We start from the raw sequence: 72,089 nt of genomic DNA on the forward strand, positions 1-72,089 counted from the left end.
GAATTCATATAAAAAATAGAGAATATAGAAATAATCAGAAAGTTCAGGAAAATAACTTTTTAACTTATTTTCATTTAAAATCAATGTAAAAAAAAGTTTTTATAAAAATATTTGTTGAGTTGTTGAGCATTTCTGTTGTAGAAAGTGAAAATCTACTTCTCCAATTGTCTAAGTGCTACTGCAGGGTTTCTGACTGTGTCATTAGGGCTGCATGATATTAGAAAATATTGACATTGCGATATGTTGTTGTTCTACAATATATATTGTGGTATTAAAAAATACAGAAATGTCCAAAATTTGACCCGAAGTGAACGATCCAAATTATATTATATTAATATAGCTTAATATGTATTGAAGATTGGAGAAAATGAAATGATATTAGTCAATTATAATATTAATATTAAATAGATTTATATATTTAATATTACTTAATATTTAATAGTGATATTTCCTAAAATATTCATTTTCTTGGTGTATCAAAAAAGTTGTAGCATTATGTGCATGGTTTAATTTGCAAGACCTGTGATGTGAAAATTGTGCATGCGGACACTGTGATGGCGATGCTGAAACGATATACTGTGCGGCCGCAGTCCCTGTGTATATAAAGTAATCACGGCTCTAGAGACCACTAGTCAGCCACCCTGTGGATAAGCAGCATGTGTTTACACAGTGCTTCACTCTTAGTTTGAAAACAGATTTCAACAGGCCCTTCCTGGACTCTTCACCCAGAGCCTGATCTGCCTCTTGCAGGGCTGGTGTGGATCTCAGCTAAAAATAGTGTTGATCTGACATGCCTTCTGATCCAGTTACATTACAGAAAAACATTCAGCCAAACCAGGAGGCCGCAGTGCTGTGACAAATGTCTGTATCCACTTGTTATTAGTAGCTGAGGTCTTGTGTTTGTGTTAAGTGTCCGGACCATACACAGCATTAAATCGCTGCTGATCTGAATCAGCCTGAAGGGCTTAGCTAGGGCTGTGCGATACTGTAAAAAAAAAGAAAAAAGAAATTCTTAAAACGTATGAGTGATCATTGATTACAATGTTTGTAGTTCTTACATAACTATTGAACTACTGAAATACAAAATTTGTATTGTATGTGCCAAAATAGGAACAAAGCACCACTTAGTGCTACCAAACATGCAAACGTGTTTCTTTTACATTTATTTTTAGGGGAGTTAAAACTTACATACCAATACAGAGGTTTATTCAACTTTTTAAAGTCCCATTTTCTCCCCAATTTGGGTGGACAATTACCCAGCCTACATACTGGGACTTGACGTGTGTTCAGGTAAATTTCTGGTGTGTTTCTATCTTGGTGGTGGAAAATAGAGCTGCGCAACTGACCAGGATAAACCCCGACAGAAGTCAACAGTCAGCCACCCAGTCTGGATCACCGATATCCGTGCGCACTGCTCACCCCAAGCAAAATACCAGATACCATCACTTCTTTAACAAAAAATAATAATAATACAAAAATTTTTCAAAAAAAAAAAATAATAATAATACAAATAAAATAAAAACACCTCTCCCATAGCCTTTGGCAATTAACTATAAAATAAAATAATCCTACAAATGTTCACAGTAACTAAGTTATTATTAGTTATATTTATTTCTGGCATTTAGAAGGAATTATATTTATGTTCAGTACATAAATATATAATATTATGGTTGTAGCTTATAATAGCAGATATAGACATTCTGCTGTTTGGGAATTTGACAGATGCTCATTCTCAATTATTCTCTCACTTAAACCCTGCAGTTTAAGAAATAAAAAAATAAAAAGAGAAAAGCACTTTGACTGAACATACATTTGTATTATTTTACCTCACTATTATTTAACGTTTATTAATGTTTTTTGAATAATTTATTTATAGTTTTACCCCAAATATGGAAGGCCAAATACCCCACCCACTCATTAGGACTCCCAGAGTAATTCCCCCCTTTTCTGATTTGTTAAGTGAACAAATGTTTCTTTTCAAACTGTCGCTGATGTGGCATCACGGGGTAGCTAGCACACTCAAATTAAAGTGCAGCAACCGGCTCTACGTGTATCACTGGCTCTGTGTCGCTCTGCAGTTTAAACCACGAAGGCAGGAATGTGTGGGTGGGAAAACAAAGCCCAACTGACCAATCACAGCTGCATCTATCCACGGCATGCGACACGTAATTACGTGCGCATCGAGCTACGGCATAGGTTCGGCGCAGAATTAAAAATTGTCCACCTGTCAACCTTCTATATATTATATAGGCAGATTTTATATTAAACAAGGTTAAAGTTGCTTAAGGTGCTGCTATGAGTGGATCTAACACAGCAGTGCTGCTGGAGTTTTTAAACACTGTGTCCAATACTAAGATACATGAAAACTGTGAATAAAAATTAGGGTTATTCCACCAAATATTGATTTCTGAACTCAGCCATTTCTTATTTTCTGCAAATAAATGCTCTAAATGAGAATATTATTATTTGGAATTTGGAAGATATGTTGTTCGTAGTTTATAGAATAAAACAACAATGTTCATTTTACTCAAACACATACAAAATCAGAGAAACTTTCCAGAGCTGTATATGTAAAGACATACAATTTCAACTACCCCAATTTTAATCTCTTTCAAAAAATGACAAGTAATTTGATTAACCTCCCAACACTAGCCTCAGGTGTTTACAGAATGAATTCTGAGATTGCAATAAATATGAAAGACCAGTTGTGTGCATTTATCTTAGCTTATGTAAGCACAAAAGGCAGAAATGTGTTGATATTATGAAGCTGCTCTAGTTCATCCCTTTACCTCTGTCTCTCTCTCTCTCTCTCTCTCTCTCCGCTCTGATGTTATCCATGCAACCTACTTTTTATACTGTTGCCTTGGTGATGAAACAAGATCGCTCGAAAATTATCAGGAAAACAAACCCAATGTTCTGTTTCAGCCACAATGTTCTGTGGACGGTTCCTTCTATTCCTTACCCTTAATACAGCAGTACGTCACTACGTAGCGGCTAGGTCGAACCTGCGCTTTGATCCACGCGCTTCAGCTCTACTTTAATTTAGAACAATCTAATCCCGTAAAGACTGTGTAGTTTAAATCTCTGCTGCTAAACATCAACTGCCACTCAAATATATGGTATTGTTAGGCTCTCTGCCTGTGTTTCTAGTCAGTTACCAAGTTCCTGCTGAGCACCTATTCAAAACATTCTCAAATTAAAGAAACAACATGTCCCCAGCAGGCAGCTGGAAGGCTACCATTTCTCTTGCTTATATAACCTGCTGTTCAGTATCTCTTTTCATTTCAGGCAGCCCGGAAAAAAAAAGAAAACTGGTGAAAAGAAAGCTTTAGCTTGGCCTTGACTTACAGTGAACGAATGGCAGCTGTGGTCATTGAAAGAGGACAGGAGAAGCAGAAATAGATGGGTGGATGGTTTGATTATCGACTGACACATTGACATCACATCATATTAGTTGACACGAGCAGAAGGGAACTGTGTGAGAAAAGCGAAATATACATATATATTATAGATGTAAATTGTAATTAAATGTATGTTTTCCCCCCCCACCTCTGACATGTTAAGTCAACAAATGATTATTTTCAAACTGCTGCTGATGTGGCATTCCGGGGTAGCTAGCACAGCAACTAGTGATGAGACGCTACACTTTTTTGAGCTCTGATCCGATCCGATATAAAACTGATATAAAATTGCAGGTACCGATACAAATACTGATAATTTTAGATTATTAATAGTACTATAATAATACTCAGTCACTTCAGGGTAAACTGTTAAACTGAAATCCGGATCAGGTAAGTGTTTCGTGTTAACGTTACGGCGGGTTTATTGTCCAGCTCAAGCTGTGGACTGGAATATGAATCGGTAAGTGGATCGGCTGCGTCCGCCCGATATCCGATTCGTGGAATTACGTCAATATCGACCCCGATACCGATATTGTATCGAATCGGTCCCATCTCTAACAGCAACCCAGCTCTAATAGATCAACCAGCAGACATCTGTGCTGCTAACGTCACGTTGGAAGTAATGTGGGGACAGAACGCAGTCTACTCACCCAGAAAGTGCATTCACATCCAATTGTGCTCTCTCTGACTCCGGCTGCTGATTTGAGCCGTCAATCCTTGGATCACAGTGAACCATTCAGAGCCCTTTACTTTAGTGTATGTTGCATAATGTTACAGAATTCCATTCATCAAATTCACCCTAGAAACTACAATATTGAATCTGATGTGGAGTTATTTACAGTTGAGAACCTAAAACATACAGTAGTACAATATTTAAGTTAAGTTAAATATTAAATAGTTAAATAGTTAAATTAAAAGTTAAATAGTTAAGTTCGACACCTACTTAATTGTTTTTAAGATACAGTGACTCAAATGTGCTCTACCAAATGGTTGAGCAGATAAAGAAGTTAAAGGGTTAACGTCCAGATTACCGCTATGCTCAATGTTGCTCAGTGAAGTGAATGGGCTTGAGGCTCAAGCTGAGAGGGTCCTGTGTCTCTGATAGACATCTATAGTGACAGTGAGGGCTGAGGGGCTTAAAGAAGTACTGAACAGTCATGGTGTAGTGGGGTTATTTCCTTTCCTCCTTGAGAATACCCCATTTGCAGCATGTTACACACTCTTCAGAGTTCTGCTTACCACATAAGGTGATATTACACACACACAAACACACAGAAATAATAATGTTCTGCAGTCTGATTAATAACAGGCTGATTATAAGTCACAGCTATCAGTAAAGGCGTAAACAAGAAGATAAGATAGCTACACGTTATCTTCATGGACAAATATGGTATACTGAACTCTGCTGGATAGTTCTTCTCACAATGTCAGCTATATCTGCACTATCTGTGATGGATATTCTAGCTTTTCTCTGTGTTATTGACCTGTGTGTCCTGTCCTTCCAGATCTGATGTCTGAGAACACACTCTTTTTATCTGTTCCTGTTGTCTGAGAACGCACTCACTTTCTGTGTTCCTGACCTAGATTCTTCTCCTAAGCCACAAAATAGAACCCTCATGGGCTTTGGGCCAGAACCAAGAGACAAACCACTTCAAGCATTTTGTTGTTTCCCCTTTCTCTCTCTCTCTCTCTCTCTCTCTCTCTCTCTCCCTGTCTCTGTTTCTTTCTCTCTCTTCACACCTCTTTCTTTATCTATCTCCCTCTGATGTGTAATGGAATAATCCCCTCTCATTTACTACACACTCGGAAAATACAGCGAGATGACACACTGAACAGACGGTAACCCAGTTATTGTTCCTCCAAAATCCCATTTCCTCTAACCACTGATGAGGGCAGCTGGTGAGGGAGCACATGCTGGGAGTTGTCGATATGTATGTCACGAAACAAACTGATTTATACAGTAAATTTCCGCAAAAGTTACTCACTTGTGAATCTGCATGGACTAAATATGTATACTAAATTAAAACTGATCTCTCATACTAAATATAAGTCATGCTTTCCCCAATCTCTACCAAAACATTCCATCTTAGGTAGAATAAAGGAGGAAACATATTAAACCGGTCCAAGAATGTAAAATTGTATGTTCCATGGCAGAGTTGAATAATGAGTTGCATTCAGGACTTCGGGAGAATATGGATGTTGTTGATACTAGATAGCAGCACATCACCACCAGATTGATGGGAATATGGATTGCTATGTTATCAGTCCTTGTGATAGTGTTTTCTCATGTTCTAGAGTCTGAGGAAGATGAGTTCAAACTCTGCAACAAACCAAGCTCAACCAACCCTCAAAAATAACCCTATTACCTCAGCTGATTACCAAACCAAAGCTAACAAAAAAAATGCATTTTTTTACAGATAAGATTTGAGAAGGCCAAACCTGTGGAACAATCTAACCCAGCTACAATCTTTTCAGCTTGCAAAGGGCACATCACACAGAGAGGACAAAACCCATGCTTTACCCAAGGGCTACCAAAACATTTCCATCTTAGGCAGAAGCAAACAGTACAGAATTGGCTCAAGAATGCCAAACTGTATTTTCCTTGGCAGAACTGAATAAGGAGAGTTCATGACATACATACCACAAACCCTGAACTACAAACACTCATGTGTTCTCTTTTAGACGAAAATCTGACATTACCAAAAACAGAGCTATAAAACAGATCAATTCTAAAACTCAATACTATTTCTTAACAGTTTTGACTCATTATAAGTATGCCCCATTACAGTCTAATCTCAAGAGGAATTTGTACAAATGTGGATCGAACATTTCAGGATTCATACAATATATGTACTAAATAGTAATACTATATAACAACAACCAAAAAGCAAATTATTCAAATACAGAATATTAAAAAGCACCAAATGTAATTCAATTATCTGAACCTACACCTTGACATTAACCTAAACTTAACCTACAACTGAATTTGAGCCTAAACCTCAGCCATATCCTGAACTTTTCCATAATTTAACATAAACATACCCTTAGCCTTACCCTAAATTTAACCAAGCAAAGAAAAACAGGATGAATGTAGCTGTAACACTGAAACACTGTTTTCTTAATACTTTTTCAAGTACATAGCAGACAGGTTGTGAGTATTTGGCAAAACAGTGTCACCACTAGACAGGAGCTGCAAAACGTATAGTACAATATAAAAAAATATGCCATTACATTCAGTGTGAATTGTGAAATGAGTACAAAGTATCTTACAAATAATGTGCAAATGTAACAAATGTAGCAATGGAAAAAAAATAAAATAAAAAAAACATACACTTGGTTATAATGTGCATGGGCACATCATAACGCTGTAATGTTCTAGTTTCTTTACTGTAAATCAGATGAGCAGTTAGGCATGTGAAGCTATCACAGATGAAAGGAGAAGTAGACCTACATGAGGTAAAAAGTAGGTAAGTGGAAGAAAGTAGTGTTAATTACTTGTTAAGTAATGTTTTAATGATCATGTCAGGTTCAGCTCTACTTTTGCTTTTATGATTAGTTCTATTTATGGCTAACATTCGTGTTTGTGTTTGTTTTAAGGTGATTTAACTTCTATTATTCTATATATCCTATTGCATATAAGAAACTTGCAGTCCAGTGTAATGCATAATAATCAATCATCTGTCCCTGTTAGAACAGAAAAGGTCTTTTTAGGATTCTAAAGAAGAACTGGTTCTTGTGCTGACATATAATATCCATTCCTGTCATATTAGTCTTGGTTTTAGTCAGGTTTTATTTTTGCACTCGCATTTCTGCATCAAAGCACAAATGATTTTCTCAGTGTCCACCAAACTTTCATTAAAGTAGGTTAGCCAATTAAGGACTTACCTTCTCCCAACAGATGTTTTACACATGGAGGAAGTGTTTCAGAGAGAAGCGGAAAAGCATGACGACAAAACAACAGATAAGTAGGACAAGATGCAAGTGCCAGGATGTAAACATGCACTTAATATTCTGCACTTTAGTATTGTGGTAGATCTTTTGTTACATTATTACATTACATTTAAATTAATTTTATCTTACTTTTTTGTTTTATTATTATATTTTTATACAAAATTAGAGGCATGTTAAGTTATTTACAAAATAGACAAACGTTTACACATTTTTATTTATTTTACTTAATGTTTGGAATTGTTATATAAAATAAAGCTTCCTGATTACCCAATTATATAAATCATTATTTGCAAAAAATATATTAATTTATTAATCACAGACATTAGAATATAATGTAAAACAAACAACAAACACATCACAATTATGTCAGTGTCCTCAGACTTTCTCTCATCATCAGGTCAACAGTCTAGGGTTAGGGTTAGGTTAGGGTTAGGGTTAGGTTAGGGTTAGGGTTAGGTTAGGGTTAGGGTTAGGTTAGGGTTAGGGTTAGGGTTAGGGCTGGTCCCCTGCACAGGCAGTGGCCATGGCTAAGGTTGTGTGATAAATCATATTTTTTATTGTTATTGCAAAATACAAGAAACACATTAAAAGAGCTGCAACATCAGATGGTACTAATGTGACAGAACTAGGCTAGAGGCAGAGTAAGGTAGGAAGAGAGGTGGAGGTCCACAGTAAATTCATATATAAAAACAATTTCTTAGCCTGGAGAAAATGAGTGCATCCAAGTGACAAAAACCTTAGACTTAATTAAATTTATTTAGGATCTTAATTCATTGCATTTCACATTGACATTGGTATATCCATAACTTTTTTTGTCTATTTTTCTGTCACCCCTGGCCTGATCGTGGTATGACTACCACCATGGTATAACATTGGTATATATAATATAGATTCAACTTTTTATGATGGATGTCATTGATCTAATAAATTAAACAAATTTCAAATACATCAAAATATTGTCAGAAACTTAAATATTGCATAAGATATGCAAAATATGAAAAAAAGAAATATTGGTAAATAAGACCCATTGCAACACTATATAGACAAAAGTATTATTTATTTTCAAGTAATACAAAATAATGCTTTTGGTTACCTGTCCTTTGAGTACTGGTATGGACTTCTTAGGATGCCCAATGATCACCTTATCCCCAACTCCCAAATTTATCCCATTCCACTGCTTGCAGGGTTCTTTACACCCTTCTATCTCATGCCTGGCATTAGGGTTGGTGCCTACAGGTTCATGTCTTTCTGCTTTAGAGAGTTTTACCATTTTGGCAGTACTTCTTTATATGTGAATGTATTTACAAGGAGGGGTGTCCACAAAGCAGACCACACATCCAATCTCTGCCTAGACAATCACTCCATACAATACTGACTCAAATCCAACCTCTGTAACAATAAATAAACTACTGCATAAGTACGTCTGCCATAAATGATCAACAAATGCTTTTCCGTTTCAGATTTATTTGGCACCAGTAGGACATAAGTGAGACAAGTAACACAGCTTTGCACTCATAAAACATGTGGCCCTAAATGCTTCTAACCTGACACTGAATCTCTCTACTGGTACTATGGCACCACCATGTGCTCGTACAGTCAGAAATCATGGCTATAGTTTCCCCCAGATCCTCAGCATTGTATCATTACAACAGTACAAGCCTTCTATGTACTCACTTTAGACTTTAACAAATTGGAAAATTTCAGAAAAGAATTTATGATTGTCCACCAGGGGGAGCAGATCATCAAGTCTAAACCCATCTTTATTGTACTTACAGTGGGACACTCTATCAAAAGTCTCTATCAATGATCAACAGACAGCGGAAAAGAAATGTTACCTCTGCACTTTCTGGACCAAGAGAAGATGATGATGACGAGGAAGAGGAGGAGGAGGAGGAAGAGGAAGAGGAGGAGGAAGAGGAAGAAGATTAGATACCGCTCTAAATCGTAATTCAGACTTGTTGAGACACGATCCTCGATAAAGAGCACAGAGCTAATCTGTTAATGAGGGTGGAGCAGATGACGCAACGGGTTTGTATTTACATACAGAATTTAACTTAAATCAAGTTTTATATATATTTATGGTTTCCTTCTTCATTTTTTAAAACTATATCTCAAATAAAGTAAAATAAATACACTTTAAGATTCTCTATGACATCTATCCTTGAATACCATAAATTTAAATACTTTGATGTGAGCAATAATTTAGTGGTAATTGTGATGAAAGCCTGACTCATCTTTTCTTGAATTGGAATGTGCTCTTTACTCTTTTGATGGAATTAAGTTTTTATTGTTTCTCCTGTGTGAATTTAATTTATTTTTCTTAACCTCGAAGATATAATTTGCTACAAGAAACAAATTTCTTGAAACTGCTGATTTTTTTAATTCTTACTGCAAAGTATTAAATTTATTTTTAAAAAACCCAAACTTTTGAAGAAAACACCCATTTTTTAAAGCTGAAATAGAACATACTTTCAATATTGATATAATTTTAACAAACAAATATGATGCCCTGTGTCGGTAGATTTTTTTTCTTTGTTCATAATAACTAATGATGTGTGTCATACAGTAGAGCAAGTGTTACATTTTGTATTGTATTTATGTATTATATTAATTGTACATAAGAATATTACACGGTCCAGTAAAAAGTATAGCCTATATTGCCCATTTTTATTTGTTTACTTCTTTTGATTTGTTCTTATTTAAAAAAACGGAATACAAGAGAATCTCTCAAAAGGAGAATACTCACTTATTATTGTTGTCCGGGTTTATGTGACCACCAGAGGGCGCACCGAAGGGAGTCCAAATGAATGGGCTCAGCAAAATCAGAGTTTACAAATGTTTGATCATTTTTATACTGAAAAAAAAATATTAAAATAATTTCCTTAGCATACCATTGAATGTTTTAGTACCGAAAAATGACCAAACCTTTAAACTTTTAGAGTTATAAGTGCTCTGGCTATAATGTCCAGCATCAGCTCACCAACTACTCAGCACACAGTAACGTTAGCAGTAATGCTGCGTCTTTATTGCCTAGAACCCGTTTGCTTAAAACAAAATGAAATGTATAGATAACGTTTCTTTGTTTTTTTTTTTTTGTTTTTAAACAAAACCTCATTCTACTGTATGATGTTAAAGAAATATATGGGTCAGAAAGTTAGTTAATATATTTAAGTTTTTAGCTGTTTAGCTCCATTCACCCCATTCATTAATGACTCGCGGGCTCCCTCTTGTGGTCTGCCGTTATTATTTTCTGATATATTTAAAAAGGCAACAGGAGATAAGAAGTGGGTATTCTCTCCATAAACCAGCTCTGACACAAGTAAAGAGCACCAGAACCCTTATTCACAAAAACTGAACGGCGTCTGTATTTGATTGACGTTACTCTAATCCAATCACGGGCGGTGAAATGAATGACGTTGCATCGCGGCTCAGCCAATGACAGCTCGAGTCTGGAAAGTCAAGTCAGGAGCGCCAAGAGTTTGAGCAGGGAGGACGGTCAAAATGGCGATTTGAATTAGTAACCGAGTTTTCAAATCTCTTAACTGTTTTAATTATAGTTTTTATCTGTATTTACTGCACTTTTATGAGTAGTTTATTTGTTTTAGCCTACCAGTTAGCGTATGAAGTAGCGCTGTTGGAGAAAGCCGTGGTTTGTGTAAAGTTTTAGAGCAGTTAGGCTAGGCTAGGTTAGCAGGTGAACTAGCGCTAGCTCGTTGTTGTTGTTGTTGTTGTTGAGGGGTCGGTTAGTTAGTTAGTTAGCTAGCGTTAACTATGTCTTCACTTGGTATATTCTTTTAGTCGAGACAGACTAAGAGCTGGATTTAACGAGGAGGGAGTGAAACAGTAGCTAATAAAACACCACGAATGATTCTCTAGCTGGAAAGAGAGTAATGGCCTCTTATAATGTGGTTTTCGCCATCGACGTGGGCTGCCGTTCAGAGGAGCTGGACTTGTCTGGAGATGTGTACCGGGATTATCTGAAGCAGTGGATTTTGCGAGTTCTGCTCTCCCTGGGCAGTAAGTACGGGTTTGAGAAGGTGCGATGGGGCTACAGGTTCTTTCACACGCAGGCTGTAAAAAGCGCGAGTCTCTTGACCAGAGGCACCGATTTTAAAGAGCTCAAAGAGAAGGCCTTTAGCGACTTTGAAGAAGAACTGTCAAGATGTGCTCCCACTGACAACAACACATCTGATAACCGTCAGCACAGGCTTCAGCCCAGCCAGGCGAGCTGTATGCACAACACACTAAAGGAGATCCTGCTGGACTATCAGTGGGACAGGCCAGACATAACCTCCCCAACAAAACTGAGCCTGCGGCCAAGGAGAGCTGGCCGGAGCGCCAGCAGCATTTCTCTGGCAGATGACGAGCTTTCATGTCATGTTAAAAATGTTCTGTTTCTGGCCTCCACGTGCCCACACTCCAAACGAGAGCTGTGGGAATACCTGCACGTCAGTGACAGTAGAAGCCACAAGGATTTACCCGAGCTGATCCTGCCGAAACGTCTCATACACCTTCTAATTCAGAGGAAAGTTGGCCTTCATTGGGCCGATTTCAGTGTTTACAAGGTTAGTTTACGTCTATTTATTCCCCAGCAACGTTTTAGGTGATGGACACAACACAAAATACAGCTCTGGAAAAAAATAAGAGACCACTTCAGTGTCTGAATCAGTTTCTCAGATTTTCTGTTATTTAGAGGAGTATGTTTAAGTAAAACGAACATTGTTGTTTTGTTTCATAAACTATGGGCAGCATTTCCCCTAAATTCCAAAACAAATATTATTATTTAGAGCATTTATTTGTAGAATAAACAAAATAACAAAAAATGCACAGATTTCAAGCCTCAAATAATGCAAAGAAAACAAGTTCGTTGACTTAAATTTTTTAGAATTCAGAAATCAGTATTTAGTGGAATAATCCTGGTTTTTAGTCACAGTTTTCATGCATCTTGGCATATTCTCCTCCACCAGTCTTACACACTGTGTATTTTATGCCACTCCTGGTGCAACAATTCAAGCATTCCAGCTTGGTTTGATGGCTGTTATCATCCATCTTCCTCTTAATTTTATTGCAGAGGTTTGGTAAAATCAAAGAAACTCATCATCTCTTATTTTTTTCAGAGCCGTAGCACATAATTGTGACATGTAACGAAAATGATAGTACGTAGTTTAAAAAAATATATTCTCAAATAAAAATCTGTAAGAAAACCTGTAGGATGCTGCAAAAGAAGATTCACCTTCCAGCATGACAATGACCCTAAACAGTCTCTAGATGTGCAAAGTTGGTGCCGAAAGACTTTTCACAGCTGTAATTAATGTTGATGAAGGGTGCTGAATGCTTTTTTCACATCGCACTTTTCAGATTTTTTTTATTTACATAACATTTTTAAACCATGTTTCTTGGTCACATGTATGTGCTACCTTGTGTTGGACTGTTTTTACTTACACAAGTTTGTGGTGGTAAGGTGACACGTGGAAAATACAAGCCACTGTAAACGAATATAAATATAATCATTGATGTTTTTGTATTGTGCTTCTCTTTTACACAGCATACCAATGGGTCAGATGACTACATGGGCTTAAAGACCATAACAGAGGTATTGCAGCAGGTAGCTGGAAAAGTGGTTCCTGTGCTGACCCCTACTGTGGCGCCAAAGCGTGAACATGAACATCCTAACCTGGGCATTACAGACATCACAGCAAGATTACAAGCCTTGCCAACAAGCTCAACTGTCAACTACATTTTGTCTTCTGAAAAGACATACCAGTGGGCCTTTCCAGCCGTGGTGGGAAATCTTAGCTGGGGAGCAGGTAATAAATATTTTTCTAGGAATGTTGAACTTAACTTAGTTTTGATACTCAATGGAATCATTTTTGTAAAACTATCATTGCCTTGTTTCGAATTACAGATGAAGAAAAACAGATGTGCAGTGTTTCCCTTGAGCCGGTGTCCTGCACACAGAGACCTCTGTGCACTCCTGTCACAGTGACCCTCAGAACTGTATTAGAAGGTCTGGACACCAGCTCCCTCCGTCAGTCAGCCTCTGAGAGCTGGGTCCTGGTGTGCCCACAGAAGACAGAACCGAGTCATGCTGCATTTCACTACTTACTGAATGAACTTGCAGTCCAGTCCTCTGATATGGTAACCTATTTTTTGTAGTTATTTGGGTCTAGAATGACTAGTGCAATGGTATTGTTTTAATGTGAATGTTTCAATATTTTTATTAAGATTAATTCTATGTTTACATTATGCAATAATATGAGACATGGTCATGGTTCTGGATTTAAACTTTAACATGCTTTTGGTGTGTTTGTACAGCTAGCAGAGGTCGTCGAAGGTGGTCTGATCCGTTCTGCTGTTTTATCGCTGCTAAGCCCTCATACAGCACTTCTGACACTTCTCCAGCCACTGTCCACTCAATCTAAGGAAGTGCTGGACACAAACCTTATTTCTTCAGAAACTGCACACAACTCCACTGACCTTCCTGATATTGTCAGCAGTGTACTCAATGTCATAATGAAGGAAGATGATAGCACAGGTGTGTCTCAGATCATCTACAATATAACATGTTTATTATGCTGCCATTACTTTAATAGAGTGCACTCTGGTAGTTTTTACAATAAACAGTAAATAAATTGAATGAACTTGCATTGTAGGGATTATGGTTTGTTTTAGTGTATTATAATATTTTTGGCTATGTATCAGAATTTACAGATTTTTCATCTATTTAACAACAATTTTTAAATATATAAAACATATTTGCTATGATAGTACAAATACTTATCTATTTTCCTTTTCATTGTCTATTCCTTAGCAATGCATTGTCAGTTTACAAACATATGGAATTATGTCTTTTAATACAATAACAACTGTTAATTTTGTTGATACAGAACAAATTCATCAGCATCTCCTTCCTGAATGGGCAAATCAAGAGCTCCAGCAGTGGCGTAACCTGGCAACAGATCTTTCAGAACGCTGGTTTTGTCTATCTGACCAGTCTGGGATTAGCTGCAATTTAATGGAGTCAATGAGGTATTCTAAGTATTTTAAATTATATCTATGTTTTAAGGGATATTTTAAACTTCATATTAAGGCATATGCTCTTTGGAATCTTTGCATCCATAGACTTCTGCACGCTGCTCCTGAGGAGGACGAGGAAAAAGAGGAAGATGCACAGAGGGAGCTGACCCACAGTCTAGCTGAGCTTTATCAAAATAATCGAGCTGGACACACCACAGGTCCGAAAGGAAAAAAAAGTAAGTATTTTCCCATGAGAATTATTTTGTAACTGTATGGAAGCGAATCTATGTAAATCGTTGTCTTGGGAGTTTGGGCAGTAATATTTGAATTTGTGCATATTTGACATAGCAGAGTTGACATAATGCTGAGTGTGTTTGCCGCTGACTTTCTTTTTGTCTTTTGTTTTGTAGAAGGTACTCAGCGAACACCAGTTAGGCAGAAGATGAAGACGATGAGCCGTTCCCTACAGATGCTGAACGTTGCGCGCTTTAATGCTAAAGCACAGAAAAGCCAACCCGAGGCAGATCTTTCCAGCACCACCAGAGCAACTGAGAAGCAGGACAGGAGGTGCTCCAGTGAAAGGACTAAGAAAGGACCCACATGTAAGTTTTATAAGCATTTGATTCCAAGTTTCACTAGGATGGCTACCAGTATCACAGAAGGTAATGCATTTCTGAAATAATTTACAGCCTTTAAAAGTGAAGAGGAGATGCTTTCCCATTTGAAACTGAGATATCAGCAGGCTGTGGAGGACAAGAGTTTGCCTCTTCGCACTCAAGTCCAGGACGTTTTCTCAATGGTGAAAACCTATACCAAAAAACACACAGATGCAGAGGTGAGTGGGACATGTTAGAAATGCTAATAAAGAAATCATATTTAAGTCTCTTCAGCCTGGTAATGCGAAACTAACCTGATTTTTAAAGAGGCTCAATAAAATGATTATGCTACACAACACTTACAGCTCAACTGATCATTTTAACATATAACTGTAATTTTTGACTATTTAATCACTTCCTTCACAGGCTTTGTTCTTGGATTTAGTCAAGAAGAACATCTTAAAAAGTGCTCAATCTATTCGACAGCTTTATGGAAGTACTCCAGACACTGAGAGTAAAATCAGAGAGTATGTACTGTTCTGTTTGTCATCAGTATTGTAACAAAGTTTTTTTTTTTCTCAAATAAATATACTTAGAGTTAACTAGGAATTAGAGAAAGCCTTAAATATTGTACAAATCTAAATCCCTTTTTTTTTATTAAGTTGTCAGCTTCAAGTTGTTGTCAGACTTGAGATATGCAGACATCCATCCTCAGACCAGGACTCGGATGATGTAGAACAGATGGTGGAGGAGGTGAGGAGGGTTTATTTATTGTGGTTTTATTTTATAATTATTATTTTTAGTTCTTCCCTTATCCATTTATTTTCTACAGTTGAATTACTAATAATTTTGGTGCAAACAAAAGCCATTATAAGTAATGCTCTCCACTTATGTTTCATACAGGTGGCTGGTATGCTGAGGATAATATCTTTGACAAATGATCCTGTTTACCTGTCAAAGTTCATGCAAGAGGAGATTCTGCCATTGTATGTACTTATTGCTGTAATAATTAAAAAAAAATAGTTTCAGGTAAAGTTGACCCTTTTTGACAGAACGACCATATTGTTGTTTGTGGTGTCTCTAGGTACCTAAAAGAAATTCCTAAAATCCTGGCAGACATCTACAACAGTCTTGGTACCCAGGTGCCAGAGGTACTTGCTGCCGTCTTGCCCTCTGACTTTTTCAGTGATGACTCTATGGCAAAGGAAAGTGTTTCTGTGGGTTCAACACACTCAGCAACACAGAGTGTGGTCTCTAGTGTTGGAAATCGCCTTGAGGAGCTGCGGAACCGCTCAGCTAAAAAGAGGAGGTAAAAATTTGTACATGTGCATTAAAGAGTTACGTTTGTTTCATTTGTCTATCTTACGTTAAATATTTTATTTCAGAACCAGTGTGCTGTCACGCCATAAAAGCATGACAGAAGCTTCACAGGCCCTCCGGCAAATAGAGATGCCCAGAAAATCCACTAGACAGGTAAATGTGAAAAAATATGCGTGTAATTATCCTTTAGCTAATCCTGAATTTTCTTAAACAGATGATATATGTTGCTCACATTGCTTTTCTCATTCTTCACAGTCAAAGTCAAAAAATAGTCCAGCTTTAGAAAAGAAGGTTGTGGCGAGTGAGCCACCTCAAAAGCAAGTACAAGGTAAGTAATGCAAAATTTTGTTGTTGCATGGAACATGTAGTTTCAATTTTTTCCCCAATACATTGTCATACATTTTTATAGAGGTAACAAAGGTGAGGAGAAACCTCTTCAATCAGGAGACTGTGTCCCCCTCAAAGAAAGCGAAAATGCCTCGCAGTCAGTCCGTCTCAGCATTAGAAGGAATGAAGAAACGGAAACGATCACAGATAGATGAGGGTAAAAAAAAAGCTTTATTTCTTCAACAGATATTTAAGTGTAACATCATAGGGACAATGTATTTGATTTTGGCTTTTAATGTTTTTTTACTTTCAGATCAAAACCCACTGCTGACAAAAAAAGTATCTGAGACACCTCTGCACAAGCAAGTGTCAAATCGTTTACTGCACAGACAGAAGATTGGCAGGTCAGTGTTTTGGAACTTATTATGGCGATATTTAAACTTTGATTCCATCATAAGGTCACTGAGGATATGGCTCCCTAATAAATATTTCAACTTGTATAATTTTATTTACTTTCAGGACATCTGGCCAAACTGATATGTGCATTATTGAGGAGTCTCCTGTTAAACCTGCCACTGGTTAGTTGCACAAATACAAATAAAATCTATTTCAGATTTTTCACTTTGCCTTGTTTCTAAGAAATTATCAAATTCTTTTGGCAGATTTGAGAAGAAGTCCTAGAATAAAAGGCCTGGCCAGGAGACATTCTAGTGTCTTCTACTCAAGCTCACAACCACGGTCTCGAAATTTGGACAAAGCCTTGTCGTCCTCACAGCTTCCTATTTCTGAGGGTAAAGGTGAGCAGAAATCCTTTTGAAAGGGGATTATTTTATTCTTAATGGTATACTAATACACATTCAGGTTATTGATTTTTTTTTTTAATGCAGAGTTTTTGTCCGTTATAGATTAAACCACCAGTGTCATTTGTGTGTGTGTATTTCCATTGTAGGTGATATTAATGTTGGTGATGTTAAGTCGCCAATGAGACTTCTGTTTGGTGCTGCTCAGTCCCCTGCACGTCCTTCCACATCTTCCTGGGGAGCTAGGGAAAAAGGAAACCTTCGACTTGGGTCTACAGATTCTGTTTTTGAGGTAATATGTTTGTAATGTGGTGTTTATTTATAGAGATAATTGAATGTAAAGATTTAAGTCTAGTTTAGGTCTGTTTAAGTCTGTAGAGAAAAAAGACAAGGAGGGTGGGTAATATGCATTATAAACCGAATTTCTTAAAGCTATTTTAAATTTTGTTAATGTCTAACTCTTCTTTGCAAAACTATGGAACATTAGACAAAAACGTTCTCATGGCAAAAAGTAGGTATTTTTCAACTCTAAATAATATTTATAATTTGTAGAAAAAGTGTCAGTTTAAAATGTATCTGCTGAATTAAGGCTGGAAACACAGGGCCTGGCAGACCTATCACGGCTGCCTTCATTTGTGTTGTGTGGCACATACTTAGAATTTCAGGGAGGTGCACACTGACCTACGCATGGGTTCCATGTTTGAATGGCATAAATGTGAATACATGCGAACGAACAATAAAATAAACTGTTCAAAGACATTCTCTTAAAACGCTTGTACTTGAGTTTTATTAATGATATAGTTTAATGCCTTTGCATTAGAGAACAACAAAAATGATGGTTGAAGCTGATCTATCATATTGTTTAATATGTTTAGCAGACATCATGGGCTGAGAACGTGCACAAGAGAGTAGTAATCTGATTTAAAATTGTGCCTATAACTGGTCTAAAAAATGTGCGCGCATTTATTAATTTTAGTCACTGACTTGCTGATGTTTATTTTTCAGAATCTCAATACAACTCCAAGAAAATCCCCATACGAGTCTCCATATAAGCTCCGTTCTGCAGTAGGAAGCAAAACTCCCAGGACACCAACCTCTTCCTCCAAGGCTCAACGCATTACTTTTCCTAAAAGCCCAGTAAATACTGGTGGGGAGAATGGAATGACCCTGAGAGGGAGTCCTTTTAGATCTCCAGCTGCAAATAACCTAGTGTTGGAGACACCCAAGAAAAGTCCACTGAAGGGTATTCTCAGAACCCCAGTGAAGAGCTTTTTGGAACAAGGTACCCCATCTGCTTCCTGTTCCAAGAGCCCTAGCATGAGAACACCAAAGAAGAGTGTCACATGGTCCCCATCTCCCCGAAAGGTTCTGGCAGAAAAAACATTCAAGGTCCCAGAGTCTCCACAAGAATCAAAGAGATACTCGCCGAAACTGCTTACGCCAAGCAAGTTTTGCCAATTTCGGGGTGACATTTTTAAAACTCCTGAGAAATTACCCCAGAGAAAGTGCAAAGGATCCCCTGAAACAGTTTTGGAAATCACTGGAAATGTTGACCCTAAAGAAACTAAACAGGGGCAGAGGTGTGAGAAAATGAGGAGGACATTAAGTTTACCTGAGAAAGGTGATCTGGAGAGTCTGGAAGTACTTTCTATTAACCACCCTTCACCACCAACACCAGAATTAAAAATTGCCAGGAAAAGCCCTGCATCATCACACAGAATGTCTACTCGTTCTGGAAGGACTCCTCTTAAAGGTGATTCTGCTCTGTCTAATGATGAAGCTAAAGCCCATAGCCCTTCTCTAAGCAAATGTGTGTCTTTGCCTGTGAAGGAGAATCCGTCAATGCCTGTGAATGATAGTTCATCAAAGCCTTTTCTGCTGTCACACTCCAATGAAAACGCATCTGCTAGCAACCATCCAAAATATTTGATGGATTTCACAGAGTGTAAAAAAACACTAGGGGGAGAGTGTTGGAAAATAAAAGGTGCTGATGGTGGACAGAAGGAATCTACTAAAGGAATCATTGAGGAAGGCTCATCCTCAGACTCTCAGCAGTTTGACTCCTCCCAGTTTAGTGCCACCACCACAGAAGAAGAAAGCATTGATATAGCAGAAGCTTCTGTAGTGAGGACCGAACTAACTACTGGCCTTAAGATGAATATCTCCTTCTCAAGGAAGTCTTCTAAATCCTCAGGATTCTTTGAGTTTACAGGTACCCCCACTCACCCTGCAGAAGCTTTACATGGGCGCAGTTATGGTTTCCGCCAGACCCCAGATCGACAGCAAAGAAAGGCAGCAGCACGTCTTGGATATTCACCTGGGCTGACAAGGTTTTCCACTCCACGATCATCAGGAACACCAAGACAAGGGAAAAGGCCTAGCGAAACCAATCCCCTTACATACGAAGTAGAGTTGGAAATGCAAGCTTCTGGTTTGCCCAAGCTGAAGTTCAAACGTACTGACTCTTTCAGTTCAGGTGATGCAGCTGATTATGCAGCTAAAGGGGTAACGTCACATGTAAGGAATGCCAAGGTACCAAGGATTGAGAGCCCACTTACCCATTGTTCCAAACATCGAGAACCTGGCTGCATATCACCATCCATTTGTACACATGGTACACCTGGGAAAGGAAGTATTCAGACATTCATATGTCAGTCTGTGACTCCTACAAGGCTCCCTAATAACAGCCCTTCCCCTCTGGGTGCTGGAGAAATCATGCCCTGGACCCCATCTCCTCAAAGCCGAGGGTGGTCAACCCCAGAGAACTTAAATAGTTGGCCTCGCAAGAAAAAGGCACGGACTGGTATTGTAGAGACCAAAGAGAATCCTTTTAAGGGAGAGGTTGAGGTACTTGAAGATGAAGAGCTTGATGGCGTGTTTAAATTACAGGGGGTTGAAGATCTCAAGGAGACAAGGACCCCTATCTCAAAATTCAAATCAGGTATGAGCTCAAGGCTTTGTTCTCTTAGAGATCAGAATGTGGGAACAATTTGATTTAGACTTCATTCACACAGCAGGTAAATGTGGCCCAAATTCGTTGTTTTATATCATATGTGACAATTGTGCCATTTTGAGACTGTGTAAACAGCAAAAAAACATCTGAATCTGACATTTTCAATTCCAGTTTGGGTCACCTCAATATGTGGTATTACATTTTTTTTCATTGAACAAAAGGAATAAAAGATTGTAAGGAGAACAGAAAGTCAATATGAGTACATGGAAATATGGACAGCAGCAGTAGTTAAGTAGTGGAAAACGATATAATAGAGCTCATAAATATTTGAACTGATGTTTTTTTTCCAGTAATATTAGAAAGCTTTTGTTGCAGCCACACAGTATTCCAAATGTATTCCAAACGTGGCTACAGATTGCAGCTACCTTGGTAAAGGAAAATTTAAACCTAACAGAGGCTGAATAACTTATCTATTTTAACGAGCTGGAGGCAACTCTTGATGATTAGCAATCTGAACTTATTCATAGCTCTTGAGTTTCTGATCAAATTAAAACAAAATTTTATGTGAAGCATTGCATGCAATGCATGTGTGCCATTTACAAAGCACACAACTGTTCAGACAGATGTCAGATGTCAGATTTGGGTCACATTAAAAAGTTTGTGTAAACAGCCGAAACTAAATATCAGATTTGGGCCACTTTTACCTGCTTTGTGGGTGTAGCTTTAGATTCCTGGAGAGGAGTAAACAGAACTGTACAATATAGGAATGATTTCTTTTAGATACAGAACACAAACTGATTCATACTGATTTGACATGCATTTTATGTATAGGATTTGAATATTTTCTGTTTAACCATGTGTGTAAAACCAGTTTAAGAATTGGAATGTGATTAATGATTACCATACACATAATTAGGTGCTAAATATAAACTGTTAGATTTCGTTTAATGCACAAAAGATTTTATAAATATTCATCAAATCCTCTCCTTCCTACATGCCTATAGTTTTTGTTATGCCTTTTCTGACATTCAAAATAATAACAATTGTGTCAATTTTCATTGATTCTCTGTTAAACTGTTTGTAATATATTGTGACCGTGATGTGAGGGACTTCAGTCTTTAATGTTGTAAATTTAATGTCTGATTGCAGCTTTAATCTTAATAGGTAGCTTGTGTTTTTTGTATAGAAGTGTCTTAATTCTTTGTTTCTCCACAGTGGCGACCCCTCCAAGCTCTAAAGCGAAGAAACCAGTGACTGTCAGTGGAATCCTTGCTCTCACTCAGTCACCCTTATTATACAAGGGAAAAAAGCCTTCTGCTACCAAGGAAGCCACACAGTCTGATGGTGAGATTTTTTGAGCAATGATAACTGATTTAAAGGGCATATACCCTTGTACTGTTTATTGTAATAATAGATAATATTTTATTTTTGCGATTGATTTGTTTACTGTAGAATTTATGCCTGGTTCCTCAGAAAAGTTTTTTTTGGTAGATTATCTTAAATTCCTGTACAGACTCACTGTTTTGTTAAAATATCTTCCGCAGCATCTAACGGAAACTCAGACTGCTTGGACGGCTCACCATTCAGCCAGTCACGCAGACGACAGGGATGTGGTAGAACATACAGCCGAAAGAGGCTGCTGGAGTCATGAGGTGTAGAAATGTGTGTTTTATAATTGTGTGTCTCTTTTATTATTGTCTGTCTTATTATTATTTTTTAAATCCTTTTAAGGGATTTTATGTTGTGCGTTTTTCAATCTGTGAAAAGTCTCAAAAAGGGTCAGACATTACTGCTGTCTTGACTTATATCAGGTTGTTTATTTATGTGGTTTTTGTCCACTTTTAAATGTTTCTTAGCTTTTCCAACAGTCAGTGGATTGTTCAACATTTTTGCAATTAAATACTTTTTCCTTTTTATTTTGTTTGCTGACTAGCTGACTAAAATAGAAGTTTTATGTTTCTTTTAATCAGTTTTACTGGTAATTAGTGTAAAAATTTAATACTTTTACCTATTAATTAATTAGATGTAATAAATTATTTAGGGCATATTACAGGACCAAGCCTTTCCAGACATCTTACCTAATAAATCATAACCTAAATGTTTTTTTTTTTTTTTTTTACTAACGGGCCCTGAATAGGTAGGAAAAAAGAAATCTGCAAAAATGTTTAACTATCAATTTGAAATGCTGACCTGGTTTGTGCTGTTGTATAATGTGAAATAAATGTAAATGAGAATCAATTTATTTTAATAAAGATATTGTTCTTAAAAATTCTGCTCATTTTCTTTTGTGACAAGCAATTCAACATAGCATGTTACCAATTTACTACTACTTTAATATATTTCCAATATCAACACTTAATATAATTCAATTAAAATATCACCTGAAAAACACTTTGTCTTTAGAGTTTAGGTGATTTTCAGTGTCAAAGATAGAGTATCGATATTGGATTTGCTGGTTTGTTTTTTTCCCCTCAGTAGGTTTTCTTTCTCCATCTAGTGGCCTTAAGTTGAACAGAACCACTTCAGGTCTCTTATTGCTTGTTAACAGACAAAAAATACAATTTCATTTTATCCGATTGTTCAGTCAAGGGCCTAGACTCAGGTCGTCACCAGTTATTGAACCACAAGGGCAACATAGAAAAAACATTGGATGTGTGTCTGGAAAAGGTCTGACCCAACGGATGGTAAGCTGCCTGTTACTTTGATTGTTACTGGGATTTTCTTGACAGGTGTTGTGCTAAATTGTGAGTTATGGCATCCTGAGCTACATTGTTTTTATTCTACCAGGCACTTGACGGTTACTTCTGAATACTAAATAATTTGACCAATATATACATATATTTTAATTCCCCCATCTTAGCCTCTTTTGCATTGCCAAAAGAAACTTTACACTATAATGAGACAATCTTACCAGTTGAATGTGGGTAACTAGTTGACAGCTATAGCTAAAACATGTTGGTTGGTACAACCCCTGGAAAAAAAATAATATGGAATCCCTGGCGTCGGAGGATGTTCATTCAGTTGTTTGATTTTGTAGGAAAAAAGCAGATCACAGACATGACAACTAAATAATTTTAAATAGCAACTTTCTGGCTTTAAGAAACCCTATATGAAATCAAGAAAAAGAATGTGTCAGTCAGTAATGGTTAATTATTTAGACCAAGCAGAGGGAAAAGTTATGGAATCATGAAAAATAAACGAACGCTCTAGTTATAACAGCGTGCAGTGTCTGAGGTATGGGTTTAATCAGTGGCGAACAGTACTCTTTATCTTGCTCAACTTTCTCTGATTGCTGTTGTCAGATCAGCTTTGCAGGTAGGTCATGGACCATTTTCTTCAACTTCCACCAAAGATTTTCATTCGGATTAAGATCCGGACTAATTTTAAGATTTGCAGGCTTGATTGACCTTATGTGTCTTTTTTCAATAAATGTTTTCACAGGTTTTGCTCTATGGAAGGATGCGTTATCATTATCAACATTTTTTTAATTTATGGTGTAACCTGTAATGGGGTTATGGTGAGTGAAGCTGGCAGTGTACTCTTGAGGCTCTCCAGTAGAGGGAGGTAGTGCACTACAAATGTCTTAAGGCTTGCAGGCTTTGGTTTAAGTCTCGTGAGACTTTGTTTAACTCTCGTTTGGTTAGAAGCGTGCAGCCGCCATTTTTAAAAGGCTCGTGGGATCTTGCCCAGCGATCTTTTTGGCTCACTGCCAGGGATATGTGCAGGTAGCACGGAGGGCTGAAACTTCAGAGCAGCGTTTTTGGTACTTCATTCGGTTGGTTTGGAGTGTGGTAGGGCTGGAGAAGTCAGCCGTTGTGCACCAGGGAATCCGGTACACATTGTGGGAGTCCAGATACAGGAATTTAATAATTGTTTTAACCTGTTTTGTGAGAAGTTAAGCTAGTATGCCTTTGTGGCTAGTTTTAAAAGTATGCACTTGTTTTACAGTGTGGAATAAGAGCCTATTTTGTAGTGAACTGCAGCCCTGTGTATGCCGGTGAGCCAGTGTGCATTGTGGAAGTCCAGATACAGGTATCTGATGTTTCTGTTTATTATTGTGTGAGCTGCAGGTAAAATTAAATCATACAGCATGCTTATTTGGCTGTTTTTGTTTTAAAGCAGTAACATCCAGTAGTGGACAGCAGTAACAAGGGAAGTGGAGCCCTTCCAAGGCAGATATATAGAATGTTTAGAATATAGGTAGGTTCATGTTTTAAATTAGTTTTAATGAAAGAAAAGTTTTAGAGCTGTAAAGTGCTAATGGTGTGCTTTCTCCTTTATAGGAGTATCCCTGGCCAGTGAAAATGAATTATTGTTCTTTCCTTCCCCTTGAAATTTTTAATAGTAAAATATATTAAAGATTGGGTTTTAAAGGTATTAAACGTTAATTCACTTGAGTGCCAATTCTGTTTTACATTAAAATTGCATCACATTCAATTGAACCAGTTGGACAGTGTGGGGCCTGGTGGGAGGTGGTATTATTATAATCTCGTGTTAACTAAGCTGAGGTACAAGTCGTGAGGGTTCTCTTTTGGGGTGGAGTGTGTTTTCTTTAAGTTAATTTTGAATTTGTTTGATTGAGTTTGTTGTGTTATCTATTTTATTTATATTATTTTTTTGAAGTATTTGGTTATAATTGAGCCCTTAAACTCTTGTAAACTCTCGTTTATTTTCTTTTGGGGTATTATACTACCAGTTTTCCCACGTTCATGCTACCAGGCAATTAATTCCTTTATTAACACTGCCAATTGTGGATTTTGGGTCAATTCTTGTGAGCAAACGAGTTGTTGTTTTTTTTTATTTTTATTTTAGATTTTCTAATAAAGACACATTGTGAAACGTCATCATCTCTCTCTTATTTCACCTTGGGTAATCCACCACTATTTATCCAAACCTGAGTGGGGACCGAGTCAGTTGGTACTATCTACTACCCCTAGGCAGTAGTGTTGTTTGTTTAATTGCTTTGGGAATTATTAGAGGGTGTTATTATTTGGGCCTAGTGGTTTGGGGGGTTTACAATGGTATAAGAAAGGTGTCCAAAATATCAACGAAAACCTGTGCATTTATTGCAGATATAATAACAGCCATCTCCCCAGTGCCTTTACCTGACATACAGCCCCATATCATCAATGAGTGTGTAAATTTACATGTTCTCTTCCTGCGGTCATCTTTATAAATCTCATTGGAACGGCACTAAACAAAAGTTCCAGCATCATCTTGCCCAATGCAGATTTGCGATTCATCACTGAATATGACCAGTCATCCACAGTCCACGATTGCTTTTTTTTTTAACCCGTTGTAACCTTGTTTTCTGTTTAGGTGTTAACGATGGCTTTTGTTTAGCTTTTCTGTATGTAAATCCCATTTCCTTTTTTACAGTTCCGTTACAGACGTTGACTCCAGTTTCCTCCCATTCGTTCCTTTTTTGTTTCATTGTGCATTTTCTGTTTTTGAGACATATTGCTTTTTAAGTTGATTTCATTTTCCTGTCTTGACACTTTTGATGTCTTCCTTGGTCCATGGTCTTCGCATGTTGTTTGCATTTGGTCCAAATTTTAGACACAGCTGACTGAACAACCAACATCTTTTGCAGCCTTGCGCAATTTATTTAAGAGCAACAGCTCTCCCATGTGCGATAACTTCTTTTTAGATTCAGACTAACGAGCAGATCTAATTTGAAGCAGGTGTTAGTTTTGGGAATGGAAATTTTGGGTGAATCCATAAGTTTTTCACCAGAATTAAATGACTTCATAATTTTTCCCTCTGCTTGGTCTTAATAATTAAACATTACTGACTGCCACCTTTTTTTCTTGATTTCCTATATAGTTTCTTAAAGCCAGAAATTTGGCATTTAAAATGACTTGTTTTGTGTCATGTCTGTGATCTGCTTTTTTCCCTACAAAATCAAACAACTTAGTGAGCATCCTCCGAGGTCAGTGATTTCATAATTTTTTGCCAGCGGTTCTATATACTGAATATAAACCTAAATAAGCCAGATACATTTAATTGGTTATTGATATATGAGGATTAGAAACATATCTAACTTACTAGTTGGGAATTTGCAAACTTCTAGCTAACTGAGAAACAATTTATGATACCACTCTGAACTGGTTCAAGAACATTGTCTTTGCAGCATTAAAGTGCAAGAATATATTAAACCTCCACAAAGAAGAGTTAAACTGTTAAATCACTGTGGTTACCTTTAACATTACCGCTTTAACATGACCAGACTAAGGTGATTCAAATAGGGTTTTCTGCCTTTAATGTTACACAGATTTATTTTTTTCAAGGCTGTGTGTGCTTGTCAAACTGTGATGATTTGTAAATCAGTCACTTTAATATAAGGTCTAGATAAAATATATATCTAATTTGTGCATGTGTACATCACTGGCAGTACTACAAAACAACTTACCCTAAATTCAGCTGATTCAACACTGCATGCAAAGAATCAGAACTATGACAGTAGATTTATTTTTTTTAATCCAAAACACTTAAATAATTTCTCAAACTTCTGTAAAATATGCATGCAAAAGATGGTCCAAAATCAAACAAGAACTTGAAAACTGATGTAAAAATTTCAAAAAAATGTAGTCACTGAAACTTCTGTGATGGATGCAAGTTAAGGAAGTCATCATCCAGATGATGCACATCACTAAAAATGCCCCTTTTTGTACATACTTACCAAAAAATAAGCAGAGCCCAAACATGGGGCATAAAAGTAGTTTTGGTACAAACTTAAATATCTATCTTCAAAAACTACCAAACAATGACAAGGAATTTGACTGGGACTAGTTTATAATAAAATGCAGAGGGCAATGCACAAACTGTATCTTACAAAGTCATGTGAAGACAATTTACCCAACAAAAGCGCTGAAAACTATAAGGTTAAAAAAAGTACAAAGGATGTGTCACCATACAAAAAAACAATCCAAAAGTACACCCCTGCAGTGTATTGTTCCACAAAGAAAAATGACAAATGCTCTTTTAGGAGGGGAAAATGTTGCAGAATATTCAAAAACTACATTCTGAAAAGAGATCAACAAACTCGAGCAAACTCATGGATGGACAAAACACAGCGGTAAGTGGAGAGACTAACAAGGCTGATGGTTTCAAAACAGTGGAGATGTTGGCATGTGGCAGTCCTGCAGATGAGTGTGGATATGTAGAAACGTAGCAGTCATTCTTCAGTAGATCCGGCCTCGACTTCGGTTTCCTCTTCCCCCGAAGCCTCGACCCCGGCCACCTCTGAATCCCCCTCTTTGCTCTGCAAACACAAGATCTGTTACACACAATTCAACGCTTTACACACCTCAAAATACAAAGCCTTGTTAAATATTATCTTAGCTTCTTCAGTTGTAAACTAAAGCACTAACTGACTGCAACTGCGGTCAGCAATTAATTCAGATATTTTTTATGCCACATAAGTTTGATAGTCTTTGTATAAACCGATAAAAAATGATAAAACAGAAAGGTAAGCCTGAATACAAAAATCTGATTTTGAACTTTTGATATTAAAAGGTATGAAAGAAATGTATCCTGCTGTTGTTGGACTAGCTCTCTGTACTATATTCTACTGAACAACCATTCCAGAACAGGTCGAAGCTGGGGGTTTTATGCCCCTCAAGCACACACCTGACATTAGCAGTTCTATTTGTAGGTAGTAGATAAGTTGTGTGCGTGCATTTGCGTATCAAAAAATGGATTCAAATTAAAGGGCACTGTTTTCTTCAAGCTGCACAGGACAAGGCAAGGTAAGAATATGCGTATCTTTGACTAAGCAAGAGGTGTGTTCAGCTCACCATCCTAATGTCACAGTAAAAACTAAAACACTATTCAGAGCACTAAACTCACCGTAAGAGAAGTTTCCAATGGTAGCGCTATATTTCCCACTAGGGGGGTTGTATATCTGTCGAGCATCCCTCCTAGGCAAAGGAGAAACCTTCTTTCCACCAAGGGGTCCTGCATCAGTGTCCTCTCCAGATGCACGCTTCTGCCTACAAGAAGCACAAGAGAGGCCTCAGACAAAGACGCATCTCTATGCAATTATAAGAGGTACTAATAACTTTATATGTACAGAAATAACAGAAATGTGGAGGACTGGTGGTGAAGCTGGTATAAGAGGCTTACCCCACCACAGCTGCTGCTGCCTCAGTTTTCTGCACTGGCTTCCAAGACAGGGTGATTGTGCTTTTGTAGGATGGAGGATTATGGAAGAGATCCTGGGGGGGGGGGGAACACCATTAGCAAGTGTAGGTTTAAAAAAAAAGATCACTCAGTACTCTTGCAACAGTTGAAATATTACCAAATTACCTTGATGAGGACGTTGATGTTGTTGGTGATTTTGAGAGCCACAACTTTGATTTTATTCTACAGAAAAAAAGAAAAATAAAATAATAAATGAAAATCTAGTTATGGTAGTTTGAAAAATATTCACTATTTATTTACAAGCAATAACTTCCAAAAAAAAAAAAATCATAAGAAGCTTAAATATTGTTTAATATGGTTTGACCTGACCAATTACATTCCCATACCTCTTCAGTCTTTAGTGCGTCGCCAGTTTTGCCCTGCAGCGCCACACGTAGCTGCCGAATGTATACTTGCAAGCCTCGTGCAAAATACTGTAGCCTGTGAATCCAACAAAATGAGGAAGACTATAAATACACACTCCACTGCAGGTCCTCCACTCCATGTGTTGTTTTAACACGAATAATTGAACTACATCACAAGTACACATCTGTGCTTCCCCTGAATTACCAAATATTATTTTACTCAGCAGTTGGCAATTAGCTAGTGACATTGTCAAAGTAATGCAGCGTGGCAGAGTAGTGGTGTGATTGGAGATAACTATGTTCTTTCAGTCGTATTATTAATTGTTTTATACATTTATACAAAACTTTACCTTATTGCTTAATATCTGGGCTGTGTGATCTTTAGTTTGCACTGTCTTTTCAACTGTAGCACAATGACACAAAGCCTTGGAGATTGTTTGCACTTTTTCAGGGATTAGCAAGGACACAGAGCTAAACACCACTGTGATAAGGACTTGTGGTTGCCAGACAGGCAGGAACTGATCACATCATCAGAACTGAGCCTAAGATGTTAACTAGACAATGCGGATGAAGTTATATTGATATATTATTTCCAATAATACTTTATACAACTGATTACATATCAACAGTCAAAAAGGGTAAATCACAGAGCTGTAAATTCCTTATTAAGGATTAGGACACTTGCCTGATCTTGAAATCTTTTAACTTCTCTGCATCAACCTTGTCAATAAGGAAGTCTGGTAACTTTTTGCCGAGTTGGTGGAAGCTGAAGAGCAGACACTCCACATAGCTGAACTGAAGCTTGGGTTCTTCACTCGTAGCGTTTTCCCCGTTCTCTTCCTCGGGTGGCAGAGGCATGAACTCCTAATGTCACAAATCGGAAAAAAAACATGTTTAATTTACACATTTTAACAAGATGACTGAAAGTCTGACCATGACCTTTTAGATATGTAGGTTTAAAACTAAGCGAGATTTTACCAGCAGCTTTTCAAAAAGCATGGTAAGGTTTGCCTCCAGCTTGTCCATGTCACCACAGAATGGGCTCATCTCAGCCAACAGCTTTAGGACCTTCAAATACAAATGGAAAGAAACGCACACTTGAGATATGCAATTTTGTTTTTTTTACATTTAGTACAAATATGCAGAATTACAATAGTAAGTGCTCTAAATGATCAGGTTCTAAAATACGACTAAGCCATGTTTTAAACCTGCAAAATAGCTAACATGCCCTAAATTCAACATACACATTATAGGAGCAGCAGTAAAAGCCTAGAAATGAAAGGGAAGTTTAAAAAAAAAAAAAAAAAAAAAACATTGATAAACTATTTTAAACTAACTAATACTATATATGCATGTTATGTGGCATGTTAATGACTGAAAAAATGAAATGCTAGACCACATAAAACAGGTCATTGCTCACTGCTGCATTAGATTACAGTGAAAGGCAACCCCAGGCTACTAAAAGGCCCAGTTCACAGATGGCATTAACATTTGTCCTAAGTGCTCCAATCACAAATGATTGGCAAAAAGAAGAACCATTCACACCTGACATTTCACCAGTCATTATCACTGGAGGAGGGACGGAAAAGTGGTCTTGTTTAAGCAATGACAATTATTACGGGCGGTGTTTTGCTCTCAGGGAAGCATTGCTATTCACACTATGTAATATGTAATAAAAATGCTATCATGTAGTCTCTTAACACCTTTGAATGCAGCCTGAGTGATTGGATTATAATAAATCCAGCTTTGCACTGGCAATTTATCAGACAATGCAAGATGAATGTTAATGATAGGCCTAATTGGCTTGCACTTGTTTGTTGGTCAATTTAACTATAATACAATAATTCAATTCATTATAGACCACTTGTGTTTGGTCATGTAATCTTGTTGCCATGTTATAAAAGCAACAAACAACTAGAATATCACACAATCATATGTCTTATGACTTTAGGATTATGCTAAGTTATTCGAAATGTTTTCAGATTTTTCAGAAGTCACTTACTTCAAGCTGAATGTCCAATTCTGCCACAGGACTGGTAAGCATGCTGAGGTTGGGCAGAACGTGTTCACAGAAGTAGGTAACAAATCGAGTGGAATGGACATTTTTCTGTGGACAAAGTAAAATAAAGTTAATGCAATGACATAAAAGTGCTTAGTGTGGCACATATATAATGTGTGTGTGTGTCTAACATACTGAAAAGAGTGGCAGAGCTTGACGTGTGCACTGCAAGAGACGATCCACACTGTCAGTGTCAGCAGGGTTAAGGGCTTGCTCCAAGAAGGCCTGTTCCACCACGAGCTCAACAAGCTGTTGCCTCCCACTAACTGTCTGCAGGTACTTCAGACCAGACAGGACCCGCATGAGCAGCACAAACTCCTCACCCGTTACATCTTCCAGTACCTGCACCACAATACAAGAGGTGATACATTAAGTATGGCCAAAATGATATCAAAACGTGGAAAATTAACTGCCCTTAAATATCAGACTAAACCCCTATAAAATCACAGAGCACCCCCCGTGAAAAGAAACAATTTATGCAATCCAGTGCCTGCAATAACAAAAGATCAGTCTATTTACATGGATGGATTCTGGAGATTTGAGTTATGACTACATTCAGCAGCTTTATTTCTGTTAAGATCTGGTACATTTGAACAAAAAAGGCAGACCCAGAACGCAGGATCAACAACTCAACATTAGCAGCTAAAGTACTATTATTTATATAACCTGTAAATAATACCCCACAGCTCTTACCACTATCCCAATAATGATAATGATTTACACAAAAGAAGTTGTGTTACAGAGGCTAAACCAGAAAACCAACAGCATAACCACCTAACACCTTACCTTTTTCGTCTCAGTGAAGATGTAGTCCTCAACCTCCTTGGTCATGATGTCCTCTGGCATTGTCTTCAGCTTGGAGGAGAGGAATTTTATTGCCCTTTCTCGCACAACATCCTCCCCTTGCAGAATCTGACTAAACAGGCCTCCAAGTGTCCCTTTAAAAATATTGATGGTGATCAGGTTGCCATCATAATTGTATAAATGACAATTTTAAGATCAAAACAGTAAAATCCAGACCAGAACTGGCATTTTATTTAACAACAAATATTAACATATTTAAAAGTCCAAACATATTCTGTCAATATGATTACCTTTGGCATCAATTTTGAATATGGAGATTAACGCAGTGTTTACTTGGTTGAATTCTGCTGAATCGTCTGGATATGGAGGGGAAAAAACAAGCAGGTCAGCACAATAAAAACAGACAAACTCAAACCTTTTGACTGGTAGAAACCACAAGGTTAATGAACTTCTTTGCTGTACCTGTTTGCAGTAGCTGTGTGAGTATATCTGCTACTCTGGGTAAATTTTCTCCAGAAGCAAAACGTGGTAGTTCTTTAATGGCCTGCCTGCGAATCTATAAAGGATAAAGAGAGATAACCAAATTACAAACTTGTCAATAACAAACACAAACAGGTTATATAGAAAAAGAAATCCCCTCAGACAATATATTACCGATACATCTTCATCTTCACATAAATCCAACTGTGCATTAATTGCTGCATCTGCAAGCTCTGGAAAACTGCTGAAGAATTTTGGAATAAACTGGGCTGCCAATCGCTTCTCCTTTGGGCCTCCTTTTACACCATCCAGAATAACCTGGTAGGCCTCTTTATGCTGAAATCACACAAACAAAAATATTTAATACATAGTATGGACAGGAAGTACCAACATCATGAGCAGAATTTGTTTTATAGAGGGAAACGTATTATTAGCAACATGTTACCTTGTTCTACAAAAAAAAGAAATAAAAAAACTACACATAAAGTGTAAATAACTGGTTGTCTAACTGTAGAATTGAAGAGGGTTAACTGCTGGCTACTGTAAACTCCAAAAAGACATTACAGTATCAAAAAAAAAAAAAAAGTACAAACAGTTAACCATACTTTATAAATTGTTCCCTCAAATTCAGAGATGATAAACAGGGATTTGAATAGCCTATAGGTATGATGTTATGATTAATAATATCTTAAATTATGCTAATTCATAATTTAGACATTCTGTAGTAAATACTGTTTATTAATGTGCCCTTACTTTAAACTGTTAGCGGGGTATATATTGATTGTTTATTTCTCACAGGAATCTGTGATTTAAGAAAAATGTCTGTAAAAGTGTTGCGGTTTAGCAGTCAGACAGCTAGGTTATACTGTTTGCAATTTCAGAAATGTAAAGAAATTGCAGACTCAATTTAACTAGCTAAGTTCATAAGTACAGAGAACAACTTGAGTAAATAGTAAACAAATTATTTATACCCTTGATGTACATATAATAATATTCAGTAAAGGGTAAACCGCTTCCTTATTGGAGATTTACATTTAGAGTATTTATTAGCCACGTAAGTAGATATTATAATAATTAATGTAGGGAGAATTATCAGTGGAATATCAATGTCAACAAACTGTTTCAGAATAAGAAATAGCCTCCAAATAGCCCTGAGACATCCACGCCTCTGAAGCCATGTCTTGTTTTGGTACGCTTACAAAGAAAATAAAAGACTATAATATTTACAATCATTATGTATTAATAAGTTAGCTGGTATATTGTAAAATTAAACATTTTTCTTGGGTTAAAACGTTTCCCGAGACTGACCAAACCAAACCAAACATAGCTATGCTAAGCTAAGCTAAGACTAGCCTAGCCTAGCTCAGTGTGTAGTCTCCCGGGCTACAGCTAATCAGCTAGCCAGCCAAATAGCTAACCTAGCTGAGTTAGCCTAGCCGAGTTAGCAGCACCAGCAGAAGGCCACGACAATAGAGAGCCTGTGTTTTTAAATAAAACACGAAACAGCGGGCTCTGACCAACACTACGAGCTGTAATGTAACACAGCGAGCCCGCTGTTCAGCCCGCTTTAACCCGGATTAATGAGAGAAGTCCAGACCTTGCTCAAATCTTCTTTAGCGTCTGCGAGGATCCCATAGTTACGGTACAGCTCCTCCACGGTGGCCGCCATCTGCGCGAGTCGGAGCGCACGGAAAGTCAGATAAACACGAGCTACGGAAGCCTCCCCCTCAGCGCGATACCAACCCAGTACTGTCTAAAACTCCCCCCGCATCAGAATCGACACCACACCGCGAGCACAACACCGCAGAGTCCGCCGTGTCCCCGTCAGTAACACCGCGCAGCCCGCCTCCGCCGCTCTCACACACGGAGATACAAGTGAAGCGGTTCCGCCGGGTTCAGCTCCTCTCACACACAGAGAGAGACCACAGAGACCGGTACAGCGCCCCCTACCGCGGGGGGACCGAACACAAACACTGCTCTTTATTCACAGTACAGGACAGAGAGAAACTGATACCTGTTAAGCGTTTTTCTCTTTCAGGTAAATGGAACATGTATTTTTTTAAGGTAAAAAAGTAATTCTGCCTATATTAAGGGGTGAGAACCTGATACTATCAGGTAAGCACTTGATCCTCACAGTAGGAAAAAATGCTATTCTGTGGGCCACTTAGTATCTGGTGCTCTCACACTATCTGTTGCTCACAACTTAGTATCTGGTGCTTTCATAGTACCTGGTACTCACTACTTAGTATCTGTTGCTCTCATAGTATGTAGTATAGGTATACTATCACGTAAGCGCTTGATCCTTACAGGAGGAAAAACGCTATTCTGTGGGCCACTTAGTATCTGTTGCTCTCATAGTATTTTTGCCAGAAAAAATTACACCATGTCTCTTTCACCTGAAAAATATACACAGTGTTCCCTCTGAGGCGCCATAAATAGGAGTTATCATTGTATTAGACTGGTTATAATACGTTTTTACATTCATGAGACATGTAAGATCATACATTAAAGGTTTGTACAAACTAGTTCACACATACACACACACAAAAAAAATACTTTTTTTGATGTAGTATTTTTTTTAATTAATATAAAACTCAGAATGGGCAGATTTCCATGTTGGATACCAAAGAAAAAGCCTATACATTTGTGATGTGCTCAGATTTACTTTCAGTGCTACACTTTTTACACTGGGTGCTCTGCTGTGTCCTCTTTTCTCAATGTTAAGGAACTATACTATATGGGCAAAGCATCGTTTTTGACTGTACATTTCTCATCTTAGGTATTCTGCAGATATGTTGTGTGATATGACTTAAATGGTCATATTAACATAATAACCCTATATTAAGAATACATTAATATGCAGTAGCAGCTGAAAATGCAAAGAAAACTCTATTCAGAGACAATAATTTTACGTTGAAGTGGAACACACTAATTATACATGAACTGTTCTTCCGTTACAACAATCTTTTTTTTATAGGTCAAATCATAATAGTGGTCATTTACAGATGCTGTCTGCTTCACTAATGTCTTCTTGCTTCAAATTCTCTCAGTATAACTCACTGTGGCATTCTAACCACTAACATTTTCTGCCTGGAAAAGAGCACACCCATCAGGTTTTATTTAGCAGGCTTCAGGCATTCGAATGTGCATGCTTGTGAACTTAGGGTATTTTGGCTATTCAGGCCAGGGCTTGGATGGAAGTCCGTCTTTTTCCTGTCTGTGAATTTCATGAGTCAGTTACAGAATGTAAAATGTTGTGTAGAGCTGTGTAGCTAATAATTTATTTATTTACACAAGGCTTTAATTAGTCTGTGGTCACTTAAACATTTTCTGCAATTGACAATTATGTCTATGGAAAATGTTCATCGCTCATTCATCCCTACATGCTTTTTTTGTTTTGGTTTGGCAAACAGCTCTGTACTCACAAAAGGTGCAATTTCACAACAGTAATTTGAATACAGTAGAGATACTGCACAAAACATGGCAACAACAGTAAGTAACTATAGCAACAATTAATTTCATGGAAATTACATCAGTGATTAAAGCAAGACATCTGACTGAATTCATTTAGAATAAAGTGGGGAAATAGATAGGGAGAATTATGATGAGCCTGAAGCATGTACATTTACACCCCAGCTACAAAAACATCATTGTGCAGGAATTAGTATTAAGTGTAATCGACTCTATGAAGCTCCACTATAGGACACGTTTTATAGTAGGCATTCAATTTAAAATTAATTATTGCGTTAATTATTATATCTCATACCAAGTCATCATTTTCAGATATTAAGTGGTTTGTATCTTAAGATGTTTTGCTGACTTATCTCAAGTATCTCAAAATAACAACTTGGTATTTCAAAATAATGAGATAGCAATTTACATAATAATGTATAAAAAAAATTGAAATACTTTTTTTTAGGTTTAAACGGGTTTCCTTACAGATAAAGTACACTGATAATAGAAAAATTCCACAAGATTGAAACGAAATATATCTGCAATCTTCCAGACTGTTCGGTTGCTTAATCTGGCTCCATAAACATCACAGTCACGGCCACAGCTCATGCATCAAGAGAGATCCGGCATGGCAACATGCGTCAAACTAATGTGGAGGTGGAAACGCACCACTTGACATGCATTTCTGGACAAGCTGAAAGAGGCACAATCATCACTAAAAGTGAAATAAGCACATAGGCAGCCAAGGTAAAGTAATATAACAGATTTTACAAACACTCACAAGTGAGTTCCTGCCTTTATCCTGTAGTTCTAGTCAATTCTAAATCTGCTATTTTAAGGTAAAAATAAAAGTGATCTTTGAAAACACTGACTGCATTCAGTTAATATCTATCATCTAGTTTTGATTTCCCACAGAGACAATCCCTCATTTTATATTTAATATAAAGTGCACTAAAGTGAATATCCCACTGCCATGCAATCTTACCTAGGAGTCTTATGTCCTTGAACTGCACCCTCACTTCCCTCAGTAAGGTCAGATTCCTCAACACTGCCACACACAGGTTTTCCTGGAGGGGATCAGCATTCACATAAGGCCACTAAGCTTCTTAACTCCTTATCTATTCTAGGAGCACTACATCGAAACAAGGTTTGGTTGTAGTCCTTAAGGCAACAACCCCCTCTTGTACAAACCCGTCCTAATACACTGCTATGTGCTGTAACACCTCTCAGAAAAGTGTGCCAACATCAATCTCTTTTAGATACAAACAAGAGTGTCTGCAACATAGTCTTCTGACAACAAAGAATCATAAATCAGCCAGAAGAATACAAAATGAAAATGCTTTATTTTGTCTTTGTTTATTTTACAGTAAATTGACACTACTGTACACATTACTGAACACAATGTCACAAAATAAAATAAACATAATTAGTCAAACATAGAACATATTCTTTACATAAAATAACAGTTTCCCTCAAGACACTATAAACTATGAAAGAGCATAAATGTCTCAAACCAAGAAAAGTGTAAGGCAGTGACCTTAAGTCAATAATCCCATACAGCTGAAAGCTCAGTCAGAAATAATACCTCACTGTAGCACTGGTGCGCAACTTCAGTAACAGTTCAGAGTCCAGTTTGCCAATTTTCCAGCTCAAAAGCATTTGAATTAACTTGTCAGTTACATGAACGTCTTATCCAAACAAGTTAATATTGCTAACAGTGAAAGCAGGCCAAGATCCAACAATTAAGACAAATGTCAGTTTTCCAATGCTAACAGTTGTATTTTTGCATTTACTGGTGGTTAGTAGATTTAGTATTACTATCTGAACCATTCCTATAAATATAAAAAGTTCAGTAGTTGTGTCACAGTGGGGAACAAAAGGAAAAATGTCAGCAAACTGTCCTGCACCCTGGCCAGCCAAGTACAAGTTGTGAACCCCTGCCTTTCTGCAGCTATGTAAACTCTTGTATCTCAGCAGGGCTGAAATTCCACACAGCTTTGCCGTTTCCACAGAGGGAAAGTCGCAGCCTTTTTAGAGAGCTACAAAGAAGGTGACTGTGCTAATTCCATGTTCTATTTAGCTCTTTAAGCAGTTCCCTGGATAAACTGTACCAAAGAATTACTATTAATGTATGTTAAACCTACTGCACATTGAAAACTGTTACAGGAACTTGAGAGGAGAAGTTTATTTGGGTGAAATGTTCCACTGCCCACTTTTAGTTTGCTCTTTTATGATTAAATTAGTTAATTGTGCAAATTTGTCCAAAAATGTACACTTGAAGCACCTGTATGGTCCACTTCTACACAACTTATGCCAAATATAATTCCATAGGAAGTTTTGCAGAAAGTGTTTCAGTGGTCAGTTTGGCCTATTTTACACTACAACTGCTTTTGATGCCCTATACAATTCCATTGCTAGTGAAAATACCTGAAATCATTGTTAGGCTTTGTGTAAGATGACTCGTTTCTTACCCAATTTTACTGCAGATCACAGTGTATGTAATAAGCAGACCACTCTGGATCAAAAGCACGCTTGGTAGGCATCTTCAGGGTACTCCCTGGTCCATTAAGACACTTCAGCTTGCCAATTCACAGCTCAGGTGAGCAGGATTCGGACGTCTTAACGATGATGATGCAGCTGATCGCAAGTCCAGTATTACTGGTTCACTGGAAAACGGTCTAGGAGACCCACATCTCCCTGATTTTATTCCTTGGATGCTCCCACTGTCATGATCATCATCATCATCATCATCATCATCATCATCAGATGTTTGAATTCTGTTTGTGATGGAGAGAAGCTGGATGTCTGAGTGAATGTTAGCAACTGTGTGCCGCCGCACGCCTCCGGTCCTCTCCAAATAGGCCTCACCTTCGTGCTCGAAGAGAGGCGCCAGCAACGACTCCGGACCAAAAGGTGTGACTGTGATCTCTGGCTGGCCAAAGTGCACTGAGGAGGACTGTTCCAAATGACACTCTGGTGTGGAAGTAAGAAGGACAGGTCACATTTAGTAAGAACATGCGTTTCTGTCGCACAAAAGCCAAGTTTACTGTTGCAAAGCCAAAGCTCACCCGAAGACGAGTCCTGGTGGCTTATGTAGAGGTACGGTGAAATCACCATATCCACCAGTCTCTCCAGTTGGTAGTACTCTTTTCTTGGCCCACTAGGCTCATGAATACCCTGCAAAAAAATAAACATAGAAACAATATTATAGTTAAGGTACCATATAATTAGTAGCATTTGTGTATTTTAATTTGTTGTTGATGTATAAATAGTAAGTATGTGACTTTTTGGGCTGGAGAATGTTCAGATACAATTTTAGATACTAATTTAAAAGCTCTGTCATTTTGCTTTAGATTGAAACTGCTAGCCTATCAGACCTTAAGTCTTTGTATCTAGAATAAGAAACTTTTAAGAAACTAGGATCTAAGAAAACTGTAATGAGGGGCTTAAGTGGTTTTATTTGCTGGCCACAAATGTACACAATATAGCCTTGTCTAACAAAAACACCTTTTTTAAAGATTATCTCCATGTCCAATTAGATAGTGTAGCTGTCCTCTATAGGTTTGGCTCTGGGAAAACATTGTCACCAGCTGGAGGGGCGAACATTTTACCTTAACACAGACTTGGTCTTGCCTGTTAACCTTTTTAGCTGCTCCCGTGGCTTCAGTGAATACATACCTACAGGCAACCTTTCTACTGACTGACTAGCATTAGCCCCATTTTACTAACTTAACCATTGTGTTTAAACCTAAGTAGTTTTAAGGGGATAATACACTATATGTCCACCATGTCTAATCAATGCATTCAGCTGCTTTGCTGATTGCATTCTTTGTTGCACTCATTGCTGACACAGAGGTGCAAATGCACACTGCTTTCTAGTCCCTGTCTTGAAGTATTGGCAAAAAACAGAATTCCTATGGAGCAAAAAACAAAAACTTACTGGGAACATGTCTAATGCTAGCTGTGGGTTAGTGGGGTATACAGCCCCAAGCTTTCAGCTGTGGAGCAGTGGAACTGTGTTCTCTGGAGTGAGGATGTTTCATCCAATACAGTTTTGGGGTTTTGACATTTGCCTGTTCTGCAGCACTGTTAACAGATTTTCTCAAACAGTGTTTGAGGTACATGAAAAAGTTAACTGTATGTACCACACTCTCTCTCTACAGTTATCTGTTCTAGGGTCCCTACAAACTTGTGTGTGAACGTGTGAGTGGACTCATTCATCCATTTATTCTGGTCAGTGTGCCTCTTGCAATTGTAACAATATACATCACAAAGGACCTGGATCACCTGAGACTTTCCCAAAGATGATTGAAAGAACAGAATGTATAACAATGGTAGTGACATGATACTATGGAGTCACCTACATGCATGTAGATCCTTTTACTAGTAATACTACTTTGTGTAACTCTTTACGGGTCTTTTGGGACTTTTTGCTGACGTAAAAAGAGATACATCCAAAACTGCTATTCAGTTACTGTCTTATAATTTGTACAGTAATTTTTATTCAAGATACGCTGCGCTCATTCCAATTAAACAGGACTAAATACACTCTTTGTACTGAAATGATCAGTTTGTCAGTTCTTTAGTTTTAGCACAGTTGTGATAAAATACTGGTCACATTGCCTACCTGTAGTATGAGCAGCATCTGTATTATAGCAGGAGGGTAAGGGGCTGTTTGCAGCATGTTCTCCAAAGGAAGCTTCATCAAGACCAGGTCCCTAAAACCGAGCAAAGCCATCTGCCTCACCGTCAGCTCTTGGCCCTGCACACAAGCACACACACAGGAGTACACAAACCCAGAACAATTGGTCACATTGTCTGTGAACTGGCACTGACTAATCACATGCACAGTGAATGACACTGCTCAGTTACCTGTACAGGATAGAATATGGCTTGAAGCGTTGGCAGGATCTCAGTGAAAAATGCTACCCACATCTCAGACAAAGCTTGGAGGCAGTTTTCATCTGGGCAGAAAAAAAGATAAAAAGAAAAAGATAAAAAGCCATGCAAATACATGCATGCCTAACTAGAGCATGCACGGGCCTGAGGGTATCTCACATTAACACTTACAGGCCACATTTACTTTATATTATGATGAATCCCTGCAGAATAAATAAAAAACAAAACTACAATGATAATACTGTATTTGCTCTAACTAAGCACAGTATAAAGCTGCATATTGCAATACTTACCATCATGATGCTGAATCTTTTCCAGTATATGTGCCAGTCCTTTGGTCAGGAGCTGATCCTATGTGAAAACATTAAAATACTGTTAAAGAACATCATTTAATAAAACAAGCATGCACATTTTATAGTGTGAACATTAATGATGATTTGGGATAGTCCTAAAGTAGTCATATACTTTTTATTTTACAAGAAGACATTAATCAGTAAATTAGTATTGAGTCATCACCTGAAAGTACTCTGTGATGAAGGAACCCAACTCTGTCCTTTGAAGCCACCTGAGAACACACAAATGTATTAAGCTGAAGTTATCCTATCAGGAAGGACACTGTCTACAATGGGCTTAATTTGAAGAACTAGTTCAGATCTGGCCTGGTTCAGTTTAATCTAATTTAACCCTCTGTTGCACGGTGTTGCCCTCAAGCAACAAAACTCATTTTTAATTATTACATTGTCCTTTCATTTATTATTGTTGTACATTATAAATATGTTTAATTAAGAGACGGAAATTTTTGCAGAAAATAAGAAATGGCTGAAATAAAAAAAAAAAACATGCAGAGCTTTTAGACCTCAAATAACGGAAAGAAAACAAGTTCATATTCATAAAGTTCAGAAATCAATATTTGGTGGAATAACCCTGGTTTTTATTCACAGTTTTCATGCATCTTGGCATGTTCTCCTCCATCAGTCTAACACACTTCTTTTGGATACATTTATGCCACTTTTGGGGCAGAAATTCTAGCAGTTCAGGTCGATTTGATGGTTTGTGATCATCCATCTTTCTCCTAATTATATTCCAGAGATTTTCACTTTGGTAAAATCAAAAACTAATAACTTTGTAAGTGTTCTCTTATTTTTTTTTATTATTATTTTTTTTAACCTATATAGTTTTTCTTACCTAATGCTTTCATTCAGGCTGTACAGCTCATTGCTCTGAAGTCCTCCTCCTTGGAACACTTTGATGACAGCGGTTTGGACACTGTAAAATGTCAAATAAATCAGCCTTAAAATAAGGAAGGAAGCTGAACATGCTCTCTGACTGTTCCACTATGTGAATATGAAAATATGTGCGTAAAATAAGCTGTCATTTGCATAGACAAATGCGCAACTTCCCTAGGAAAGGAATTGTAAAAATGCATCTAAACCAGCTCATCCCAGTGCAAATTCTCTCTGTGGTGCTGACTGGACGTGTATATGTACATTTCCGTTTCCGAAGTCAAAGTCTCAATGCTTGCTGACAGTCCCTGTTTTGCCCTGAGCCCACCACATCTGAATAACATCCTGCTGCACACTTCCTGAAAGAGGGGCAGTGGCAGCCGTTTTCCAGAAGGAAATTAAGAAGGCAAAAAGTCCTCTTTTTTATTGTTATCATACATGCACACAGGCAGCAGTAGCCCGTTATCAAATATTTATCAGCAAAACAACATTTTAATAACACTTTACTTTATTCAGCTCTATTGCCTTTTTACATACAGATTTAAGCTAGATCTCTGGACCAGCAGTACTAGATAAAGGACATAGCACATTATTGTACATGCAAAACAGAATGCAGAAAACTGTATGTGTGATTAAGTTTGTACATTTTATGTTTATGTATAACTGACCACCCACCTGTTCCACACACTTGCATTAGAGAGCTGCAGGGTTGGAGAGCTGGCATGGAAGCGTGCCAGGTCTGAAAGCACTGGTGAGCTCATGAAGCGAGGCCTGGGCCGCCGAAAAGATCCCATCATTCAGTGAAAGTGAAGCCCACCAGATAACAGAAAAACTGCAAAAGCAGATGAGTGAGACGGACAAATCAATGCCAATATACAGGTATGTGCTCTAAATAGAACTTCATTTAATGTAACCTAAGTGAGTGCGTGAGAATAAATGAGTAGGAAGATTTTAAGAAGGGTGTTGTTAACACAGTATGTGTCTGTGCTGACTCAAAAGATGCTTTTAATGTGTCATTCTGAAAGCCGCATAGAGCGCTTATGCAGCTGAACTCACTTCCTTTGGTCTGTAGTCTTCAAGCTTCCTGCCTAACCTCTGCAAAACCGTGTTCCTGAGCAGCATGACAACAACATGCAGTGCTGTCATCTTAAAAAAAAAAAGAAAAAGAAAACTACTGACGTCTATAGCACCTGCAACACTGCCTGAATATCGCATTTTTTTCTTAGTTTCTTCTGAAAACATTGGTTTTTAATAAAGAGTTTATCCTACTTTTGTTGGAGAAACTCTCTTCTGTCCAGAGAAGGTTTTCTACAAAATCGTGGAGCATTCCTGTGAGGATTCTGACTGCATTTTCACCCCTGCTCCTCCCACAAGTACTGGATAGAACTGCTTCACATCTCAGTATTGGGTCCTACTCTTGTTCTACTTCACCACAGGGACAGATGTGTTTTTGCAGATGTGTGAAAACAATGGGTGCAATATAGTAGCTGAATGCATCAATTTGAAGGGTCGTCCACAAACATTTGCGCATATGGAGTATCTATAATTGTCTGTCCGATCTGACCGATTCAATACACCAGCTGAATTAGAGTCAGTTAAGAACATCTGATGCTACTGATGCTTGTGAAGATGACAACAGCTGTCTCCTTAACACATGCATGCATGGTCATTGAGTGTGCTGTAGATCTCTGACTCAGGCCATACTGCTCACACATAACCAGGCTGTGCCTCACCCTGACACATTGCAGCTCAGTCCCACACACATCTGACACCAGCCTATGAGCCCCAAAAATAAAAGGTTCACCAACCTGCGTAACAATTTTATATATGTTTTTTATATACTTTTTTAAAAACACACACACACATTTTAAAATTGATGTCCTAATAAAGATATAAAATTGTACAAAAATATGCAAATTCTATCTATCTATTTTTTTACTTTATCTCCAGTCACCACAGACAACAACTTCCTCCTACTGTAAAACACCTGCTGACTCAAAACACGCTTATGATAGAAGCTAGCTCCCCACAGGGTTCTAATAAAAGGTGCTGAACAAGTTGGTTTTCTGTTCTGTACTTACACTCACAGTGACACTACTGGTTTGATAATACACAAATTTCATAACTGTGCCCCAACCTCAAGCTCTAGCCACCAACCAGCCTGTGCTCATGATACAACAGCACATCATAAAATACAGCTGCATTATTCCAAATTGCAACGTGATATGTTGAACTGTTACATTCCCAAGGGACTCATGTGAAAATTACTTCTAATTATCATCACTGCTATTTAGAGGAGGTTGAAAATACTGGAATATTAATTTGGGTAAAAAAAGGCAGTATATTTATGCTTTAATGAATCACATTCTATTTCTAGATCAGCTAAATTAGAAAACTAGGCACTGGATGGCTACGGATACATAAACTTTGATTTTCTTTTTCGACTGCATAATGAGTACGAACAAAAACGTCATACAGATCTGCTCGCCATCTGTCAATTATGGGCATATATGACTGTCAAGATGGGCAACAGAACTTACTCCCACTACTGCTGATTCATTAGCAGCTTTCGGGCTCTGGACAGACTTGGGGGGGGTGGGGGTATGATTCCATGCATCCTTACCTCAGAACTAGGGGTTTTGGAGCTCTCTGTTTAGCTCTGGAACGTCACTGTATTGAGGACTGTTTGTACATACTGCTGCTGTCCTGTGATAAAGCAGATCTCAGTCATGGGAAACTACTCAAGAGGGTTAAGTTAGCTAATGCAATTAAGCACGCAGGCTCTACAGCTGTGGATGAAACTGGTGGAGTTTCTATTAGTGGTGCTGGTCTGAATCTTAATGGACATTACAACACAAGCATTAAGAACATTACATGTCAACAGGATTCAAACGCGGCTTACCCAACACTGCATTTAAAACAGTTTCACAACACAGCTGACTATAGTCAGGACAGCATTATATTAAAATGTAAAAATATTTTTTTATTCTAATAATGTTTTTGACAATGTCATACAGTCAAACACAAAGGTTTAAAAGAATGGCAAGCTGTTTCAGCCTTAATAACACAAATGATACAAACCCTAACTGTCTCTAGATCTCTTTAATGTTGTTTTTACTACGTAGAAACTTTTAGAAAGTTTAGCCAGAGAAGCCATGAATGTTTTTTTATTAGTATAAATATCAGATCTCCAGATCTATAAAACCCTTCTGACTAGATATACAGGCAGGATGACTGCCACATCCTTAAAGTAATTTTGAGTAGTTGCAATTTATTATTAATTTACATGGAATCTTACTCTAGCTATCTAGCTTTTCTACTAGTAGATACTTTCAATTCAGAAATCTGAAGTTCAGTACTGACTAGTAAAAATCCATGTCAACATGGTTAATTAGTACAACTAATTAAGATGGCTAATTAGTACAAACGATAATTCAATAAATCTCTAATAAAGTTCGGACTAGTAGTAATGTGCAGTTAGGATATGTGCAGTTTTACTATGCAATTCAAGCTTTGACTAATAATAATAATAATAATAATAATAATAATAATAATAATAATAACAATAACAATAACAATAACAATAACAACAACAACAACAACATCTAAAACTAGACACAATTGCATTAAGACATATGAAATTAGAATTTCTACTAGCAAAAAATGAAATGGATAGAAAAAAAAAATCAGTGGTAAAGCAGTAAAAAATTCACAGTTTATATTTGTGCTGGCAGATTTAAAGTAATCAAATTCATTTGATTAATTAAATTACTGTTAGTAGATAGACATTTGTTTCTAAAAGAAACCTGTAAAGAGTGATACAAAGAGCTTATTTTTGCACCATGTTTGATACAAAAGCTGCATGTACAGCTCTGGAAAAGCCGCTCACTAAAAAATGACGAGTTCCTTGTATTTTACCAAACTGAAACCCTCTGGAATATAATCAAGAGAAAGATGATCACAAGCCGTCAAACCAAGCTGAACTGCTTGCATTTTTGCACAAGGAGTGGCATAAAGTTATCCAAAAGCAGTGTGTAAGACTGGTGGAGGAAAACATGCCAAGATGCATGAAAACTGTGATTAAAAAGCAGGGTTATTCCACCAAATATTGATTTCTGAACTCTTAAAACGTTATGAATATAAACTTGTTTTATTTACATTATTTGATGTCTCATTTTCTGCAAATAAATGCTCTAAATGACATTTGTTTGGAATTTGGGAGAAATGTTGTCCGTAGGTAAATATATATATATACCTACAAATAGCAAAATCAGAGAAACTGGTTCAAACTGCAGTGGTCTCTTAATTTCTTTCCAGAGCTGTAAGGTTGAAAGAAACAACAGCTTACATGTTAATTTAAATGGTGCTGTCTGTTTACAGTAAAAAAATGTTATGCAAGAACTTCTGCATCTAAATCGTAATCGGGAATTATTACTTGATAAGAATATCAATTTTTTGTACAATATTGCCCGGCATTAACTTATGTCTAAAATAATAATTTTCTACATGTAAAAACAGCATTTCAGAGATTTGACATTAGATTCTTTTTCTGGTAAAGTGGAGTTTTATCTAGTAAAGAGTTATCAGCGCTGGTGTAATATTAGGCTAGACTGACTTGAAGTGGATAAGAGTATTTAAGCTCAGTTTGCAGAGCTCAGAGCTGAGGTCAGGAAGGTCATGATGAATGCTGAAAAAGTCACAGAGCTCAGTGAAAACCAAACCACTTCTACTCAGCCCTGATACAGAAACACACAGCTACAGAGAAAACTCCACAGCATGAGTAACTTACTTCTGCCAGTCTACGCTTTATTTATAACATTAGTGTAAGCTGAACGAGTGCACCCCGGTTCAGGATGTGGCCACCCGCACGCACACACTCTCTCTCTCTCTTTCACACTCACACTCACACACACACACACACACACACACACACAAAGACACACACACACACACACACACACACACACACAGGGGTCTCACCCGCTCTCCGCCTCGGTCCGAGCTGTAGTCTTTTCAGAAATTTTATCTCACATTTCTCCCTCACATCTCCTTGTAAACCTCCAGCGGCCGGCTCCACTCCTCCCCCAGCAGAAACTCCATTAAAACTCCCGGTAAAGAGAGAACCGCAAACACCGGCTGATCCTCAACAAGTGGAGAAAATCAGAGGGTGATGTGAAAGCGCGCGAGTCCAGCATGAGCCTGCAGTGGGCGGGGCTACAGGGCGGAGTTTCTGAGAGTGTGTGTGTGTGTGTGTGTGTGTTTGTGGGCTCGTGCAGGGGCATCAGCGCTGAACAGGGTAGTCAAACCGTGCACTTAGTGAGTTATATTAGAGAAACGGTAGTTAAAGTAGTTTTATAAGTAGTAGTGCACAGGTAGTGTAGTAAAATGCTGTTTATACACACAGTACCTCAATAAGTCGACTGAAGAGCTCAAACGAATAGGGAGACTGACTCCAAAATTAATTCTGTGGAAATGCATGAATTTTATAGAGATATTTCAGCAACAGCTGAAATTCATGCATTTCCATTGCATGTTTTTCCAATTAATTTTTTCATAAACTACCTGTGCACTTTCAAAGCTCTCAGTGCCTCTTTTTAAATATCAAATATCATTCTATCAATGAGGTTTGGATCTACTTTGAGCTTGTTAATGGTGTAAAATTAGCAATTTCTTTGGGTAGGCTATGCCCCTATCACTATCATTGCAAATCTGTTGGAAGAATCGGCTAAAAGCGCTGTATTTTAGAATGCTGGGGCAAACGGAGGTAGTATATTTGAAAAAAGCTCATACTCTTAGTCATGCTTCACAACAACCTAAATTCATTTCACACCAGATTTCATGGTTGTATATGTATGGTTTGTATTAAACTTAACTTACATTAAAATATATATATTGTTTGTACTATATTTTAATAGCCTGTACTATGGTCTTGCAGTGTAGAAATAGACATTTAAATAATAATGACTAATATTAATGTTATTAGTTGTGCGAAGGTTATTTTAAGGTTGTTTTCCCTTATCAACCTCAAAAGATGTAATGCACCGAAAACTGAATGTTAATTCAATGTTCTTTTAAATGTATATTTGTAACTGAATTAACTTTAAGTTAAAAAAATAATCTATCAGTGATGTTTTTGTTTATCATATTCCATTTTTTATGCTGGCATGGGCACTCTATTTCAGCCTATGTCCAACAGTCTAAAACAAGTTCAAAACAAAATGCACACTGTTCCGTGATTGGTGAGCCTATATATGCTTCTTTTTCTTTAATATGTGGTATTTTAGTTCACACACAAACCAAAAGAAATAACTTTTACTTTTTCAGATGTAGCTAAATAAAAATATTTGAGATATTTGACTTTGAAGTGTAGTGTAGTCAAGTAGAAAGTCACCTAAAATTAAAAATACTTAATAAATAAATACATTTTAGTAGTATACTACTGTAGTATACAGAAACAAGTTATATTTACTTTACATGTTACTGTCCACTACTGATTTCCACAAAGGAAAATGACACTTTAAAATTAATCATTTATATTCTTTATGTCCAAAAGCATGCAGATACCTTTTGTAGTTAGTTCTTTGTGTTACCTTAGGATGCACCAATAAATATGACAGAATTAAAGACAGAAGAACACTAATACTGACTGATCTTCAACAAGTGGAGAAAAACAGGGGGTGGTGTGTTATCTTAGGATGCACCAATTAATTATACAGTTTATAATTAATTTCTACTCGGTATAACAGAGCATATCTGGACACTGCAGTGGGTCTGTGTTCCCTGAGGAATGGTGCATAACATACTGTTGTGAGTTCCTATTAAAGTTATTTGGTTTGATGAGACTTTTCTCCTGTTCTCAGGCTCGGCTGGTTCAACTCTTTGGTTCTTCAGCTGTGGTTGTTTCCTGCAGCTGACCTGACCAGCAGCACATATTCTGACTGAAGGATTGCATTTCTTACGCAGGCTGCAGCATGCTTCTATACGCCTACTGACTCCAGAGGTACAACACAAAGGCAGATGCTTTCTGAATGAGTCAATTGGGTCAGTGGGTCAAAGACAGTCACACGATACCTAATGTGCTCCCAGAAGTAACTTTTGTATTACCTTATTTTTTTCTTACTTTATTAGCAATCTAATTCACTCAATCAGATTACACTGTTTAAACCCTTTTTAGATATAGTCACGCTGTTATAGAAGCTGTGTACTTCTTCTACTTCATTCAGCTTTGGAGAGGCAACAACACTCCAGCACAAATTGAACAGATGGAAGATTATAGCATTTAAGATATTACTGACACACCATCACATTTGGCACAGTTGGCAGACACACCCTGGCACTCCCAAGATTCCTTAAGTAAATTCCTTGAGATTATTATTAGCGTCAGTATTAGTAGTAGTAGTAGTAGTAGTAGTAAATTATTTATTTTATGTAAAACTCACATTTTTAAGACACGTTTTTAAAAAATGACCTGCTTATACAACAGTTTAATAAAAATGGAACATTAGAAACATTATGATTTTGTTCCTTCCACACAAAGTTACTGTTTTAGAAAAGTATTGATTTAGATTGCATTAGAATTGTGTATTAGATTAAAATCATGTGACATAAATATGATGATGATGAGATTCATAATAAGTATTAATGAGTGTGTTGCATGTGCTCAGCAATATCACAACTGCAAAATAATCTGATTTCGTCAGTAATCCCATCAACATGTTTACATGTGCTTGGGTAATAGGATAATAAGATAATAACACGTCAGGTTTACATGAGTCAGGCAATAATCTGATTTCTACTTTGTATCCAGCCAATAATCTAACAGAATGGTGTGACATAAACTTTAAATTCCTTCTCAGTGCCCACTTCACAGCAAATTTGCTGTTCTAATAATAAGCAGCACTGTCCTTCTAACAGATTTCTTATATATATATATATATATATATATATATATATATATATATATATATATATATATATTGCTGTAGAGATCTGCATTGTTTTGAATAAACATCTGTCCAATTTGGTTACGTTTATATGCATGTACAGAAGAAAACTGAAATTTATCAGAGTAATCATCTATGTGTACATGTGCTAAGAAATCTGATTACTGAGCTCAAATTAATCTCTCTTTATATATTTCTAGTTTGGATATCTAGGCTTTAATCTAATCTAAATGCATGTAAAACACACTCATAATAAATATAGAATCATTGATTATGTTTCTAGTGGTTTAGGTATTGATGACTGTGTGTTGAGTTATATTGATGACACATCAAATCTACACTGTTATACAAGCTGTACACTGACAACTTTACATTGTAACAAAGTGACAAGGTTTCTTATTTTTCCATTAAGAATGATAGAAAATTTAATTTCTAAAACCCATATCTCTGGAAAAAATAAGAACCACTTCAATTTGTGAATTAGTTTCTCTGATTATGTTATTTATAGGTATATGCTTGTGGAAAATGAACATTGTTGTTTTATTCTATAAACTACTGACAACTTTCCCCCAAATTCTAAATAAAAATATAGAGCAATTCAAACATTTATTTGCAGAAAATGAGAAATGGCTGAAATAACAAAAAAGGTCCAGAGCTTTCAGGCTCTGCAAAGGAAACAAGAGTTCAGAAATTAATATTTGGTGGAATAACCCTGGTTTTAATGACTTTTTACTGCTTTTGGATAACTTGCCACTCCTGGTGCAAAAATTCCATCATCCTCTTGATTTGGTAAAATCAAAGATACTCATAATTTTTAAGTGGTTTCTTTCCAGAGATGTATATGCTTATGTGAAAGCAGTAAACTAGACCTCATTATGTAGTAACAAAGTACAAGTAAGGACAGGAAAGTAAGGACAGGCAGGTGATAATAAAAAAACAGGATAGAGACTGAATGAGACAGATTTATGATTAAGCTTCTTTTGACTTACTTTAAGCCAAAACTCATCATTATTTAAAAACTGATAACAACAGTTATGGCAATAAACAGAGTTTGTGATAATAAACACAACTCTGATGTTTATCTGAATGTTTCACCTACAAAAAAAAACCTATGAAACACATGGCCAAGGACAAATGTGTAAAGATTACACACTGTGCATTATGCCACATAAAGTCACAAAAATTAAACAATTTAAATGATTTTCCCTGTGCAGATTTATCACAGCTGAAATTTAAAGGGTCTATATCCTCATTTGTATTCCAGAATTTCTGATGACATTTTGTGGGTTTACGTACTGCAAACAGATAACAGTTTTATCCTCTATAAGTGAATTAAAGGATATTTTGGGATAGTAATGGGGTATTTGGCCTTTGCTGGAACCCTAGGGGTGGACTTAGGGTTAGGTTTTGAATAAACCACTCTGGGTTTGGAATAATCTACTCTGCAGGAGTTGATTTCCAAGAGTTAGATGAAATGTGCTGTGAAAATTTGATTGCATTCTTACACATTGGATGGTTTTCAAACGTGAAGTGTTTATTTAAGGGTTTTGGTACAGCATCCTTATGGACTTTATGGTCATTTCAAAACCTGACATATTGATATTTTTTAGCCATTCACGTGTGGATTTGCTTGTGTGTTGTAAATTAATGACCTGTTGCATAATCCTTCTGCGTGTGAGCAGTTTGTTTAATCAGTTATGACAAGTCATCCAGTTCTTGCACAAGCTAAGCCGTGCCAGACCATCACACCACCACCACGTGTGTCTGTTTGTATGATGTCTTCTAAGAAGTTCCAACCTTGCCAGTTCACATAATATTATGCCAAAATGTGAAATGTGATTTTAGGTTGCTTGCCATTAGCAACTGCAGAGCGTATAATTGACCTTGTTGTCTTGAGGGTGGGTAGATTCTTCTTATATCACTTCTAGTGTAATGTTGGTCAGCACAGGCATCTGTTAGCTGATGCATCAGAGCTAGTGGTCCGGCATGATCCTCTGACAATTTTATTTAAATCAGTGATGACATATGACTAGTCAACATTGCATTAAGTATATGTTGTTCTGGTAAGATTTTGGTCCAGAATACATTTATAGATCTGAAAATTGGATATTATTACTACTGTCCCTTGTCAGCCTCCATGTTTTCCCTTTGTTGTTGTCCTCCTTGTTCTTTGTCCTGTGAGCACATGGCTGTCCATGTCTCTCCTTGTCTCCGCCCATGTCTTCAGTGCTCCCACCTTTGTTCATTTGTAGCTCTGCCCTGTCCCCAAGTGTTTCCTGTTCTCTCCATATGTTTTTAAACCCCTATGTTTTCAGTGGTAGTTAGTTTGGTCTTGTGTGTGTGTGTTCTGTGTCAGTCAGTGCTGTTTCTTTGGTTTTCCTGTCTGTAGTTGATCAAATGTTTTATTTTAGTAGTCCTGTCTGTTCATGTCTCTTGTTTTGAGATTAGTTTTGGTTTATTGTTTATTTTCTTGTTAATAAATTACCCTGCGTTTAGGTCTGCCTCGTGTCCTCCCTGCTGCAATCCCTGACAACTAAAAATTTCAAAGCTATTGAGATGGTGAGTTTCTACTGTTAGTTTATTGTAAAAGGTGTATTGATTCTAAATGTAATTTTTATTTGTAATAAAGTGTGATAAAGACTGGTGTGATTTTAGGCTAAAAAAACTTTTCTCATTTTGTACACATTTTTCTCAATACCCAGGAAAGTAGATAAAACCTGCTTGAAAAGTTGCTAAATGTTGCTAGATAATGAACTACACAGGTGAATGAAAAATATAAGTTCATGGTCCTTCCCAGCAGTAAATCATGTCAGTGGTATTTATTTATGCTCAAAAGATTGTGACTAAGCTTTAATGAAAACAAAGCGATGAAAAAGGTATAGTGCTTGTAAAACATTAAACTGGACACTAGATGGCAGCGTGGAGACAGGAGTGAAACTTCACGACAGTGAATGTATTTCTGCTTGAATTGGTTCAACTATACATACGGTTTCACACTGTTTAAATGCGCAGGTATTTATATATACACTATGAATTTACAGATGCACAGATGTGGGAGAAAAAGAGGCTGAGAGAGAGAAAGCTGTGGAATGATCAAAAATGGAATGAGCTTGTTTTTACTTTTGACGATCTGAAGCATTTACATGTTGTTCTATTAAAATATGTAAGTGTAAATATGTAAGGGCAATTACTTTGTCTGCCCTTTATGTCTTAAACGAGAAGGTTCTTCAGACTTGATGTTTAGAGTGAACTACCCTCACTGGTCTGTAGATGGGGGTGAAAGACTGTGTTAAACCCATTATTCTCTCTTAAGCATTCATGGCAACCTGGCAACACAATTCATAAGGTATAATTTGAACACATTTATTGATAAAACTAATGTAGGTCTATTTCAAATAATGTATGCGAGGAGAGAACATTTTGCATCTATTTTTGAATAGCTTGTCAGTGCTGATTGTATTCAGAACACTAACAGTGAGGGTATGAGTGTATTTCTGTGTACTCCTGTCTGCATTCACATTCTGCCACTGCTGATGAGGAGATAATGAGGGAACCACACTGCCAGCGGCTCCATCACAAATAAACAACAACATTAAAGTTTTTTTTTTACTGCTTAACTTTTGATGGAAGTAGAAATTCCTCTCATTATTGTTGTCGTGGGCCTGATGGTGAACTGGCGGACTGAAGCTGCAGGGCACTGAGGGATGCAACAACAGGACTGCCGTGTTAAACACTGATAAAGAGGACCTGTTCATACAGAGACAGAGCAAATTGTAACTAAACCAGACAAATAAATAGCCTGCGGTACTATTTCTTCACTTGCCAGCATCAATGGAGTCATTTTCACTCTCTATGAATTTTGGGCAGTCCTGAAGCATCAGTTCTAGATATTGTTTTGTTGTTGCAGCAATTGCATTAAATAACCACTTTCATTAAATAATCTTTCAGCACATTGTTTATTGAACAAACATTTCTGTAAAAGAGATGTGCAATAATAAAGAACATCCACATAACACAAAGGTTACCATAAAAGATCTTTCACATAACTGCATGTCCAGAACCAATTCATCATGGAAAATAAATGGGCAATAAAATTATCTGACGGCCTTTCACCTTTAGTGGAAAATTCCTACATTTATAAGGGAAAGTGGGATTTAAAAGGGAAAGTACTCTTGTTGATTAGATGTTTTCTCTAGATACTCGCAGACCTGTGAGTTTATCCTGCTTTTGTTAGAGTAAAATATCTCTACCAGTATTTGAAGCAGTGATTTGGGGATTTGATTGCATTCAGTGAATCATCTCCTTACTTCATCCCCAGCTCTTCAGCATAGACCAAAAATATTGGATGTGGCGCCATAATTCCATCATTCCATTACATTCTGTTTTATTCCACTGTTCTACAGCTCCACAGATCATTGCTAGGGCTTTATACCTGTCAAGCCCACAACAGGAATTAGGCACAGGGTCAACAGGTTTATGTTTACATGATCCAGAGAGTCCTATTCTATTGGCAACACTTCTCTACAGGGACTAGACAAGCTGTGTGTGTATTTTTGTACATCTGTGTCAGAAATGACTGTGCAACTAAAAGTAGCAGAATGCATAGGGATGTCTACAAACAATTGGACATGTAGTGTATGTATATTTTGCAGGAATAAAATGTCAACACATGAATTTTTAAGTAAAATTGTCTGATGGTAAAACTGTCCAAGCCCTGGGGCTAAAAAGTATCTCTAAACCACCATGCTTCTCTGCTGCGATTGTCATTATGCAACACTATATTCCCAAAATATCACCAGGTACATTGTGTCCGTTTAACATTGGTTCAGTGATGCTGTGGAGCATCCAGGTTCTCACCAGCAAACTGGATTTGGGCAGTAATAATATTTTTTTTAACAGAAATTATGTGAAATAAAAGAAATGATGGCTCATGAACACGAACATTATCAAGTGCAATAGATGATTGAAGATCTTCAGCTTGTTAAGGGTTCTGCTGTGTAGTCTTAATAAATATTTTTATAGAATGCCAGTTCCTGAAGGGAGCAGCAGTGGTGCTGAATTTCTTTAAATTTTTTATCCATCTGAATGATGGGCACAGATCAAATTTGGCCTCCAGCGTTAACAGGGTGTAAATTATACAATGAAAAATGTCTTAAAATTCTGGTTTACGATATATACTTTCTAAGGCTTAAACATTTGTTTCAGCTTCTCAGAGACAAATGTCTGTTTAAAAAAACAACATAACTTTAAATTTTAGAGGTGTTAGGTCTTCATTTAGAATTTAGCACCAAAAAAGGGCTAGCTACGCCCATAAATTACCCAATCCTCTCTTTAGGACTCTCTTTAGACTACCTTTACCCCCGATCACCTTGGGAGTGATGTGGGGACACAGCGCCATCTATCCACTCAGATTTGAACCCCCGACTTGTATAGTACAAGTCGAAAGTTTGGACACACCTTCTAATTCAATGTTTATTTTAATTTATTTTCTACATTGTAGATTAACATTAAATACATGACAATTAAGGGGTATTGTATTTAATTAGAGTAAACAAAAAAAAGAGTTTGGCCTCCACAATCCCCTGACCTAAACCCAGCTGAGATGAGTGATTTAGGATGAGCTGGAGCTTCACAGCGTGAAGAAAAAGCAGCAGTTATTTTTCAGCATTTCCAGTAACTCAAGATGCTGAGAAAATTATTCCAAGTTACTCCACCTCATGAAGACACTGAGGTTAAAATACCAAGAGCGTTCAGCTCTGTCTTCAAAGAAGAATGTAGCTGCTTAGAATAGCCTGACGTATAAAACATGTGCTGGTTTGTTTAAGACTTTTTTTTTTACAGAATAATTCTTCATGTTCCTGTATTTGTTTAATATCTTAAATTATTTTAAATTAGCAATGTAAATGTCACCGGGGGTATTTTATTCTGATAGATCCCACATGGGATTTTTATGAAATATAAAAATGTATATGAATTATAAAACAAATATGAAATAAAAGCAAAATAAAGACAATCAGCACTTGCTGAGTAGAAATATTAGTCTCAATGCACAACAACACTGCACCACCTATCTTTGACTTACTGCAACTGCAGTGCACGTATTTATGGACTTTTATCAGAGCTGATTTAGTTGTATTTAAAACAATAAAAATAAAATTAATACACTGTAAAACCCTAGCTTAGAACACAGTACAGTATTTGGTAGTGGCACTAATTACAGAAAATAGATAAATAACATTAATACCACCTTAATACCATTAACAGAGCTCTTTTTATATTTGTTTTTAAGCTCACCTCGATTTACTCAGCTTTACTCAACAAGATTTGAGCATTTCATCAAGAGAACTTGGACAAACAGCTTCTGTAACCCAGAAAAATACAAGGCTTGAACACGAGGAGCACACTACCCCACAGAAACAATGCCATCTGCCCGCATCTGGTTGTGATTCATCCAAAATACATGTTTAGAAAGGCAAAATAGGCATCTACTACTGTTACAGGCCAACTAAACCTTATATTGTTCAGTATTTCCTGATTTTTACCTCTTATTTCATTAGGATGGCTCTGGATGGATCCTAAAATGAAGCACCACCATTCACTGCAGCTTGAGCCTCCTTCTCTACCATGCTCTTAGCTCCTCCCTTTCCTCTCTCAGGGTGACAACACTTCTGATTGTGTTTCTTAAAGTTACAGACACACATTTTAAAGGTGTATTCTCAATTCACCACCTGGCTACATAAAAAAGAAAAAAAAAACACATTGAATTTTGTAGAAATAAAAGTACACTAAAATATCCAGAAAATATACTCTGAACCAGTCAGTTGTTACGTGTAGTTAATATGGATACAGTTATCCCAAAATGCAGTTTAAAACAGAAAGGCAACAGCTATTCTAGGCTGAAATAACATTTTGAAAAAACAGGATTTTGAAAAAACTAAATATAGCAACGTATTCTGCCATAGCAACCCTTCATCACTTCATGTTTTCCATAGTATTAATGTGTAGGATGCAATTGGAACGCAGCCAAAGAAAAACTTACTACAAACAAGAGCAACAGCAGCGTCTTACAAACATTAAATTATAAACAAACATGGTAGTGATCCATTTTAATGTAATGAAATCTTTGCTTGTCATTAGTCTATTTATGTTTTGCTGTAACATTAATGGATTGCAGTTATACAGTTAACACTGTTACATGTACAGGTATACTATTTCTACCTAACCCTGTTATTAATTTATTTATGTATCGTCATGGCAGCATAGGTCAGTACTGGGATATCATTAATGTATCAATTATCATAGAGGTCTCTACACTTTAAATGCTTTAAATCATTACTACTTAAATAAGTTGATTAGTAATAAATATTTCATGTTCATGCCATGTTCACATTTGGTTTTGCATCTCTCTGGTCTGTCCCTGTGTTTATTTACCCTCCTTTGCATGTGCCCTGTGTTTATCCCATGTTTCCGCCCCTGTTGCTCACCTGTTCATTTGTAGCTCCGCCCCCTTGTTAGGTTCCAGGTGTTTCCTATTTTCTGTTCCCTTCTGTGTGTATAAATAGTACTCCTTGTTCCTCTGTTATTTGTCCGTGGTTGTACATTGTTCTGTCAGTCATGTTTTCGTGTTCCTGTGTTTTCTATGTACTCAGTGTTTCTTTTTGTTTAGATTTTGTTGGGTCTGTGTTTATTATATGTTTCTCAATAAATACTTGCAAGTGAGTCCACTCTCCACGTCTCCTTCCTGCCACCTCACCTGACACGTGTTGTTTATTTTATGTGTATTTTATCATTACTTTAATGAAGACTTCTTTTCATTCTAGTAGCCAATCATGCAGAACTCCTGATAAAAGGGATCATAATTTTTTCTCTCACAAATGCAATGTTTAGGAATCTCTTGCTAAAGATATTACCGCTATATAGATCACTTCTACTGCCTGAGGGAGCGTGAATCAGGCAAATCACAGCATTCAATGAATAAAAAACACAATATGGGCTTTATTTCCCATGCTAGTTGAAAAAGAGAGAAAAGTGGCAAAATTATGCAGCAATTCATTTGATAATCCACCTCCATGTCTGTTGGTAGGCTCTGACTGCAGGATTTATGCTAGCTCTGCACATGTAGCAGAGAGGCTTGCTCTGGGCAGGAACAATTTCATCAGCCCTCGATGATTGATGACGAGAGCAATGAATCTCTGGAGCAACAAGGCAGAAACAGCTTTTCCCTGCCACACTTTCTTTCTCACTCTGTGTCTCCCCGATGCCCTGTCTGCCTCCCTCTCCTTTCACTTTGTCTTTTCCTTTCTACCTTTTTAAGTCAAATAGTGTCAAAGTTTGTCATACAAACTGTACTTTTATTCCTGACTTTTGAACCTATATAGCTCATTATGGAGTTTTATATTGTAGGTCACAAAGACGTACTGTTTCATCAGGTATTTTAAACTGTGCCTTTTTGCTTTATTGCAGGACCTTTAAATCATTTATATCATGTGTAAATGACTGCAAAAGAAGCCTTTAGGTCTTGGCTGTATGTGGGCTTTTAAAAGACCTTTCTTTTTTTTTTGAACAGGCAGGTAATTATAACTATTTATATCTATAAGAATAACAATATACAACTCAAATTATAAAAAAGTTGTGAGGGTGTGATAGACCCATATTTAATTCACATTAGAACACATAGAGGAGGTTAAAAGGGAGACATTTTACCATTTTGTGAAAAACATGCTGAAGCTGATGCATGTTGACGGCAACAGGTCATCTCAAAAAAGTTGAGATGCTAACTGCAGTATGAAACCACTCACAATAACCTCCTTGTTGCTAATACCAAATAAAATGCAAACCATAAAGAAATGCTGAACCGCACAGTTCATGTTGTGCTTAACTTTAAAAAAAGAGGAAATATAATAATGCTTCATAATGTCATGAAGAATAACTTTATAATTCCATGTAGTGAAATTTATGTGTTTATTTTTTACACTACTACAGTGTTATGTCACTGTATGTCAGGGAGGCATTTGTCCAGAAGTCCCACACCGGCGTCTTTACACCTAACTGTTAAAAAAAAGCTTAAACAATTACAGTAACATACTGGCAGCATTGGTTATATACAGGAATACACAGTAACAATGTATAAGACATTGCATCTTGCTCTTTTGAGCAACTGTAAATTTTCAATATGAATGTATATTTTGCATAAATAAATTAATCATCAGGGTCTCTCTTCACTCTATCTTGGACATCTACTCCATACGCTGCCCCCACAAAGCCACCAGCATTGTCAACAACTACACTCAGCCCTCACACAGTTTCTTCACAGTGATGGAGTCCGGCAGAACAACAAAGCATCCGAGGTTCCACCACCAGACTCTGCAACAGCTTCTTCCACCAGGCAGTCAGACTCCTCAACACACAAAGATGGAATTAAACCCCTACACACCACAAGCACACACACACTCACATAAGGACTGAACTGAAACCTCCCATCACACACACACTCTCAACTCACAGAGACTGGAACTGTCTCTATATCTATCAGCAATATTTGTTGCCAACTCCATATACAACTAACTATATACTCTCTAAATCTTATTCTCAACACAAACCTTTGGATTGTACTGTATCAGTACTTCACTGTCACATCTTGGCCTCGTCTCGTGTCTCTGTGTGTCTTCCCCACGTGACCTGTGCTCCCCTGTGTCTCCCGTCTCAGGACTTTTCCACCTGTTTCTCATTTGTAGCTCCGCCCCTTCCCCAGGTGTTTCCAATTCTAGTGTGTTTCATGTTACAATAAATAGCACTCCTCTGCCACTTTGTCTCCGTCGGTCTTTGCACTAACCTCTGTTGTTTTGTCTCTCTGTGTTTCTCCGCGTTTCTATAACCCTAGCTCCGTGTTTATTCCTAGTTTGTTTCCTGTGCTCCTTATTTCGTGTTTTTCTCTGTTTATCTCCAGTTTATGTTTCTAGTCCCTTGTTTATTTCCGTTAACTCCTTGTATTTAACCCTGCTTTGTGTTTATTAGTTTATTCCCTTGTATTTATTTCCCTGCCCTGTTTGATTTGTTTATTTTTATTATATTCTCTAGTTTGTTTGTTTTAGTTCTCTGGTTCCTCTCGTTTGTTTTCTGGTTATTTTCAGACATTTAGTTTTTTCCCTAGTTCATTGTATATATCTCCCTGTTCCTTGTTTTAGTGTTTACTTGTTTCTTGTTTCTTTGTTACTTGTTATTTATTTATTAAATTATTATTTATTGATTTCACCCTACCTGCACTTGTGTCCGCCTCCTCATCTCCCTGCCTGGGTATCCGTGACATTCACTGTCTGTTAAACTCTCTTAAGTCTTCTGTATTTATTGTAGTGTTCTAGATCTATGTTGCACAATTTGTTGCATGTCTTTTTACATTGTTGTCTATATTTGTTTCATGTTGCACTGCGTTGGCTCTGGAGGAAGGACGTTTCATTGCACTTTATATTTGTACTTGTTGTCTTGACTTGAAATGTACAAATTACAGTGTTGGTTGTTATATAAGTATTTCAGAATATTTCTCTTATAAAAACAGTGTATGAATGTTTAACATTGGAATAAATTATTTGTTCTTAGTATTTTACTCTCATGGTTTGGCAATTTTTCACTGTAAAATCAGCTCAGATTTTTACAATGTAGATCCTTGCACTAATAATCACTCTCACTTTTCACGCTCACAGAATCTGTGAAAACTCATGTATTCTAATTGTATTTCATCTGTATTCTTCTTGGAGTTCACTGGAGCACACTGAAGCTGTGTGTCCAGTTTGTTGTAGCTGGTGTGTTCTGACCTTGCATTACTGTTGCTGTATTTATGAGCATGCATTCGCCCTTCATTATTTCAGCAGGCCTATAAACCTGCCTGACCGTAATGATGATGGTTCTTGGAAATACCTGAATAAAGTTTACTCATGCTTGCAGTCTACACCCTCCGGCTCCCTGACTTTACAGCGGCCTTGCCTGGCAGCGGAGAAGGAGGAGGACGGGAACAAACTCTTTGCAACAAGGCTGCTTCTGTTCCACATTTAGTTCCATTATTCAGATTACTATAATCTCTCAGTCAACCACTCCTAATACAAGTGTTTTGCTAGTGACATGGTCAGATTGGATGGAAAAGTAAGCACATTTGTGCACTTCTCCCCCCGAGATGAATGACTCATGCTGTGCTGCAGCATGACACCCTTGTAAGCTGGAGACTTAAAGTGACCCATTTAGATAACAGGAATAATCCTTACAGATGGCTGCTGGCTTCACAGGTGCAATTCTGCCCATTCATTCATATATCAAGTTATCATTCATCTAAATAATGTTAAAATGAAGAGAATAATAAGAGATGTGTTGTATTGAAATTGAAAGACCCAGATATAAGGAATTATTTTGATTTGCTAAATATTGACACTGCTGAATAGTACTTCTGAATGCTTAAAGCTACTAACTTACTATATCTAGGCTATACCCACACATTTTGCTCTTTGTGTTCTAGCAAATATTGTAAATATTGAAAAAATCTATAGGATTAATAATTACAATGGACATAATTAGGCAGCTTAAATTTTTCTCCATTCTATGCAAAATGTTTGTATTAGAACAAAAACTGTGCCTTTACTATGCCTCCACACGTCATAAGCGATCTCTGTTAATGGTTCGTTACTCTCTACTAGGTAGCTTAGGGGTTTTATTATTGATTATTGTTTTACTATTGTTATAGGTATGTGAATATGATTATTGTCCCTGGTTAATAATGCCTACTCAAGAATGATTGATACTTGAGGTTCATTATTTAGCTAATAATCATAATACAAAAAACTGTATTATTTAGTAACTGGTTGTTTTTGCGTATCTTTGGCTAGTCAGAGTTTCACATGGTTCTACTGTATGGCCAATGAACTTGATGTTTTGAGAGAGAGCCCTGCTAAAGATCCAGCTCAGGACCAGCTGGTCATCCAGATAACACATACATCAAATCTAATGTTGAATGAAAATGTAGTACCATGAGCTGCAATGTCATGTAGATGCATAAAAAAAGCATTTGCTGATACTGTGCTTTTTTTTATGAAAGAAAATGTATAACAGAAAAGACTAATTAGAATGTATATACAGGATAACGGTGAATAACCATGCTTACAAATGTGTATACTCAAATATACATAAAAAATTAGGTTAAAACTGCAGCATGTTTTCAGAGGTTTTCTGGCATAACACCTTATGATGGTTTGAGAACCACTGGTCTACACTGACACATCTCTAAACACCAGTAAGAGTCTACACTGAAGCAAAAAAAACCCCTAAAAACAAATAAAAACAACTCACCAGCAGGAATGAAACAGCCCTCTGAAGAACAGATGCTATGCTGTATTTTATTGAAATGCCAATTTACCCTTTCATGTCAGTAAACCTTTGACAACATGCAATTTTAGATTTCAGAATCTCTTTTGAGGAGTGCCTCCTTTCAAAAATGTCAGAAGCTCCACAACCGACCATTCATGCAGTAAATGCAAAAAGAGGCCTTTATATGTTAAATTTGATGTTTTAAAATGTTGATACCAGTTTACTTTAATTGTGTGAGCTTTGTGTAAAGGTCTGTTGGACATGACTATTCCAAAGTCAAATATCTAAGGCCAACTGACAATGTATGTGGACATTTCAGCTGAAAAACAATTTGCTAGTATGATTTTTGGTAAAATATGTTACTACTAGTTTTTGTGTGGTAACTAGTTACATGAAAGATGTATGTATTTACAGTAATACAAGGTGATTACAGCTTTGTCATTCTGTTGTATTACCATGTGTTCTGTCTGTGGTAGGGAGAGAGTGTGGGAGAGGGAGAGATAGAAAGGGAGAGAAAGAGAGAGTGAGAGAGGGAGAGAGAGGGAGAGAGAGAAAGTAATCCAGCCATTGACAAGGCTCAGAATAATCCTGCCCCCCATTAATGAAACTCTCTGATCCCCACCACAGACATTGCTCACTATCAAAGGGGGTCTTTGCTGAGCTGCCAGCCATAGAGGCTTCTTGTGTAGCACCACTGCATGTGTGATGAGGGAGGACGAACTGCCTCCAAAGCCCAAACCATACTATATGGTTTTATAGTGTGTGAAACATGTGACTGATTAACCTCACTTCCCATGGCTCAGCATAATAGTATTACTGCAGTGGTATACAAACACTTCCATTCATATAATCAGTATGCAAGACCCTCACAAAGTAATGAGAGTATCATTGAATATATTGCATTATTTACTGAAGTTATTTACCAGTTAGTGTCATTCCTTTACAGGAAGGCATCTCCGACTCTATAGCTCTACCTCCCCCAGTACTCAGTTTAATGTTCCAATAAAGTAGCTCTCTGGACTATAATAAGTGTCCCTAAGTACTATGTAGTTACACGGTAACAATCCATGTAACTACAGTGTATCTATTGATGAAGTACACATTGTTACATATTAACTACAGAGGCACAGGTTATTATTAGGTGGGACCAAAGACTCAAATGTCATAAAACTTAAATGAAACTTAAGCAGGTGTGTGATTTTCATTCTGTTTAAGTTTGATTTCTGAATATGACAACATTTATTGTTTTAATAAAAGATGTTGGCCGGCTTTATTTAGTGTGACTTCCAAAAAAATCCAAAGTTCACGCCATGTTTCTTCTAACACAAAGAGACACAATATGAACATACGTCAACTAGAAGGTCATTCGTTTTCAGCATTTCTCTAAAACATAACACGTCTGTTTTTGAGGTGCTATGTTAAACAGTACTCACTTGTTTCTGCTACCACGGTCTGTTTTCATGGATACACAGACAGGGAAACCAGAGAATACTTAGATTAAGAGTATACATGAATTGAACAAAATAAATAAAATACTGAACTAAAATACTGCTCTGTTAATTATTAAGCAAATTACTTTATCTGATTTTTAGATCTAACTCTGATCTAAATTTGAATATGAGTATCATGTTTTGATGCCTACACGAACAATCAGATAACTGAAGAAAACTGTTTATAATCAGATTATAAAGTGCATGTAAACGCACTTGCTCTGCTTCTATTAGTCCTGCACCTGTGTCTACCAGCAATCTTTCATTCCCTCATATGACACCACCCAGACCACAATCACCTGGATATTGACTTCACCTGTTACATGCACTATATATACAACTGCACTTCACTCACTAGTTTTCAAATATTTGAAATGGTTCCATCTGTCATTTGAAAAGCATTTATCTTTCTTGTGTCTCTGTTTATTCTTTGTATGACCCTTTCCATTGTTATGATTATGATTTTGCCTTGACCTCTGATACCACCTTGCTGTGTTATTGACCTGGCCTGTCTCACCCTCCTTTGTATGTTTACTGCCTTCTGTTTTTGTCTTTTGGTTTTGACCCGCCTGTTGTTGACCATGATTTCAGATTGTTCTTTTTTAATAAAGCCTATTTATTTTATCCACGCTTGTCTTGGTCCCGCCTGGCCCTGACACTTTAAGTAAACAAAGGCATGTTTAAAAAAAGCATCTTTTAATAAAGAACCTAATAACTTTTCTTGTTGTGGTCCCTGCCATCACTTATTAAATAATTGTTAGAACGGCTCATGGGAAGAATAACATGTATGACTCTCATTTTTACTTAAAATCAGACTCTACTTTTCTCTTTTTAGAGCAGGCCATTTGAAAAATAACTGTTTCTCTGACTGCTCTCTCACCTTGTTTAAGTGTCACTCACTCAAGTCACATTGCTCATCATAGTGCAAAGATCTGATTGGATAGGTGGCCTCATATGCGACATATATGCATGCGATTAGTTACACCAATTAAAATAGAAACACTTTTAAAAATGTTTCTATTCTTAACAGTGTACTGTTTATAGTTCAGTCAGCATATACAGTAGGTCATGGTCAGATGTTGTTTCATAAAATTATTCCTTTGACTTTGTTCCATCTACTGACACCAAAACAGCTGTACAGTATTTTGCTACTGCCAACATGTCAAACAATTGTTGGCCCCAAATGCTTCACCTTTACTCATGTAAACACATTTGTCTCATTGCCTGCGCACAAAACTTTCCACTAGAAGTGGGTCGTCTTCCAGACCTCTTTAAAATGTCTTCACTTCCAGTGTCATCATTCCTAGATCTGCACTGAGCTCATTAGACTTTCCCATAGATTAGTTTAATAAACCCATTTTAACAAACAATTCCTGTTTGGGTTTTTGAATGTCTGTGTGGCTGTTGCTGTTAATGAAGACTGAACTGGTATGCATGCTGTTATTATGAGAAATTCAGTTCTTCAGTGTACTAGAAAAGTTCAGGTGAAAGCAGATGCTAAGGGATAATTACACTGCACAGAGCTTCAGCCATCACATCAGGACATGACAGGGACCTTGACTATTCCCTCTGGTCCCATCAGTATTGTTCATTTTTAATCCCTCCTGCAGAGAAGACCTTCAAATCTGTTCAGCAATGTTTCTTCCTCTCTACTGCACTTTTCTTTGGCCACTTGATGTTGTTGATGCCTAAACATAAATCTATTTGTAAAAATCATAAAAAAGGAAAAGTTGAAGAAAGAAATTAATGAATAATTTAGTGAGAGAATTGATGTATAGATTTAAGTAGTAGTGTGGGAATACTTTGTTTGTTGAAAACAGCAGGAGAACATTGTTTTATATTGTTTTATTTGATGTAATTTCAGTACACAGATGAAGGTAAATTGCCTGTCTACATTCTGAGATGTAGAAAAGTCTATTTGACATCTGAAAGAAAGGGGAAATAGATTTGAATGGCAGCTCAGCATGCATAGTTGTCAGTAGCATGTCTACTGCTTTCAGACTTCAGCTGGACTATTGGACTGGCAGAATTTGGGGGGCAGCCTCAGGGGAGGTCTCAGTTCAAAACTCTGAGACTGAAAGAAACAATCGGCAAGTGAAAATATATTTTTTTTAGCAGGAAAGGCTTTTCTTTTCAAATTCACACAGATGGATTTCATGCAGCAGTAAATCCCACTGGGGGAAGCCTGGGGACAAAACTGGCCATAGTGGTGCTGGAAGAATGAAGAGGATTCTGAATCTCCAGAGGGGGTTAAATCTGAAGTTTTCTGGCTTCAAGCTGAGTCTAGTCTAGTCTAGTCAGCTTTCTCTTTTGATGCTTCAGAAGTGACAGTCTTTTTCACCAACTGTACCAATTTCCCCTCTGCATAAAACCGAATATATCAAATTATACTCTTATTAGTGTTTCAGTGCATCAGGTAATTATTATAATCTTGTGCTAAAACTGCTGATGTTCTGGAACTGGGAAGCACAAAAATGAACATTATGCAGCTTTTTTAAAGCAGTGGTTAGGTTGTGAATTTTAAAGACAGAGAGAAGAGGGGAGGGGTCAGAAAAGGAAAGAGAAATCCCAGTTCTGTGTGCTTGTAAATCTTCCAAAATGTTTTGTGTACGTGTTCTGAGAGCATAAAGAGAAAAAACAAACAGAATTCACTCTGAACAGCATTTCTCCCGGTGACTTTCATATTCCAGCATAATAACTGTGGGGCTGAAAAGCTACAAATCTGAATGAGAAAATGCATATAAATATTGGACTGTAGAGCAGTGGAAAGATGTTTTCTTGGGTAATGGAGTTTTATCCAATTCCTTTCGTATGGGTTTCGGTTGAGTTGGAGTGCCATTTCGATTTAGAATAAACTCCACAAAGAAAAAAACATCAGTACCTGACCTCGCTTGTAAATCTTCCAAAATGTTTTGTATGCGTGTTCTGAGTGCTTAAAGAGAAAACAGTTCACTCAAGTACTCTCAACTGCATTTTTTCCTGTGACTTTTATATGCCGGCATAATAACTGTGAGGCTGAAAAGCCACAAACCTTCAAATGCATAAATTGGACTGTAGAGTAATGGAAAGGTGTTTTCTTGGGTGATGGAGTTTTAGCCATTACCTTTTGAAAGAATGAAGAAGAAAATATAAATATCTATGACCTTCATAAGCATAAGCTGTGTAATACATTATTAAAATGTGGAAGGACAGTGAGGAAACATCTTTAAATATTGTTTGCTAGATTGCTAGAGAGGTCTGATGAGTGCAGATTTACCCTGTTTCAGAGTGACAGGTGAAAAGAAAGGTGACTGAAGTGATTCAGCCCTCATGCCTAGTGCAATCTTAGTCTATCAAGCCTGTGGGGGTGGTTTTTACTGACTGTCTTGTAAATGATACAGTCAAATTAACAATTACCTCATATTTCTTCTGGTCATCAAAATATTAATAAATCAATGTAACAGGCTAGAATGAACAATCCTCACTTCAATTAATATTATGATTTTATTATTATTAACATTTTGATATTTTTTCAGCTAATAGTAGCCAAAAGTCCATATTCAGGACAGTAGCATCACACTGCATTTAACACATTGTACAACTGTAATTTTCTGAAGGTGTCACAGTGTTGAAAATAAAAACTGGGGAGAGGGGGGTAAAATTACAATTTCATATCAAATTAACACATATTTTGAGAATTATTAAATATTTTGTTAAAATATTCAAATAGCAGTAAACAATTGCATCAAGAGAATCCACCCCTTACCCAATCACATGCAGAGGAAAACCATGTTGTGAACAGTACTTAAAACGCTGTTAATGTCACTTTAGTCTCTAAGCTGAGGAGTTTTTCAGTCATTAGAATTTGACTTGCATCCTTTATCTGGGACATGAACTCATTTCTGATTACTGAGTCATAGGAGGGGGTGGATGGGGAAGATGATGTATGAAGAGATGAAGAAATGAATGAGTGCAAAAACTAATTAAGAGCTAGGAATGGGGTCAGGAAGAGGTTGCTGCTGACCTGGTTAAACTCTGGGTCTGATGAGGTAATTGTGCTTGATTACGAGTTTGAGATAGATGGCCCATATGTCCACAGTCTGACTGAACGCCTGCCTTTCTGACAGTGTAATATCTCACGAGCGGCTGTGCTGATTTAATTCTCCCATTTTTAATGTGTTGGTCAGTTTTCCACTTTATGGAGTGGTGCTCTGGGAAAACCTTCTGTAATTTAGTTCTATACATTTCTCCAAAGAGTTAGTGAGGTTGAATAAGTGCATTTTAGCAATAAACTGTAGCACTGTTTTGCTCAGCACTTTAAACCGCAGCTTTTTCAATCGTTAACTAACCTCACTCCTGTTAAAATATTCTCCAGCAATGTTTCACTGTTTGCAATGAGTGATTTCTTATTCTTCAAGCAGTCGTTCTGACAAATGCTGAAATTCATCAGGGAACTTCTGCAGGGCAGAGCTACTGACTACCTGTCAGAAAGGGCAAATATCAATAAAAAGAACATCAGAGGAACTGACTGACACTTATACTGCTCCAGTTTTGCATTCTCAAATAGTGTTCACATATTTGCCAGAGGGAAAAATGACTCAAATAACTTCATATCATTGCAGTGGCTCATTTTCACATTTAGATTTATACATCTTATCTTGGGTGACTTCCAAAAAACATATAAACACAATTTCCACAGCAAGTTGAAACTGAAACTGCACTCTGAAATAATAATAATAATAATAACTATTTTTTTATCTATTTCTATTTACAAAAGCACACCCATAAACTCAATATCATAATATGTCATAATATATGCCTGTATGAAAATGAGTTCTCTGTTTAGTGATTTCACATCACATAACATTCCACAAAAAGATACCCTTCTGTTTTGTGGCATATCTTACATTGCCTTTCTCAGTATGAAATAAAAGCTTTATGAATGCAGTTTTAAATGAATTTATATATGGAAATGAATTAGTAGATAAGTAGAAAATTATGCACGTTCTTCAAGTTAGTAAAACTCTATGCAAATTAATGTAAATCCAAATATGTTTAAATACAACAAATTCACTTGAGTCACAAGTGAATTTGCTAACTCCGTTTATGTTAAATAAGGTAATTTAACTGAAAGAAAAACAGAAACTAAATCAAGACAGCAGACCCATATTTTATCTTGCTGCCCCCCCTTGTTTGAAGAATATTTTTTTTAACATTCTAACTACATGCATAAAAACTCCCACCAGACTCCCACATCTGAGACCCTTTTCCTGAGTGGATGAAAACTAAATAGAATTTCTAAGAATTACTCTGCAGTAAGTGCTCATGAGGTACTGGAGTTCCCACTTACTGTATGAGTCTGTAAGAGCTGGTACTCCAGTGGAGAACCAGAGCTTGTGCTTTGTTAAAATTTTAAGAGAGTAGAGTGGTTCATTAAAAGGGTCTTTAAAAGGGAAGAGTGGGCGAGAGGAGAGGCAGGCTGTATGTTTTAAGTAAAAGGAGACCAAGATGCTTTGGGTCCTCTAGGTCTCTGGACTTGATAAAATCTTGAGCTAGCCTAAGACACAAAAATTCCTAATGAAAGACAATTCTCTCCTGCATTCATATGCAAACACCTTTTATCTTAATCTCTTGATGAAACCTCAGATTCTTTATTTTTAATCACATCTTAAATGTTTTAATTAAATCAGGTGGTATTAGTCCATTTTAACATAAATGACATGTTCATGCAAAAGACCTTGGCGAACATAATGAACCAGATGATGAACAGTGGGAATTTCTGTAATGTGCCAGTCATTAAATAATCAGAGAACACCTAACCAAACCATTTAAAAGGTTTGACTTTCTGGAAGTTTGAAGGTAAAGACTGACTACTTTAATACATTAAGGGCCCTATTTTAGTGACCTATAGCGCACTGGTCATTTGAGCTTTGCACAGATTGATTTGGGGGTGTGTCATCTGTCTTTGGTATCAAGAGGGAGCTAAAGAATACACCTCGTGCTACTTGAAACGTGCAAAAGGCGTGTACTAATTCTCTTAATTATTCATGGGTGTGTTTTGTGCGTAACATGAAATAAACCAATCCGTGTGCCAGTATAGTCATTATCTTTAAGATGCAGGTGCACTCTGACTTTGGCACATTTGTATTTTAAGAGTGCTGCGCTTTGTGCGTCTCAGCAGAGTATACTGACCTCTTTATTCTGTTTATTGTTTACAGAGACTGTAAAGATGGACGCTGTGTCGCCGTTCCCATTCATTTAATGAAAATGAAGACAAAAACTTTCTCCATGTTGGGGATCCTGAAACCTGAGTCTGCGCAGTAGAGACCAGAGGAGGGAGAAAGACTGTGGAGAGACAGCCTACTCATTTAAATAAACCCACCCATAACCAGCCCTTTTACAATAACCACGCCTTTTTGAATAGAGCTGAATAACAAAAAACGAATTCTGTGGGGATATAAATTTTTTAAAATATAGACAGAGGTTAGACTAGCTGTTGCACTTTAATAATGGAGGTAGAATTACAGTATATTGGAAAAAAAATTGGAAGTTGTCTGTTTTGCCATTGAAACCTATTGGGATGTCTATGGTTTACGTAAAAGCTGAGTTTGCAACACTGACCAACTGATATCAGTTTCACTCTTAAACAGGACACCAAAACCTCATCCTATCTTTTATGTTTGACAGTATTTGATTAGCTTCCTTGACGTCCCTATTCATTTAACTGAACTGAGTTTTATATCTGTAGCCTTTTTTTTATACTCAGAGGCAATGCTGTGCGCTCGCTATGCATGAGCATGGTTGCGTGGCTGACTGTTGACTGTTATCAGGGTTTTTATCAGTCGGAAGCGTACCTGCGTTTCCTGATGGCAAGATAGAAACACGCCAGATATTTACCTGAACACACGTCACTTCCAGACCACCATCTGCGTTAATATATATTTAAACTCCAAGGCTATTTTAACAATGTGTGCGCAGGGTGTGAAAATAGACTGTTGACGAGGTGTGAGGTAGCAATAAGCATCGCGGTGTGCCTTTCGCGGGGTGTAGGATAGGGCCCTAGGGCACAAATTAAGAATACCACTGTGGTTCACATTTTAAAACTCGGCCAGAGTTGGGAACAGGGGCTGGAGTGTAGTTTTCTGATACAAGACTTTATATCTGTCAAGTAACGGATAATAATAAGAATGGCCTCTATACCATTAAACCAGCATAAAGCCACACTTCACAGCAAAAAAAGGGTTAGCTTAGCCAATGGCTCTTTATTACAATATATATAACACTTAAACACAAGTTAGCCTTAAGGAAAGTTAACCTGGGGGAAAATGACTTCTCACTGATTTCGAGTAAAAGATGGTCTTACAAGCCAATGGAAAAGAGGTTTACTCATAAAGATTACAATACGCTAAAGATGACCATATTTCATTTAAATTACTTAGATCACTGCAGTCAGCATAACTCACTCAATTCACTCAATTAAAACTAAGCTAAACTGAATTAAAATGTGCAAAAGGGTTTTACACGAAGGACGTTTGACTTAACTCGCCTTGTGTGTATCTATACTGTACATTGCATATAGGTTACCAAATAAGCTGAATGTCTCAGATTTTTTTTTTTTCAAATAAAAAATATGTGAATGTTCCAAATTTTGGTTGTAAATCAGAATCGATCTAGTAACATAAAAAAGAATGTAATTCTGCTCTGTTGAAGCGAATTTACCTGAAATGTGTAACTGCACCGCATGCATTTATACAGCCAAAGCTGCTTATAAGTGATTAGGAGGTTTCTGCTGTTTTCTCAGAGGTTTAGACGGAGCATGAATCATTCTGAATATTGTTAAATGAACATGGAGAGAGTCTGTGGCAGGAAGAAAGAGAGAACGGAGGAGAAAAGAGGGTGAACCGTAAAGGGAGCAGGCTTACAGCAGTTCTTTCAGCAGTCGCAGAGGGAAACAAACCCTGAAGATACTTACTCAGGTGGAGCGGCGTAATTCCAGCTGATACATTCATATATCTGAAACATGACTTTCTTAGGCCTTGTTGGCTGAATAAATCCTGCTTCTTTGCCCTGTCTAGGCTTTTTTTTTTACTTTTCTTGTGGGAATAGAGCTGAATCTTTTATGACAAGAATGTCTGTAGGAGTTAAAGTCATTTTTTATCCTTGTTTTTATGTGTTCCAGGAATCCTTCAAGCGGAAGTTTGAGCGTTGGTGTGGGAAGATAATTAAAAGGTAACACCTTTGCCTAAACAGTGGTAGTAGGTGCTGCCGCCTGTGTGATCTTATTTCACATTTTGTTCCTGCTGTTGCTATAGATAAGAACTATGTCTCAGTGTGTTCTGAATCTGTAGAAAATATATTTTTCATTTCTAGTTCGTTGCACAAATTTCCACAAATACCTGCATCTGTTCTGGGGATTCAGTTTATTAAGGGTGGAATAACTGTCTTAGGCAGATTTGTTCTGCAGCATAGAGATACACAATGTCCTGCATTTTAAACTCAA

At 37.1% G+C, this 72,089-nt stretch overlaps 3 protein-coding genes and 1 long non-coding RNA gene across 7 annotated transcripts; 2 read left to right on the top strand and 2 right to left on the bottom strand.

Moving 5' to 3' along the window:
• The first annotated feature begins 8,890 nt into the window (after positions 1-8,890).
• Positions 8,891-22,634, top strand: ticrr (TopBP1-interacting, checkpoint, and replication regulator). Of its 2 annotated transcripts, none has more exons than XM_022672292.2 (22): positions 8,891-9,380; positions 12,898-13,159; positions 13,258-13,490; positions 13,668-13,887; positions 14,240-14,381; positions 14,475-14,605; positions 14,780-14,971; positions 15,059-15,204; positions 15,392-15,492; positions 15,628-15,718; positions 15,869-15,951; positions 16,050-16,274; positions 16,351-16,438; positions 16,541-16,613; positions 16,695-16,829; positions 16,926-17,016; positions 17,132-17,190; positions 17,275-17,409; positions 17,562-17,704; positions 18,418-20,353; positions 21,581-21,709; positions 21,910-22,634. In XM_022672292.2, the coding sequence occupies exons 1-22, from the start codon at positions 9,354-9,356 to the stop codon at positions 22,014-22,016; spliced, it is 4,749 nt and encodes a 1,582-aa protein (XP_022528013.2). In that variant the 5' UTR covers positions 8,891-9,353; the 3' UTR covers positions 22,017-22,634. The 2 variants fall into 2 exon arrangements, with proteins under 2 accessions (XP_022528013.2, XP_007244308.3); XM_007244246.4 differs by lacking the exon at positions 8,891-9,380 and adding an exon at positions 10,785-11,917.
• Positions 22,635-23,863: 1,229 nt separating this feature from the next.
• LOC125799019 (uncharacterized) lies at positions 23,864-25,209 on the top strand. Its single transcript, XR_007437824.1, has 2 exons — positions 23,864-24,397; positions 24,485-25,209. It is a non-coding gene; the product is annotated as an uncharacterized LOC125799019 (long non-coding RNA).
• Positions 25,210-26,813: 1,604 nt separating this feature from the next.
• api5 (apoptosis inhibitor 5) lies at positions 26,814-34,142 on the bottom strand. Its single transcript, XM_049474562.1, has 14 exons — positions 33,855-34,142; positions 32,432-32,593; positions 32,240-32,333; positions 32,068-32,133; positions 31,760-31,911; positions 31,109-31,315; positions 30,917-31,021; positions 29,893-29,982; positions 29,600-29,778; positions 28,897-28,990; positions 28,676-28,732; positions 28,493-28,584; positions 28,217-28,359; positions 26,814-27,629 (listed from the first exon to the last, which is right to left on the bottom strand). The coding sequence occupies exons 1-14, from the start codon at positions 33,924-33,926 to the stop codon at positions 27,550-27,552; spliced, it is 1,593 nt and encodes a 530-aa protein (XP_049330519.1). The 5' UTR covers positions 33,927-34,142; the 3' UTR covers positions 26,814-27,549.
• A 2,892-nt stretch (positions 34,143-37,034) lies between these two features.
• Positions 37,035-47,046, bottom strand: prr5l (proline rich 5 like). 3 transcript variants are annotated; one of them, XM_007244243.4, is made up of 10 exons: positions 46,813-47,046; positions 44,456-44,538; positions 42,508-42,664; positions 41,795-41,875; positions 41,126-41,174; positions 40,903-40,960; positions 40,583-40,674; positions 40,338-40,472; positions 38,779-38,887; positions 37,035-38,683 (listed from the first exon to the last, which is right to left on the bottom strand). In XM_007244243.4, exons 3-10 carry the CDS (start codon positions 42,627-42,629, stop codon positions 38,286-38,288), a joined length of 1,044 nt encoding a protein of 347 aa, XP_007244305.3. In that variant the 5' UTR covers positions 42,630-42,664; positions 44,456-44,538; positions 46,813-47,046; the 3' UTR covers positions 37,035-38,285. The 3 variants fall into 3 exon arrangements, with proteins under 3 accessions (XP_007244305.3, XP_007244304.3, XP_022528011.2); XM_007244242.4 differs by lacking the exon at positions 44,456-44,538; XM_022672290.2 differs by lacking the exons at positions 44,456-44,538; positions 46,813-47,046 and adding an exon at positions 42,889-44,437.
• Between the last annotated feature and the right edge of the window lie 25,043 nt (positions 47,047-72,089).

This window comes from Astyanax mexicanus, chromosome 2 (assembly GCF_023375975.1).
Source record: "Astyanax mexicanus isolate ESR-SI-001 chromosome 2, AstMex3_surface, whole genome shotgun sequence".
Classification (NCBI taxonomy): Eukaryota; Metazoa; Chordata; class Actinopteri; order Characiformes; family Acestrorhamphidae; genus Astyanax; species Astyanax mexicanus.

What these genes read in the sequence shown, in the direction of transcription:
- ticrr (XM_007244246.4), top strand. Translation starts at nt 11,243, where the DNA reads ATGGCCTCTTATAATGTGGTTTTCGCCATCGACGTGGGCTGCCGTTCA. An exon ending in ACTGAGAGTAAAATCAGAGA is followed by an intron (nt 15,493 to 15,627) that starts GTATGTACTGTT and finishes TTTTTTATTAAG; the next exon opens with TTGTCAGCTTCAAGTTGTTG. An exon ending in TAGAACAGATGGTGGAGGAG is followed by an intron (nt 15,719 to 15,868) that starts GTGAGGAGGGTT and finishes TGTTTCATACAG; the next exon opens with GTGGCTGGTATGCTGAGGAT.
- api5 (XM_049474562.1), bottom strand. Translation starts at nt 33,926, where the DNA reads ATGGCGGCCACCGTGGAGGAGCTGTACCGTAACTATGGGATCCTCGCA. An exon ending in TCTTCACTGAGACGAAAAAG is followed by an intron (nt 31,316 to 31,759) that starts GTAAGGTGTTAG and finishes ATTGTGGTGCAG; the next exon opens with GTACTGGAAGATGTAACGGG. An exon ending in AATTGGACATTCAGCTTGAA is followed by an intron (nt 29,983 to 30,916) that starts GTAAGTGACTTC and finishes TTGTATTTGAAG; the next exon opens with GTCCTAAAGCTGTTGGCTGA.
- prr5l (XM_007244242.4), bottom strand. Translation starts at nt 42,629, where the DNA reads ATGATGGGATCTTTTCGGCGGCCCAGGCCTCGCTTCATGAGCTCACCA. An exon ending in AAAGATTCAGCATCATGATG is followed by an intron (nt 40,675 to 40,902) that starts GTAAGTATTGCA and finishes TTTTCTGCCCAG; the next exon opens with ATGAAAACTGCCTCCAAGCT. An exon ending in CCATATTCTATCCTGTACAG is followed by an intron (nt 40,473 to 40,582) that starts GTAACTGAGCAG and finishes GCTTGTGTGCAG; the next exon opens with GGCCAAGAGCTGACGGTGAG.